Consider the following 69734-nt stretch of genomic DNA (forward strand, 5'->3'; position numbering starts at 1 on the left):
GAAATAACAAATAATTCAAATAAATATGTTTTTATATATGCTCATGCAAGTGTGGATTTTTATATTTAAGCACAACTGGAAGGCTCTGGGTCACTCAAGGCCTCCCTTCCACAATTCCATGCTATAATAATAATAAAAATACTGATTTTAATACTTATTATCATTATTTAATTTTCCCGCTATTTGGTGACCACACACCAAACATTTTCCCAGCTTCCTGATGTGGATTTTCAAATGGAAAAGGACAACGAGCCCCATGGATCAGCCCCTTAAAGGAGGGTGTGGGATGAGAAATTCCTGGTCGGGAGGTGCAATCCCCACCTTTCCCCTGCAATCCAGGCTCGTTATTTTCCTTTATTATTATTTTCTATATTGTATTTATTATTTATTTTCACACAAACCCTGCTCTCTCCAGGCAGGGCAGGGTGTGAGGGAGGGGGTTGGAACCTCTGATGTCTCTGAACTCATCCCGCCAAGGGATTTTTTTTTTCCCTGCCCCACTTTTTTCCCCTTTATGGGGCAAAAATTGGGATTTTGACCTTGCTGAGACGCCCAAGCGCAGCCCTGCCCTCCTGCCTGGCAGGTGCCCCTCCAAGTGCCACCAGCAGGGACATCCCAGCTTCTGCAGGAAGCTCTCCTGGGACCGTGCCCGTGCCAGCCCTCAGCCCAGACACAGAAATTCCCTTTTCTGCCCTGAATTGTTGTTTGGTTTTGCTCGAGAGCCGCGGGGGGGGCACGGCTGGACGGCCCCGGGTGGTTCAGACGCCTTTAACCCCAAAAAGGGAAGCGAATTTCCTCGTGCTCCGTGGCTGAGCCGAGGTTTGGGGGATTTTCAGCCTTTCCCTCCGTGGGGGCTGGAAGTGGCCTCGGCCCCGTGGGCACCTCCTGGGCCTGCCTGGGTGGGAAATGTCCCAGGTTTGGGCTGGCACCCAGGTCAGCGCAGTGCCCGTGGTGGCAGGGTCAGGCAGAGGGCAGGCACTGACCCCTGCCCTGCCCGCCCTGCCCGTGTGACTGCGGCGTGACCCGGCCTGGGGCTTCTCCTGGGGCTGGAACGTCCTGGCCTGGCCCTCACCCCCACCCTGGCCTGGCCCTCACCCCCACCATGGCCTGGCCATCACCCCCAACTCACCCTGACCCTCACCCCCACCCTGGCCTGGCCCTCACCCCCACCATGGCCTGGCCATCACCCCCAACTCACCCTGACCCTCACCCCCACCCTGGCCTGGCCCTCACCCCCACCATGGCCTGGCCATCACCCCCAACTCACCCTGACCCTCACCCCCACCCTGGCCTGGCCCTCACCCCCACCATGGCCTGGCCATCACCCCCACCATGGCCTGGCCATCACCCCCAACTCACCCTGACCCTCACCCCCACCCTGGCCTGGCCATCACCCCCACCCTGGCCTGGCCCTCACCCCCACCATGGCCTGGCTCTCACCCCCACCCCATCCTGGCCATCACCCCCACCCCATCCTGGCCATCACCCCCAACTCACCCTGACCCTCACCTCCACCCCAATCTGGTTCTCACCCCCATCCCACCCTAGCTCTGACCCCCACCCCATCCTGACCCTCCTCCCCACCCCATCCCGACCCTCACCCCCACCCTGGCCTGGCCCTCACCCCCACCATGGCCTGGCCCTCACCCCCATCTCACCCCAGCCCTCACCCCCACCCCAGCCTGGTTCTCATCCCCACCCCAGCCTGGTTCTCATTCCCACCCCAGCCTGGTTCTCACCCCCACCCCAGCCTGGCTCTCCCCTCCTGGGGCAGCTTTGGGGCACCCCTCACCGCTCACAGCACTCCCAGGAGCTCCTCGCTGCCCCTCGGCTGTGCTGCCATCCCACCCCTGCCCAGGGCTGGGTTCCTCCTGCTCTGCCCACAGAACCCTCCAGGATCTGGAGGTGTCCAAAGGTGACACCAAGGTGCCTCAGATGCTTTGGCCGCTCCTAAATTTGGGGGTTTTAATGTTTTTTATATCACTGCCAGGTCCTCAGCACCAGATGCACATGGAGGCACCCATGATGATGGATGATGGATGGATGGATGATGGATGATGGATGGATGGATGATGGATGATGGATGGATGGATGATGGATGGATGATGGATGGATGATGGATGATGGATGGATGGATGATGGATGATGGATGGATGGATGGATGGATGGATGGATGGATGGATGGATGGATGATGGATGGATGGATGGATGATGGATGATGGATGGATGGATGGATGGATGATGGATGATGGATGGATGGATGATGGATGATGGATGGATGGATGATGGATGGATGGATGGATGGATGGATGGATGGATGGATGGATGGATGATGGATGGATGGATGGATGGATGATGGATGATGGATGGATGGATGATGGATGATGGATGGATGGATGATGGATGGATGGATGGATGGATGGATGGATGGATGGATGGATGGATGATGGATGGATGGATGATGGATGATGGATGACGGATGGATGGATGGATGGATGGATGGATGGATGGATGATGGATGATGGATGGATGGATGGATGGATGGATGGATGGATGATGGATGGATGGATGGATGATGGATGATGGATGGATGGATGGATGGATGGATGGATGATGGATGATGGATGGATGGATGATGGATGATGGATGGATGGATGATGGATGGATGATGGATGATGGATGGATGATGGATGGATGGATGATGGATGATGGATGACGGATGGATGGATGGATGGATGGATGGATGGATGGATGGATGATGGATGATGGATGGATGGATGGATGGATGGATGGATGGATGGATGGATGATGGATGGATGATGGATGATGGATGGATGGATGATGGATGGATGGATGATGGATGGATGGATGGATGGATGGATGGATGGATGATGGATGGATGGATGGATGGATGATGGATGGATGGATGGATGGATGATGGATGGATGGATGGATGGATGGATGGATGGATGGATGGATGATGGATGGATGATGGATGATGGATGGATGGATGATGGATGGATGGATGATGGATGGATGGATGGATGATGGATGATGGATGGATGGATGGATGGATGGATGGATGGATGATGGATGGATGGATGGATGGATGGATGATGGATGGATGGATGGATGATGGATGGATGGATGATGGATGGATGGATGGATGGATGGATGGATGGATGGATGGATGATGGATGATGGATGGATGGATGGATGATGGATGATGGATGATGGATGGATGATGGATGATGGATGGATGGATGATGGATGGATGGATAGATGGATGGATGGATGATGGATGATGGATGGATGGATGGATGGATGGATGGATGGATGGATGGATGATGGATGATGGATGGATGATGGATGGATGGATGGATGGATGGATGGATGGATGGATGGATGGATGGATGGATGATGGATGGATGATGGATGACGGATGGATGGATGGATGGATGGATGGATGGATGGATGGATGGATGATGGATGGATGGATGATGGATGATGGATGGATGGATGATGGATGGATGGATGGATGGATGGATGGATGGATGGATGGATGGATGATGGATGGATGGATGATGGATGGATGGATAGATGGATGGATGGATGATGGATGATGGATGGATGGATGGATGGATGGATGGATGGATGGATGGATGATGGATGGATGATGGATGGATGGATGGATGGATGGATGGATGGATGGATGATGGATGGATGATGGATGGATGGATGGATGGATGGATGATGGATGGATGGATGATGGATGGATGATGGATGGATGGATGATGGATGGATGATGGATGGATGGATGATGGATGGATGATGGATGGATGGATGGATGGATGGATGGATGGATGATGGATGGATGGATGGATGGATGATGGATGATGGATGGATGGATGGATGGATGGATGATGGATGGATGGATGATGGATGGATGATGGATGGATGGATGATGGATGGATGATGGATGGATGGATGGATGGATGGATGGATGGATGGATGGACACAAGGTGGATGGCAGATGCAGCAGCGATCCCGTGGCCGATCCCTGCTCCTGGCTCCGCGGGCAGGGGTCACAACGCCGGCTTTGTGCCCGGCCCCGGCGTTCCCAGAGCGGCTGGCGCCGGCCAGGGTGCTGGCAGGGGCTGGGACACAGCCTGGAGGTGTTCCTGGGCCGTGACCGGGGCACGGGTATCCCAGGGATCTCGGGATCACATGCCTGCTTTCCCACGGCTCCGGGCAGGGATGTGGCTTTGTGGCCTCGTGGCTCGGGCACAGGGTCCTGCCCTGGCCAGCCCTGGCTCCTGTATCCTTCTCAGACGGGTTTTGGTGTCATGACACCACTTTTGGGTTTCCTTGTGAGCAGGAGGTGCTGGAGAGGCAGCAGAAGGAGCCAGGGGTGTGACGGGAGCCCAGAACCCCGGAATGGTTTGGGCTGAAGGGATTTAAAGCCCTTCCAGTGCCACCCCTCCCGTGGCAGGGACACCTCCCACCACCCCAGCTTGCTCCAAGCCTTGCCCAGCCTGGCCTGGGACATTCCAGGGGTGGGGAATGGAGCTGTGGGTGAGACGGGGATGGGATAAGATGAGGAAGGGTAAATCCATGTCCCCAATCCCAGAGCACCAGCTCCACGTCCCTGCCCTCTGCTCGGGGCTGGTGGCACCACAGCCGTGTCCTTTGTACTCCCTGCAGCTAATTAAAGGCAGTCCATGGCAGGGAAAGAAGAGAAGTTTATAAAAACCATTCTCAGGGTTCTTTTGAATCTCTCCTTCTCCCTCCCTGAGCCAGATGAAGAAACGTCGGGGTTGAAGTTGCTTGGTTAAAAATAAAAAGGCGGCGAGCAGCAGAGAGCTCACGTCTCGTCTGCAATTTCCACACAAATAGGAACCCATAAAAGCAATAAACATCTTTGTCTCAGACATCGTTTTTTATGAAATGGGGGAGAATTAAATGATTGCACCAAGGCTGGAACGTGGCCAGATGATGAAACATTTGTTTAGGATTAGGACAAGAGATCCTTGTTTTCTTTAAGGAGCTCAGTGTCTTCTCCTGCCCGCCTGGGCTTGGATCAGCTGCAAAACATCCTGGGATGCTCATCCAGCTCCTCGTGGCTTTGGGGGACACGGCCAGGGTTTGGTTTTGCTTTTTTGGGCACCTCCAGGGGGATGGAGAGGTTCTCCATGGCAGCACCCCGGGGATGCAGCTCTGCACACCCCTGGCAGGGGAATGTGCATGGAGAGGATGATTCCAATCAGCTCCAAAAATGCTTTAAATTATTATTATTATTATTATTATTATTATTATTATTATTATTATTATTATTACTATTACTATTACTATTACTATTATTACTATTACTCTTACTATTATTACTATTATTACTGTTATTACTATTATTATTATTATTACAATGATTACTATCGCTTTTTTTAAGACAGTGGGACAGCTGACACCTCTGTGATCCAGGGTTATTTTCCACTATGTAAACGTATCAAAAGGAAAAGAAATTAAAAACAAAACAAAACAAAACAAAAAAAAAAGAGAGAAAAGAAAAGAAAAAAAAAAGAAAAGGGAAAATAAACCAGCAACAATGATTTTCCATTCCCACTGGAAGCAGCAAGCGTCTTTGGAACATGAGGAATGTATTACTTGGGCTATTGTAAAGTAAAATATAAAAACAACCAAAATAGGAGGAGAAGGGGGAGATTTTTTTTTTTTAAAAAGGCCTAAATTAGGATGGGAGATGCTGAAAATCGGACTTTTATCCAGAAACTCTGCGGTGCAGGAGAGTCTGGGGTTGGTGAATCCTGCCTGGAGGGAGAGGAGCTCCAGGGCTTGGATTTCCACGTGGGGAGGTGCAGGGATCCCCGTGACACTGGAAGGGACCTCCTGCCACCCGGGATGGTCCCAACATCCCAGCAAGGAGCATCCCAGGTGGATCCACATCCCTGAGGGATTCACATCCCAGGGGATCCACATCCCTGGGGGATCCACATCCCAGGGGGATCCACATCCTTGGGGGATCCACATCACAGAGGGATCCACATCCTTGGGGGATCCACATCCCAGGCGGATCCACATCCAGGAGGGATCCACATCAAGGAGGGATTCACATCCCAGAGGGATCCACATCCCTGAGAGATTCAGATCCTTGAGGGATTCACATCCAGGAGGGATTTACATTTCTGAGGGATTCAGATCCACGAGGGATTCACATTTTTCAGGGATTCACACCCCTGATGGATTCATATCCATGAGGGATTCATATCCAGGAGGGATTCACATCCCTGATGGATTCACATCCCTGATGGATTCACTCCCCTGATGGATTCAGATCCCCGAGGGATTCTCTCCCCTCGAGGGCTTTGTGCCCCAGGAGCAGGAAACGCCTCCCAGGCTCTTTTCCCGGGATTTGGGGCTCCGGGGCGGCTTTCCCCGCTCTGTGCCCTCACGGCCGGGATGTGGTGTGAGAGGCTGCGTGGTTTTTGTTAGAATAACTCCTTCGACCCCTCAAACACAAGGGCAGGATGGTGCCAGGGCACAGCCCGGAGCCCGCCCCACGGCCGGGGCTCAGCCTGCAGCGGGACAGACAGACGGACAGAGGCCGGGACAGACCCCCGAGCGCGCCACCGCCCGGGCTGAGCTGCTCATTAAAGGATAATTAACTTGTTAATGAGCCTGGCTCAGGGTTTTGAGGGAGCATCCCTGCGTGGCTCCGGCTGCAGCATCCCCCGGCTCCGTCCGTGTGTCCGTCCGCTCTGTCCCGCGGTCGGGGGCAGTTTTCCCGCAGGACAACCTCGGGAGCGGCGGCTCTGCGACCTCCGGGGCCGGCCCGTGGCTTCTTCCCGGGAGCAGCAGCGTTCCCGAGCCGCCACGGGAATGTCCCGGCTGGAACTCGCACAAAAAGTGGAGGAAGCTCCAAAATATTCCCTTGCTGCCATTCCTTCCTGCACCGCAGGGAAATGCGGAAGGGACGGCGCTCCCCGCAGCCAGGGAGGTGCGGGAGGATGCTGGAGCTGGGACTGGGCTGTGGATCCCTGGAAAAGCTGGGGAAGGTGTTTCTGCAGGGATGAAACCCCAGGCAGGGGCCGGGCCGCTTCCCTCTAAACCGGGAGTGGCTGCGTGGAGATAATTCGGTGATTTCAGCGCCTGGATGGGGAATAAAGGCCTGAGGGGGTTTGGGAAAGGCTGAGCTGCTTTCCCTCGTTCGGGCAGAGGGAGTGGCAGCCAGGGAAGCGAAGGGTTAAATGAGATGCGCTGCTCCAAGCCCAGCCCTGGTTCTGCGGCTCCCTCTCGCCACTCCGCGTTTTCCGGGCGCTTTTGTGCCCAATTACCCCGAACCCTCTAATTGAGCAGCTTTTTTCTATCAGCCCAGGGTCAGTTTGGAAAACGAGGGAGCCTTCCATGGTTTTTTTCCGTAGGATTTGGGGGAAATGCCAGGCTGGGGTGGTGGGAGGTGTTGGGTTTAAGGTCACCCCAACCCAAACCACCCCAGGACTCTGTGATCTCCCCTGCCCTGCCAAGGCTCGGAGGAAAACCACAAGGACACTTTGCACCCCCAGTCTGGAGGGTGGGCAGGTGCAGGGTGACTCAGGGCGCTCTGAATTTGTGTTTCCCAGCCCAGATCCCCTCTCTGCCCGTGGGAGACCCAGAGCTGCTCCTGCTCTGTCTGGGCAAGTTCTGCATTTCCCACCCCCAGCCCCAAACTGCTCCAGAGCCTCTGTGACTTCCCAGGCCGTGTCTGGGCTGGCTGAGGAGGCTCCCGTGGTGGCAGCCAGCTGACCCAGGCACCTCCTGCTTGCGTAGGAACTTTTATAAGAAACTTCTGCAAAAGCCCAGATGAGCTCACGCTGATGAGCGCCGGGGACGAGTTCCCTTTCCAGGCTGGTGGATGGGGAGCAAAGAGTGAGAGCAGAGCAGCCCTAAATAACAGCGAGCTGGAGCTGTCTCAGTTCATAGCCAGAAACCAGAAAAGCACCTCCTGCCTCGTTTTTAGCCTGTGACTAATTCCCCCAAATTGGGGATTTGTCTGGGCCTAAGGGGAGGTGTCAGTGTTGGGTGGATTCGCAGTCTGAGCACTCTCAGGGGATTTTTTGGAGCTGCTCTACAACCTCCAGGCTCATTGATGGGTCCTGTTGGGCAAAGCCACATCTGTGAGAGTCTTCATGGAAACGTGGATCTGAAAGAAATGTTTATACAGGAAAAAACAACCCGAGGAAGGAGCAAAAGCAGCAGAACCCAGAGCCCACCCAGTCAGAGCAGGAATCACATCCCCGGGGTTATTATAGGAGTGAAAGGGATGAATAATGGCAAAAAGCAGATTAACCTGGCAAAAATGGTGTGAGAGGCACAGGCTGAGGTTTGGACAGGGGGAGACCCTCCCCCTGCAGCCGGGGATGTTTCAGGAGGGGTTTGGAAGCTGAGCCCAGAGGTTTCTGTGCTCAGCCCGGGTGGGACAGCACAGCCCTGTCCCCCCTCACAGCAAGGTGCAGGAGGCACAGGGGCCCTGCACGGCTGGGGGCTGGCCAGGGGGTGTCTGGGAGCAGGGGGTGCCCCAGGGTGACCAGTCTGGGTTCCTGTGGCCGCTCTGGTGTCCCACAGAGGAGCTCAGCAGAACTGGGGTGCGCTGGCCCTGCCTGTGGAGCTGCTTCTGCTGAGACGTGACCTCTGTGAGACCCGAGCCAAAAGGGAAACTGGAGTTCCCTGTCTGACCCCAGCAGCCAGGCCCTGTCCCAGGCAGCTGCCAGACCCTCCTGCGAGGGGGAACACGCCGTCCTGTCCCCACAGGGAGGGACAGACGGACAGACCCACAGCCCCGGCTCAGCCTGGCCTGGGGCGAGGTTTGCCCGTGGCAGGGATGGGGCTGGGCTGTGGGATCGTGTTCCCCAAGGGTCACTTTCTCTCCTCACCTCCAACTTCCCCAAAGGGAACTTTCCACGGCAGAGCCCAGCCCAGCTCCCTCAGCACATCCCTGGCCACTGCTGGGTGTGTGGGTGCTGCCCTGCCCCAGATCTTGCTCACAGGGGCACTGCCACCTGCTCTGTACCCAGAATCACCCCAACATTTCAGGCACTGAGGGAACAGCGCTGGAAATGCTCCTTGGGCAGCACCTCCAGCCAATGCAGGGCTTGGGTTTTGGATTTCCCACCCCACCAGGAGGGCAGTGAGAAGCACCGCGACTTTCCAAGGCAAGGCACGGCTCGGGGCAGCGTTTTCCTGTGGCAGCAGCGCTTTGCTCAGCACGTGCAGGAGGATTTCCCTGCTCCTTGGAGCTCTGCCCGGGAGCCTTTCCGTGACAGAGCTGCTCCGAGCTCCTCTCCCTGCAATCAGAGCTCAGACCCTGTTTTTTTTTTCTGTGCCCCTTGTGCTTTTCTCGCCGTCATGTGCCTTTCGGTTCCTCTTTTCACCTTCCAGACGTTTCCCCTTTTTCTTTCCTTTGGAATTTTTTTTTAATTTCTCCCCTGTCGCGTTTTGGGCTCGGAGGGCTCTGTCCCTGCCCGGGGGTTTGGCAGTGCTGGGCTCCAGGGAAGGTCTCCCCAGGAGCCCCATGAAATCCCTCCCGTGGGGAACGGACAGGCTGGAGGTGTCTCCAGCAGGGAGAGCCCTCATTCCCGGCAGGACCCGGCAGAGGAGGCGTCACTCCTCCCTAAAACTCCTCCGAAAGCCCCTGAGAGGGAGAAACTGCCGTGAACTCGAGCAGCTCTGAACAAAGCCCAGCGTTTGCAGTTGTGCTCTGCACCTTTGGGCGTTCTCGGAGGAGATGGGGTGTCCTTAGGTGCTCCGTAACCTTTGCATGAATGGCTCCTTTTCTCGGCATAAGCACATTCTTGCAGGAGTGTCGGGCTTTCATTCTGCTCTGCCCCAACCCTCGGACTCCTCTGTTCACTTGTTTAAATCAAGCATAAAGCTCTAACTGTTCTTTGAATATTTATGACCAGTTTTTATCTCATGCCATGCATACAAAACATACTTGATTCCTTTCCTAAAAGTTTTTTCAAGTGCAAAGTTTTAAAAACATGTGGCTTTTATTGCAGGCAGGAATGAATAACAGCATTCCACCCATAACCACATTAAATGGAACAGTAATATTCATATGCGTAAGGGCAAAAGCTGCCTTGTTTCCTATTTGCAGCCCAACTCTGAAATTAATTAAGAACTAAGAGGATCTGACAGTCATTAGGATCCTTTAGGAAGGAGTGGAAGCGGCAGATGGGACCCACGCTCCCGTGCTATCAATAGCGCCGAGGATGCTCCGTGCTCCTCCTGGCGGGGCGGCCGCGGCCGGGCCAGGGCCCCGAGCGGTGAAGGATGAAGGACGGCGATGAAGAATGGCACTTTCGTGACTTCACAGCCGCAGCGCTCACGTCAATCGCACTCGTGCTCCCGAGCCGCTTTGGCAGCCTTTGAAAGCCCCGTGTGCTCCCGGGGCGCGGCCCCGGTGTCCCGGGAGGGACAGATCCCCCGAGGGCAGCGGGATGGCTCCCGGATCCCCCGAGGGCAGCGGGATCGCTCCCGGATCCCCCGAGGGCAGCGGGATCGCTCCCGGATCCCCCGAGGGCAGCGGGATCGCTCCCGGATCCCCCGAGCCAGCCCGGAGCGGGGTGGGCAGTGTCCCCTGGGGATGGCACAAGACCCGCAGGGCTCAGCTGGGCACGGGTGGCAGCACGGGCAAGCCCAAAGCTGCGGGAGTGTCACTGATGGAGATTTCCCCAGCGCAGCCTTTGTAGGCACTCGGGTGCTGCCGAACGACCCCGGCCCCCGGCAGCCCGGTGGGAATCTCTGATTTTCCCTGCTGAGAGCACCCCAAACTCCGGCTGAAGCCTCGCTCCTGCTCTGCTGCTGCCCCAGGCGAGGATCTCAGCGCCAGAGCGTCCAAACTCGAGGTGGGACGGGGCAGCTGCGGCTCCCGGGGCTGTCCTGGCTCAGGACCCCGCCTCCAGCAGCATCCCTGGGCCTGGGGCTGAGCAGGGACCCCCCTGCGGCATCCCCGAGCCCGGGGCAGCCCCCGGAGCCGTCCTGGATCCGCTCTGGAGCTGCTCCCTGCCCAGGAGGAGATTTCCCTGATTTATGTCGGGGCAGCCGCTGCCCTTTCTTTCCTCCGCCGGTTTCCCCTCGTTCCTCCCGCTGAGCCCCGCAGCTTCCTCCCGCAGGAGCCGCTGCCCCAGCGCCCCGGGGGAGCAGGGACACTCAGGGGTTAAAAACTGCCACCACCGTGCGCCCCATCGGCCCCGGCATCTGCTGTTTGATTTATGAATGAACTGCACGCTCCCTCGCTGCGTGCTGCTCTCAGATCCCCTTCCCTGGGCTACAAACCAGATCCAGACACCCGCCTGGCCCTACTGAGCGCCGGGCTCCTGAGAGTTTGCGATGAATTTTTAATAGAAAGCTTCCTCTGAGCCTCTGCTCTCGCTGCTCTGCCGCCGAAACGAGCGGCTCTGCTGCTAAAAGAGCAGCTCAAACGAATTAAAAACTACAGAGGAGCCTGCAAGGGAAGTAATCCCAGCGAGGAATGATTTAAAGAGCTGCTGACCTCCCCGCGATGCGAACAGTAGCTTTTGAGTGTTTGTAAAGAGGCCCATGCAAATCCCGGGGCTGATACTCGATTAACCTCCTCGGGAGCGCGGGGAGGGCGGCGTTGGGATAATCCCCACGTGTCGACATCTCCTGGTTTGCGGAGGACCAGAGCAGCTGCATCCTGCTGTGTTGGAAAAGCAGAATTCAAATGAAAACTCCTTCCTCCTCCTCCTCGGGCACAGCCCCGCGGGTGCCCGGAGCTCTGGGGTGGCTTTGCTCGGCCGGACACCCCTGGCAGGAGCAGCCACGGGGTTGATTCTGCCCCTCGGAAGGTCCCCAGACAGCTCTGGGCTTGTGGGCAGCCTGGCTTGTCGCAGCTCTGCGGTTTGGGGCTCATCTTCGTCCTGCTGCGAGTCAGCAGCTGCGTGCAGGGCCCTGCTGTGGTTGTGGGGTGAGGCTGCACCCCGACACCCCGCGGGGACAGCAGGGCGGGGGGAGGCAGAGGATTTGGGGGAGGCGGCAGGTACCCAGCACACCTGGGGCTGCAGCTGGGGGCGGCTCGGCTTGGAGGAATCCAGGTGATGCCTCCAGCGCCAACAGGCGGCTCCCGGTGTGAAAAAAAGGGATCGGAGGAATGTGTGTGACACAGGCACCGGACGGAGCGGGGAAGACAGAGACCCACCGGTCCTGCGGCAGGGACCCGGCCCCAAATCACCCCAAAGGGGCTCCCCCTGCCCGTGTGGGACCCCGGGGGGCGACAGGTGACACCGGAGCGGGCACAGAGCGGGGGCAGCCCCGGGGGGCGGGAAGGGGCAGGAGAAGCAGGGGGAAGGGGCAAGGGAAGCACCGGGGCGGGCGGTGTCGGGATGGTGCCGGGGTGTAAGCATCCCATCCCGTCCATCCCATCCCATCCCGTCCCGTCCCGTCCCGGCGGATCCCCGGTGCCAACCCGCGGCCGCTCGGCGGAACTGCAGCCTCGCCCCGCGTGCCCCCCGTTCGCCCCTCCGCGCCCCCCCGGCGGTACCGGGGGGCACCGGGAGGGGCCGAGCCCGACCCCCGGCAAACCCCGGCCCCGCCCGCCGCCCTGCCCCCGCCCCGGGGTTCTGCGGGTTCCTCCCGCTGGCCAACGGGGGGTGAAAAGTAGAACTGAACCGGCGGCCGCTTTCACCTAAAAAGGGCAGAATTTGAGCGCCGGTAGCGCCGGGGGCCGGCCCGACCCGCGGGGCTCGGGGCTGCTCCCGGTGCGGATCCCGGTGCGGATCCCGGTGCTTGCCGCGGTGTAACGGGAGCTGCGGGCCGGGAGCCGCCGCTCCTCGGTTAAAAATAATATGTATTTATTGTTGTTGGAGGAGCACCGGGGATTCCGGGGCTGGCAGAGCCCGGCCCGGGCTCGCCCCTCGAGGCCCGCGGAGGAAGATGGTTCATTAGCGAGCGAAAGGAGGATTTTCTGGTGTCGGGCTTTATTTTGGCTTGTTTTAAAGAAATTTGCGTTTCAAACCGGGCAGAGCGGAGCCGGGAACGCCGCGGCCCGGCCGGCTCCTGTCGGGTCTGCAAACACCGTAGGACCGAGCCGGCACCGGGAAACACCCGGGGAGCAGCGCGGGCACAGCAACCTCCTCATCCTCCTCCTCCTCCTCCTCTGCCCCGGTTCTGTCCCCGCCCGCCCCGCGGTCCGGGGCACCCGCGGGGCGCAGGGAGCCGCCGCCTCCGTTGTGTTCGTTCCCGCAGAACCGGTGGCTTCGCCACGAATTTTCTCGCCGGCGGATCCCGGCCGGAGCCGCCGGCCCTGCCCGCAGCCGCAGCCCCGGCGGAGCTGCCGGGGGCACCGGGGGCTGCGGGCGGCCCGAGACCGCCGGCGATGAGGCGGCTCACGGCTTTAGGGAGGGCAGGAGGAGGAGGTTTGGGAAGGGCGGTTTGCAGCGCAGCCCGAGAGGCGAATCCCCCGCCGGGGACGCGAGTGCCGGTGCTGCCCGTGGAGCACCGCGGTCCCGGCACCGCGGGGAGGGCGCGGGCGGCGGCGGGGCCGGGCTGTGTCCTCAGCCGCTCCGGCCCCAGACCGGCCCCGCCGCACCCCAAACTTCCCCGGTGGCGGCGGCGGCTCCGGCCCCAGACCGGCCCCGCCGCACCCCAAACTTCCCCGGTGTCGGCGGCCAGAAACCACCGGAGCCCCGACGTGCGCCGCGGGGGCGTGTCCTGCGCAGACCACGCCCTTTTCGCCATAACCACACCCACTCATGTACTAACCACGCCCCTCTGTGCATAACCACGCCCTCCATACCTCGGCGGAGCGCTGGTGGGCGTGGCCAGGGCGCATCGCGGGGCTGCCATTGGCGGAGCGGCCCGTCCGTCACGGCCGCCCCGCCCCGCCGGGGCCGGCAGTAAATACGGTACCGGGCGGCGCGGCGGGGCCGGCAGCGGGGCTCGGGCTGGGCACGGGAGCCGGCACCGGGAGCGGCAGCGGGGCTCGGCCTCAGGGAGCCGGCAGCGGGGCTCGGGCTCAGGCTCGGCACCGGGAGCGGCACCGGGAGCGGCACCGGCACCGGCACCCGGCACGCAGCGCACCCACCGGCGGCCAGCCCCGGAGCCGCGCGGGACCCCCTCCCCCGCGCCGCCCCGCCGAGCACGGCGCTCCGCCGGCACGGAGCGAGGCAGCGCGGGGCTCGGCCGCCCCCGCCGCCCCCGCCGCCCGCCCAGCCCTGCCGGGTGCCCGCCCGTCCCGCCCGGCTCCCCGACGCCCGCCGTTGTGATGCGTATTCCCGTAGACCCGAGCACCAGCAGGCGCTTCACTCCCCCGTCCACGGCCTTCCCCTGCGGTAAGATGGGCGAGAACAGCGGCGCGCTGGCGGCGCCGGCGGCGGGCGGCCGCGCTCGGCCCGAGGTGCGCTCCGTCGTGGATGTCCTGGCCGACCACGCCGGCGAGCTGGTGCGCACCGACAGCCCCAACTTCTTGTGCTCGGTGCTGCCGTCGCACTGGAGGTGCAACAAGACGCTGCCCGTCGCCTTCAAGGTGAGTGCCGAGCCCCGACGGGGCCCGCTCGCCCTTTGCCCTCCGCCCCTTTCGCTTGGAACCGCTCCCGACATCGCCGGGTTATTATTTTTAATCAAACAGCCCGGTTTATTATTTTTAATCAAGTCTCCGCATTGCCCCGCGGTCACGGCATCTTAGATATTCCGTACAGTTAGGAGCTCTCAGGCAACTTTGAAGTTTAATGAGCTGGAGGTTAATTACCTTCCTGGGAGAGGGAGAGCGAGGCGGGGAAGGCAGATCTAATCTGCCAGAAGCCGAGCGAAGAGCTGAAGCCCCGGTGCCGGGCTCCCGGGGCAGCCCGGGCTGGGCATCCCCGGGGAAGCCGAGCCGGAGCCGGGGCTGGGCGAGGGGAGCGGGGCCCGGAGGGTTCGGGGGCTCAGACCGGGCTGCCCCGCTCCCCGGCAGGGCTGAGCGCCTTTCCCCGGGCCCGGCGCTGCGCGGCCTCGCTCGCTTTATTTTGATCCCGAATCCAACAAAATAAACGCACGGATTCCTCCGACGGGGCCGAGGGTGGGCTGAGCCCCCCCTCACCCCCTCCCCGCGGACCCCCCGTCTGCTTTTAACCCTTTTCGGACTCTTTTCCCCTTCCCCCTCGGCTTTTCTCGGGGGCTCGGGCTGCTTTTGGTTTTGCTTTGGGTTGGGTTTTTTTGTTGCGCGGGTTTGGGGGGGAAGCGCAGCGCAGGTTGGCTCCGGGGGAGGCGGATTGGAGCCTGAAATGCTCTGGCCCTGCCCTAGGTCGTGGCGCTCGGAGATGTCCCCGATGGCACCGTGGTCACGGTGATGGCGGGGAACGACGAGAATTACTCGGCGGAGCTGCGCAACGCCTCTGCCGTGATGAAAAACCAAGTAGCGAGATTTAACGACCTCAGATTTGTTGGGAGAAGCGGCAGGGGTAGGTACCGGCCAGGAAATGGTTGGCCTTTTTATTTTTTTTTTTTTTATTTTTTTAGGGGAAAAAAAAGAAAAAAGTTTCTCTCCTTTCTCGTTATTTTATTATTATATTTTACAGTTCTTACTTTATATTTAAATTTTATTCTGTTCGTTTATTTTTTTATTGTTATTTTTCTATTTTATTCTATATTATATTTTATTCCAACTGTGGTTTCGTTGCCGGGAGAAGCTCCCCGGCCCCAGAGAGGTTCCCGAGGATGGAAGGGATGCGGGAAGGATGCGGGAGGGATGCGGGAGCAGCCCCGGCAGCTCTGCCTCGCTCCTCCCAGGGCTTCTGCTCTGCCGAGGTGTCGGGAATGGGCGGTGCAGATGAAAAAGAAATTAAAATACAGACATAAACATATCTAAATATCTATAAATCCATCTAAACGCAAACAAGGCGGCCCCAGCCCGAGCCTTCCCCGATTTCTCCCATCGCGCAGCGGCGGGCGCTCGGTGAGCAAACCCCACCTGGCAGCTCGGCTTTAAATAGCGAAAATCGAGAGTTTGAAGTGAAATAATAACGCGGAGCTGGGTCTGGAGGGAGCTGCGGCTGCTCGGGGCGGATTTTGCTCCTTTCCCCCCCCGCTCGTGGCAGGGAAAGGCAGGAGGGCGATTTGGCTTCCCGGCTTTTCCAAACAAACCCGTCCGTGCCACCCGAGCAGAGGGAAATGAAAGCCCTGGAAATGTCGCACACGGAGCCCTGCCTGCCCTCCCTCCCCGTACCTGCTTCCGAGGGTAAAAATAGAATTGCAGCATTTCATGGCCAGTGAACGCTGCAGATCGAAGCGCTCCATTTGAGCCCAAATAAGAAGTTTTTATTTTAATGGCCATATGGCAGCACTTTCTCAAAGGCTTCAAATGTATACACACAGTGTCAGATATATTTTGACTTCTCCGCATTAATTAAAAGCAGTGATGTTAGGAATTATTTGCATGTAATAACTGTTTACTTGTTCCTCTTTATGAAACTTGAATAGTTTACATTCTTTCATACATTTCCTTTTTCCTGTTGGCTCCTTCTCCATGTTGCAGTTTCTTTAAAACTCTCCACTTAACTGGTTGCAGGTTGATGGATGGAAAATGTTTTTCTTTTATGAATTAAGCTTTCATTTCTGTAATCAATTATTCTCTTAAGCTCTTTTCTTTCTGGTTGGGCTTTTTTCCTTTTTTTTTTTTTTTTTTTTTCTTCATCCTCGCGCAAATTTCCAAACTGAGCGCAACCCAATCTCAGCGTGACTCTTGAATTCATTATTAACTTGCTTCCTCTGCACTCTCGAGCTCGGAATGAGCAGGAGTTGGGGCTCATAAAGCTCCGGGTGAATAAACTCCTTCCCCGGGCACGGCACCTCCGCTGCCTCTAACGGGCGGGACTCGAGCGCTAATTATTTTAATTTATTTTTTTAACATATTCGTGTGGGGTGAGGCTTTGTCACACTCAGAGAGGAGCAGCCCCAGCGGGGCTCCGTGGGTTTTTCTCGCCGTGTTAAAGGTGGTTTTCACTCTTTCTCTGCACGGGGCTCTCTCAGAGCGATTCGCTGTGAAAAAATCGCCCCTATTGAATTTTTATTCCGGGTGTCACACTCGCTCTGCCTTGCTTGGCTCCAGCCCTGACAGCCCGGTGCTGCTTTCATTTATTCTGGCAGGAATTTGGAGCCGCTGTGGAATATTTCCCCGTGTGTGTACAAATGTTTGTGTAAATCCGAAGCGAGGACGTGTGGATCCGTAAACACGGATCCTGCCCCAGCCCTGCCGAGCTGCAGGAGCCTGGAAAAGCCGGGCAGCCCGGCTCTCCTTGGGAAAACACCCCTTGAAACGAGCCCGATTTGGGTATTTTTAGCAATAAGGTGTCAGGGATTATTCCCCGGCGCTGTGAGCTGCGAAGAGCCGCTCTCAACTCCTCCCCAAAAAAAAAAAAAAAAATTCCCATCTCCATGTGCAAGACAAAGATTTAAAAAAAAAAAAATCAGATTTTTTTTTACTCAGATTGAGCTGTATAAAATGAAAATTATCCCAGCCTGTTCTCCCAGCTGGAATCCCCCCCCGGGGCTCTCAAAGCCGCCCGAGAGCCGCGGTCCAGCCCCGGGAAGCGGAGCCGGGGCACGCTGGGGATGAGAAACCCCAGGCCGGCTTCCTGAGAAGGCGGGAAGTGACTAAAAGTGATGCTGGGGCACAATCGTCATTTTCGGTTCAGGGCAGGGTTTTTGAGAGAGGCAGAACCGGCCCGGGCCGGGTTTGTGTTTGCAGCGAGGGACTCCGGGCCAGGGAGGTTGTGTCAGGTGGAGAATAAAATATTCAAGATTATAATAATAATAATAATAATAAATAAATCACTATTAATGCAGTGTAAACAGGAGGTGCCGGGCTCGGGTCTGGGGTTCTGTGCCTCACAGCCGGGTTTTGCCGCAGGCTGCCTGCAAGCCCTTCAAATTCCCTAAATCATCGCTTCTCATCAAATTCCCTAAATCATCGCTCCTCATCAAATTCCCCAAATAATCACTCGTTATCAAATCCCCTAAACAATCGCTCCTCATCCTCCTCAGCCCGTGCTCTGGCTCTGTTTTACCCTCAAACCCTCGGTGCTGGTTGTTTTTTCCGCGATCCTCCGCGGGCTCAGCCCGTCCCTGCAGGTTGGCAGCAGGGGCTGCATCCTCGGGGATTCAGAATGGAATAATTCCATTTCTTTTGCCCTCCCAAAGGCTTCTCTCTGTGCAGAAAATGAGCTGCAGGTCTGTGCGTTGTTCTGTCCCGGTTTGAAAGCCGGGGCGAGGCGGGGTTGGTGATTTCTCTCGCCTTTAGGACCCGCATTCCCTCCTCTCCGTGCTCCCTGGAGCAGCTGTCCCACCTGCGATAATTCCAGGATGTTCTCCAGAGGAGAAAATTTCTTTTTTTCCGTTTATTCTTTTTTTTTTTTCCTCCTATCTGGATAAATCCTGTTTTGTTTTTTCTCTGGGTATTCTCAGGTCCGACCCTGTCGAGAGACGATGGTCGGGATCTGAAAACCCCCGATTGCTCCAGGGGAAAAGGGAAAGGAGGTGGTTCCTTACTGCTTTTATGTGTGGAATAAAGGCAGGAGGAGCAGAAATGCATCACACCGAGGTTTAGAGCTGCTGCCCTGCCGGGGCTCAGACCTCTGGTGCCTTTGGAATCCCGCAGGGATCGCTGCTGGGGCTGGGTCACGGTGGTTTGTGCAGCCTCCTTCCTCCAGCCGAGGGTTTCCTGAATTTGGGGAGCCTGAGGGAGAGCTGAGGCCCTTCCTGGGGGTTTCTGTTCTCTCACAGCCTCACCCGGACCGGACATCCAACCCAGCCAGGCCAGGGAGAGGGGCTGGGGTGAGGCTGCGGGAGGTGAAGGGTTTGGGGTCAGGGTTGGTGACACCCTCTGTGATGACAAAGACATTGTCAGGCTGTGGGTGGAAACTTGTTCTGCTGGGGCAACGGGGGCTCTCCTTGCAAAATTTGGCACTTTTTAAAAAATTATTTTTTATTTGCTTAAAAAGTGACAGGTTGGTGCTTCAAAAGCACCTCTGGAACCCTCCCCGGGGGTATCCAAAACCCTTTCCCGGCAGCAGATTCCTGCTCTCCGGGCAGGGCTGGGAGAGGGGACAGTCCCTGCGGAGCTCTCTGTCTGCTGGCCGGATTCAGTTCCCATTTTGCAGTTCCCGGTTTTTGGCTCTCCCGTGGGTGCCCTCACGGCCGAGGCCGAGCTCAGCTCCCTCCAGGTGGGAACAGCACAGGGAGCAGCCCTGATCCCCTGGGGCTGCTCCCGGCTCATCCCAAGGGAGCATCCCAAGGGAGCATCCCAAGGGCCCGGCTGCCCGGAGCGGATCCCGCATCCAGCGCTCCTCCAGGGCCGGTCACCCCAGAAAAGGGGAAGCGTCCGAGAGGGAAAACCCCAGGAGGTGCCCTGGACGGAGGGGCCGATACCGGGACAGGGCAGGCCAGGGGGAAGAGTGACTTTTCCGTGCGGGAAGGCCCCGGCTCCGCTCTGGAGCGGCTCCAGGGCGATCGCGGCTCGTTAAATTCAATGATGTGTGCGGGATCCCTCCCGCAGCAGCCTCTCCCTCCCACAAGAGCTGAACCCATGTGGGATCCTCACTTCTGTTCGGTTTTTTTTCCCCTCCCTCCCCACCCTCCTTAGGGAAAAGCTTCACCCTGACCATCACCGTGTTCACCAACCCCACGCAAGTGGCCACCTACCACCGAGCCATCAAGGTGACCGTGGACGGACCCCGCGAGCCCCGCAGTAAGTGAGGGGCTGGCCTTGGGGTTTGGCAGCTCTGGGAACTGTGGGGAGGGGGTGCAGCCTCCGAGCTCTCCGTGGCCGTGGGATGCAGCACACGGGGCTCAGGGGTGGCGTTGGGGTGGCACCGATGGCTGCTCGGGTTTTCCCGAGTGTCCCTCCCTCCCTGCCGGCCTCCTGCCGCATATCCCATCGCGGAGGGATGGTTTACAGCTCCTTAACCCATCTTGGAGGGATAATGTCACAGCTCCAGGTTGGGATGTTGGGAAAACTCTTTGACCCATCGAGGAGGGATGGTTTATAGTTCCCTGACCCATCTTGGAGGGATAATTTCACAGCTCCAGGTGAAATTATGGCAGAACTCTTTGGCCCATCGCGGAGGGGTGGTTTACAGCTCCCTGACCCGTCTGGGAGGGATAATTTCACAGCTCAAAACTGGAATTTTGGGAAAACTCTTTGGCCCATCACGGAGGGATGGTTTATAGCTCCCTAACCCATCTTGGAGGGACAATTTCACAGCTCCACACTGGGATTTTGGGAGAACTCTTTGGGCTTCCATGGCAAAAGCACGCAGGGCCCAGCCTGGCGCTGCACAGCGGGGCTTGGGGGGTTATAAACCCGAGATCTGTGCTCGGCTTCGGGGGCTGATCGCTGGCGATTAAAATAAAAGCGGTGCAGGTTCCCTGGGCGCTGAGGCGGTGTCTGCCCTGGCACCGAGCTCCTTCCCCTCGCCCTCGCGGTGGTTTCGCTTTCGGGCTGTCAAAGGCTGGGGCTGGCAGCGGCCGGGGGCTGAGCCTGGAGAAACCAGAGACACTCTGCGACCGCAGCAGCGTCTCTGCGGTGCTGGGGAGGCTCTCCCGGGGGCAGGATGGTGCCTCGTGGTTGAGGGAGGCTCCGGGAGCTGCCCTGCCCGGGCTGCCTCTCGGCGTCGGGCTGCTCGCAGCTGCCCGCAGGAGTTTCCTCTCGCCACGAGGATTTCTTGCCCTGTGGGACCCCCCTGTGTGGGGGGATGCTGTCCCTGGGGGGCTCCGGCCTTCCTGCTGGCTCAGCACCACGCCGGGACTATAAAGCCGAGTTTGTTCCCTTTGCGTGCCAGGCTGCAGTGCCCACACGGGGGGAAGCGGTTTGATCCTTCCAAAAACGCCTTCAAAAACATTTGCTGTTGATGCTGTCGCTGCGCCCTTGATGTCAGGCCAGGTGGAGGCTGTTGCCTCGGCCAGGGGGTTTCATTTGCATCGGGCTTTGCAGGATTTTCCCCCCTCCTTGATTTTATTTTGGAGCCCGTCGAGGATGGATTTAGAGGCTGGAATGCAGGAAATCCAACGCTGCTGTTGTGGGTTTGTTTTTTTTTAAAGCCAGAAACATCAGGCAGGTCCCTGGTGTGGGGCACCTGTGGGTCGTGGTGGGTGCTGGGGTTCAGCCCCAGGGCTGGGCAGGGAATTTCACAACTCTGCCAGGAGTGTCAGGAATAGAAACCAACCCTCCTGACTGCTGGCTCAGCCCCTTATCAGCTGCATCAGATCGCCTTTCTAATAATAATAATAATAATAATCATCATCATCATCCTCATCATCAGGAATACATAAATAATAATACAAGGTGAGATAGTTGCTACTCTCGGAGCTCGGTTTGGCCTCCCCGACAGCCAAACCCTGGTGAATCACACCTGCTCCTCCTGAATTTCAGCATTTCACCCCAGAGCTCCCCGTCCCTCACTGCAGTTTTCTGATACGGAGGCCCTGGCAGTCAGGGGATGGAGCAGCTTGTCCTGCTCTGCTCTGGGACACGGCCCAGCTGCAAGGGCAGCGTTTTTCTGGGGTTTTCTTTTTGGTTTTGTGGTGATTTCTGGACCTCGAATTGTGCTGGAAGTGTTGGCTCCTTGAGGAGATCTGTGTGGGGGTTATTTGCTGCTTGTGCCTTTGCCTCGTGTGGCCCCCAGAGGTTGATCTCTCCCCCATTCCTGCACCCCCCAACCCATAAATCTCTGATGGAAAAGGTTTAGACCCAGTTGTGGCTATTTTGGAATTTTTTTTCAGGGAATCATAGATTTATTGGTCATGTTTTGGCTCCCAGTTTGACCCTGAGGCTTGAACTCATGGTTGATGAATTTCCAATGGGAAAAAAACATTTTAAAAATAATTCCTTTCTTGCCACACTTTCGAATGAATACAACAATTAAAAAAAAAAAAAAAAAGAAATAACCTTTCTCCCCTTCCTGCTCTGCAGCAACCCTGGGTGTGGAAAGAGCAGCTGTAAAATGATCCTGGAAAGCCGAGCTGCTTTCCCTGGTTCACCTGCCACTGGGTGGCTCCCGGGCACCCTGGCAGTGCCACCATTGGCATCTGGGGTGGCATTGGGGCTGGCACAGCCCTGGTGATCCCCACCTTGGGCCAAACACCGAGGCTGGGGCTGCTCTGCCTCGTTTGGCTGTGGGAGGTGAGAGCTGCCGGCAGGAACTGCAATTTTTATTTCTATGTATACATACTGTATACACTTTTTAACATGTGTGTATATATGTGTGGGCACAAAAATAGATGGAATTTTTTTCTTCTTTTTGGCTTCAAAAGACGGGCCGTGGTGTGTAGTGTGAGGATGAGCACTGGGCAGGGCTGGAGGCTGATGTGGGGCTGGTGGAGAGGACAAAACCCATCCTTAATGTGGAAAGAATTGGCCATTTGTCTTGGTACCCTGGGAAAGGCCCGGGCAGCGTCTTCTCAGCTGCAGCAGAATCCCTCCAGCCAGCGTCCTTGTGGGGTTTGGGGCCAGCCTGTGGCTGGGCTCCACCTCTGGCCATCCCATTCATCCTCCAGCCCTGGCCCATCGCTTCATCTCAGCCCTTGAGCGAGGCTTTCAACTCCGCCCGAGCCCAGATCAGACTCTGAGGAGTCTGAGGGCCCGTGGGGGTGGCTGGGAAGTGCGGGGTGAGGGCAGAGCCTGCCGGGGCAGGGGGGCACGAGGAGGCTGCGTGGGGTCCCTGGGGTGGCACCAGCATCCCCTTCCATCCCCTCCTCAGCTGCTCCAGTGCCCCTCGCTCCCAGCTCTTTCTCCTCCTGCTCCAGCTCTCCCTGGGTTAGATCTGGACAGGAAAAAAAGGACGTTCTGTCAAGTTGGCACCTTAGCTCTAAACAAATAGCACAGCGGGTGCCAAGTGTTGACATACTCTGTACAAACAGGAAGTAATAAAATATTTGAACTTCCTGTGGAATTTCCTTCTTTTCCCCCCTTTCTGCAGCCCTGTGTTCAGCAGGAGCCCTGCTGCAGAGCCCTCTCACAGCCACGGCTGCTGCAGAATGATCCCCAGCAGGCAGAACGAGGGTGCTGAGGGGCTGGGGCTGCACAGGGGCGTTCAGCCTGTTCCTGGGGACAGGGAGCATCCCCAGGGCCTCCCTCACACCTTCTGCTGCCCGCCTTCCCTTCCCCTCCCTTTTCCTTCCTTTCCTTCCCAAGGCTCTCACCTTCTCTGCTCTCACTTTTCCTTTCTCCCTTCCAGCCCCTTTTTGCCCAGAACTCTTGTGCAAAGTCTTTTTTCCCCTTTTAGATTCCTTTTCTCCCCTCTTGGACTATATATTTTTTTATGCTACCATTCACTTTTTAACCTCTTTCCCCACTTTCTAAATCCCTTTTGGATTTAATCCTTTCTTTCTGACTCCCACCCCATTGCTGCTGTCCTAGTTGGGGAGGAAAGGGAGCCCAGGAGGATTTGTCCCCCACGGGGTCCCTGTGTCCCCACGGGGTCCCTGTGTCCCCACGGGGTCCCTGTGTCCCCCACGGGGTCCCTGTGTCCCCCCTGTTCCCTGCTCAGCCCTGTGGACGTGCTGGTTGTTGGTGCCTCCCGCCCTGTCCATTTTTGGGGTGTGCATCAGAGATTTGGTGCTTTTGGTCGCGTCCCTGCTTGGTGTGACCGCAGCAAGTGACACAAACGTGTCCCCAGCGTGGCTTGGACAGGAGGAGGGGGTTTGTGGCCCCAGCACTTCTCATCCCCTCTCCCACCTCCTCCCCGCAGCTCTTTCTGCCTGGGCCCATCCTGCCCGGCCCCAGGTTCCCTCCGTGGTGGCTTTTCCCTCCCCAGAAAAGGCTCCTGGCCCCCCCGGGCTGTGGCTGTCCCTGTCACGTCGCCAGCGGGTGGGAAGGAAGGCTTCTCACCTCCCCCGTGCGAGCGCTTCCAGGAACCGCCGCTGCTCTTCGGCTTCGGCTTCCGAGAGCCCCGGCCGGGCCAGGGCTTCCCTGCACGGGGGCTCAGAGCCCTGAGCGGGGAGAGGGGAGCTGGGGCTGCGCGGAGATTGAATGGGGGGTTTGGGGTGTGCAGAAATTGAATTAGCGGTTTGGGGTGTGCAGAAATTGAATTAGCAGTTTGGGGTGTGCAGACATGGGGACTTTGGGGTGTGCAGACATGGGGACTTTGGGGTGTGCAGACATTAAATGGGGACTTTGGGGTGTGCAGAAATTGAGTGAGCAGTTTGGGGTGTGCAGACATTAAATGGGGAGTTCGGGGTGTGCAGAAGTTAAATGGGGAGTTTGGGGTGTGCAGACATGGGGAGTTTGGGGTGTGCAGAAATTAAATGAGGAGTTTGGGGTGTGCAGACACAGGGGTTTGGGGTGTGCAGAAATTAAATGGGGACTTTGGGGTGTGCGGAAATTAAATGAGCAGTTTGGGGTGTGCAGACATGGGGAATTTGGGGTGTGCAGACATGAACAGTTTGGGATGTGCAGAAATTAAATGAGGAGTTTGGGGTGTGCAGACACAGGGGTTTGGGGTGTGCAGACATGGGGAATTTGGGGTGTGCAGACACAGGGGTTTGGGGTGTGCAGACACAGGGGTTTGGGGTGTGCAGACATGGGGAGTTTGGGGTGTGAAGAAATTAAATGGGGAGTTTGGGGTGTGCAGACATGGGGAATTTGGGGTGTGCAGGGGGTGGCACCCCCTGGTCCCTCCTGTGAAGATGTTTGTGGCATCGCTGTCCCCACAGTGCTGGTTGCCCTCACCCCATGTATTGCGAATTCTTGGCATGAATATGAGGTAAAAACCCACAAAACCATGAGAGAGATGGACTGGAAAGGGGAAATGTTGGTTTGGGAGCTCTGTGGGAAGGTTGGGATGATGTTCTCTGGGACAGCAGCCCCAGGAACCTGGAGATGGTGAAATAAAATACTCCCAATCCAGGGACACAGGGAAATTGGGATTTACTGAGAGGCAGACTAGCGTGGGTCTGCCTAAAATAGCTGAGGATGAGGAAGATGGAGCGGGGTTATGGGATGGGGGCCAAAGAGGAGCAGGGGCAAAATGATCCCTTGTTCCCATATTCCTGCGGGCGAGTTTTGCACCTCGAGGCAGAGATCCTGTGCTTTCTGCACATTCCTCCTCAGAGATTTGGGAGAATAAATTATTGGAGAGTCTTGTGCCTCTCAGAAGCTCGAGTGGAGACCCAGGACAGGGGTGTGTTGTGCCAGTATTGTCCAATTCCAGATCTTTATCTTGGCCAAAGGCTCCCTCGTGGGGCTGCGTAAAACTTGAGCTGGAGATGTTTTCTGTAATTAAAAGCAGACTCCGTGCTGAAGTGCTCCCGTGGGGTGATAGTTTTGGGTATTATTGAGGTCTTTGTTTTATTCCCCTGCTTGTCCTTAGCTAGAAATAAATACACAGACAGTTCCCAGATTGTCTGGGAATAAGAAAAAAAAAAAAAAAAAGGGGGGGGGGGAAATGGCAAAAAGAAAGAAAAAATAGAAGAAAAAAATGCAACAAAATCAATCCAAGATAATTTCAATAAATAAATGACCTCAGCTCTTCCTGAGCGGCGATTTGTCTATGTCATATTGCTGTAATCTGTTCTAATTTAATACTCAGTACTTAAAACAAGCTGATTCCCACTTCTGGAGCGCTGTTCTCATCCCTGGTGAGGAAGAGGAGGAAATCCTGAGTGGCCCTTTATGGCTTCCCTATTGCCTGAGCCCTGGCAGGGCTGAGGCTGTGGGAGGAAATTCTGTGTGCCCGTCCTGGGGCTGTGGCATCGCTCCTGCCCTGCTGTGTGCCACCCTGGGGCCATCCTCACAGTGCCCTGGGTGTTCTTGGGCTGGTGCTGCTCACAGACGTCGGGCTGGTCCCAGCTGTGCTCCAGCCTCTGCTCTTGTGGGATGGAACCTGTGCAGCTCCTGGCTGGCTGCTTCTCCCTGCTGATCCAGCCCTGCTGATCCAGCCCTGCTGGAGGAGTGGGAGGGCTTTGCTTCGTTCAGGAGCCTTTGGGGGAGCCTTGGGGCTCCTCAATTCCTGCAGGAGCCTTTGGGGGAGCCTTGGGGCTCCCCAGTTCCTGCAGGAGCCTTTGGGGGAGCCTTGGGGCTCCCCAGTTCCTGCAGGAGCCTTTGGGGGAGCCTTGGGGCTCTTTGATTCATTCAGGAGCCTTTGGGGGATCCTTGGGGCTCCTCAATTCCTGCAGGAGCCTTTGGGGGAGCCTTGGGGCTCCCCAGTTCCTGCAGGAGCCTTTGGGGGAGCCTTGGGGCTCCTCAATTCCTGCAGAAGCCTTTAGGGGAGCCTTGGGGCTCTTTGATTCATTCAGGAGCCTTTGGGGGATCCTTGAGGCTCTTTGATTCATTCAGGAGCCTTTGGGGGATCCTTAGGGCTCCTCAATTCCTGCAGGAGCCTCTGCAGATTAGTGCTGGCTCACAGGAGATGTCCCTGCCTGTTTTCCCATCTCTAACACATCTTGAAGGAAGGAAATTTCCCAGGGGGAATTTTCCCCCTCTGGGATGTCCCGTTGGGAATCAGGGCTCAGCTCCTGGGGTGGATAAAAACCCCTCAGGCACAAACCCAGCCTGGCTCTGGGTTCTGTGGTGGGGCTGTGCAAGACCCCCAGCCCCAGTGGGAGAGGGGCCATGGGGGTGTCCCAGGGGACACCAGGGAGCAGAGAATTCCCGGGCAGAGCAGGGATGAGATTTTCCTGAGAGTGCTCCAAGCGCTGGCTCTGCATCACCAGGGCCTTTGGTGCTGCAGCTCGGGGCTGTGATCCGGCCTCAAAAGGAATTGCAGAGCAGCTGGAACGATCTGGGCTCCAGTAAATGCACTCCTCCAATTATTTTATTCGTCACATGCAGTAAATTCCACCTCTCCTTTCCAATCGTCTGCTGCGTAACAACTTCACAATCATTTCACTTGAAAACCACCAGTATTTCCTAAGTGCAGCAATATTGGGAGTCAGAACAGGGAAATTATTTTTGCTTGCGTCCTACAAAGGAATCTTTGTTGGGATTGGTTGCAACACCTCCTGCTTTTGAAAGCTTTGGGAAAACCCCAGGGCACGGTTCTCGGCCGGGGTGGAAGAGGCAAAGCTGGCCCTGGGGTGGCTTTGGAAATAACTCAGAATGGAGAAATGGGCATGGGTCCTGTATTTGGGCGAGGTTAAACTGACCAGAAGGGTTTTCTGGTGGGATCTGGTGGTCACTGAGGGATGTCTGGGGGGTTAAGTTGCATTGAAGGCTTTCTCCAGGAGGATGTTGGTGGTGCTCTCTGTCGGGTTGTGTCAGGGGCTGTTCAAAGACACAGCACAAGAAATTCAAATACAAACAAGAAACTCAAATTCAAACACACAACAAAAGAAATTCCTGCTGGATCCAGCGGCACGATCCGAAGGGAGCTGTGCAGGAGGGTGAGTGGGCTGGGAGGGGATGCAGGTGGCACCAAAAAGGAATTTTTGTGAGCGTTGCAGCAAGGCCATTGGTGAGCTTTGCTCCTCCCCAAAGGAGCAGCATTTTGCCCCGTGCCTCAGTTTACCTGTCTGTGATTCCTGGCGGGCAGGAGGCTGGCAGGGAGGATTTGCAGGGTTATTAATGCAGCGTGGCCCCAGCTCCTTCGGGCAGGATTCAGGAGCTCGGGAGGACACAGCCAAGAGTCACAGATTGGAAAGGAGAGAGGGGAAAAAAAATTGCCAGTGCTAAAGGCGAGTTTCGTTTCAGGGAAGACAACAGCTAAAGGACCAGAGCTATCAACCAAAACCACAAGATCACATCAGACGTCAGGCAGGACACATCTTGTTTCTCCCTCCCGAAAGGGCTTATCAGTGCAACCAATCACTTTAATGATGTGGCGGAGGGAGGAAGAGGATTTGACTCAGAGTGAAATGAAATTGAGCTCCTAAGACCCTTCTCTTCCGCTGCCGGAGCGCAGTCACCTGTCCTGCAGGCAGGCACAGATAAATCACCTCCTGCAGCGGAAGGGGCTCAGACATGAGTTTGCATTATTTTTATTTTCTCTTACTCTTTCCAGTGTCTCTGCGTGCTGTAGTGGGAGCGGGGCAGAGAGGTGAGGAAGAGGAGGGACACGGCCAGCAGGGAGTGCCCCTGGTGCCCTCCCAGCCTCTTGGGGATGGTGGCAGTGGGATGGGAACCTCTGTGCTGGGAGGTTCCCCTTTCCAAATCAGATGTGGGAGCAGGGAACCCCTTTCCCCATGGTCAGCTCTGCTGCCTTGGCTTTGGGGAGCAGCGTTGCAGGGAGGATGAGGATGAGGATGAGGATGAGGATGAGGGTGCTGTGCAGGTGCCATCACCCTGGGGCTCCTCCTTCCAGAGCAAAGCTCAGCAGGAACTGTCATTATCCAGCGGGGTAACACCAGCCAGGCTCTGGAGATGGAGCTTGGAGCTCAGTGCTGGCACCGAGGGGATCAGTGTTCAAATGCCAGGCTCAGCTCCTGCCCTGTCTGAGGGGAAAAGCAGCGCTCAGCATCCTCAAACCTTGGGAAAATTCCAGTCTGTTCCTGAGGGCACAGGCCTGGCTGGCAAGCTGCTGCTCCCTCCCCGCAGTGCAGGGACATCTCAGCTCCATCAGCTGAACCACGGCGCGTTCCCAGCTGGTCCTCCCCATCCCGGGCACAGTGTCCTCAGCCCGTGTCACCCCGAGGAATTTGATGTGCTTGCCCTAATGGAACAGGTTGTGAACTGGGAGAAACCAGCTCTACTGGTAGGTCCCAGTCCAGGTTGTTAGATAGCAGCAGAACTCACTGGGGCTGGCATCTCTCCATGGATCTATGGAATCTGAAAATCTGATCTCAGCCGCGGCTGAGGCAATAGCAGCTGGATGTCCTTGAGATCTGTCTGCTTCCTCCCAGCACCCAGCTCAGAAATCCTGCAATCTGAGAGTTTGCTTGATTCCATGGGACCCAGATGACAGCCCATCAGTGAATTTTGCCTTCCTGGAGTGGGGAGTGAGTGCAGAGAGGCTGTCAGGGCTGGTGGTTTTGCAGCCTGTTCTGAAAGCCGCCCGATTTCCCGCAGATGTGCACCCACCTGCTGCGCTGTGACACCCGGGCTGCAGCTTTCATATCTGTAAATCACAACTTTTAACCCCCACCCAGTTCACTCTGCAGTCTCAGGGGCAGATTTTCAGAGTCCTTACCCTGGATGGAAAAAGGCAGGAAAGCACTGGTGGGGATTTTAAGCAGGCACAAGTGGGCTGAATGCTTAAACCTGATGAATTTTACCCACTGCTGAGAATACCCTCAGCTTTCCCTGTGTTCTGAAGGGCTTCAAATATTTTTGCAAATCCAGAAAGACTCTTGAAACCCTGGGAATAGGGATCCTGTATCCTTTTAGGCATTTGAGCCACAGTTGTGTGGAAATTCGGGCGTGATGTTCCCTTTGATTTGGGAATGGGCCACAGCTCCTGGGTGCCTGGAGCTTTTGGAAGCACTACCCTGGATTTCTGTTGAGATTAATGCCCTGCTTTGCCTTCCGTCCAGAGGGCTCAGTTTTGGGGTCTCCCAGCACAACCAAAGGCCCTGACAGGGTTTAGCAGAGACAGGGTGGGCAGGGAGAGAGGCAGAGGCGAGGTCTCAGCACTAACCCAGGAGCGAGAGGAGATCAGGGGCTCCCAAAGCCTCCTAATCAATCCCAGCCTGCCTAGAACGAACATCTCTCCCGCTGCTGGAGCTTCAGACACTAAAAAACCTACTGTAAATGCAACATATCTCTGTGCTTCCTGCCAGCTGGCCTGGAGCCAGCCTATTTCCTTCAAAAAGAGGGATATTTATTTTCATCCTTTTAGAGGCAGCCAATTCATCTCAGACCACCACCAGCTAAAAAAGCTTTATAAATTAGCAGCCTTTTTTTCTTTTTTTTTTTTTTTTCTTTTTTTTTTCCCCCCTTCCTAATTCTCTCCCCCACCCCTTTAAATATTATTTTCCTTTGGTTGTTGGTGTGAAGGCTGTGCCAGGACAAGCGAGCCGGGGCGCATTGCGCCACACTCCCCTTTCTCCCCGAGCTGCAGAAAGACAGTAGCAGCAGTGTCTCACGAAAGCCAGAGGAAACCAAAGCAAAGCCCGGCCGTGACTGATTCTCCTTCCAAATGGCGTAAGCAGGCCAACTTCAAACATGTGAATAATGAGTTATCTGTGCCTGACTTTGTTCAGCAGCACAAGGGACGGTGCCTCCCAACATTTCCCTCCTGCTGCCTCCTGTGAACTCCTGGGCTCTGGTTTTAGCAGTGGGGCTCGGAGGGCACCTCCGTCATCCTGCGTCACGTTTGAGTCCCTTCCAGCTCCCTTCCAGCTCCCAGCTCTGCACTGTCCTCCCTCCCTCCCTCCTTCCCTGCCCGTGGGGCTCCTCCGAATTCTTCCTGGCTGGGCATTTCCCCTGGCAGGCCTAGAGCTGGAGGTGGGATTCCAGGGAGAGCCTGAGCCACGTTCTTGCCTTGTGTTAGAGGTGTGCAAAGATGAAACCAGCCCAGCTGCAAGGGACAGGCCTGCTGTTCCCATAACACAGGAGTTTCACATGTGGCTTCTTTCTGGAGCACATGCTGGGACTTGATAGTCTAGCCGAGACTCAGACTGGGAAAAAATTCCAGCCTCTGCAGAGGACTGGCGTGTCTCTCTGAAGTACCTATGTCGAGGGCTACGGGAGGGATTTGAAAGGTGTTTTGCACATTGAGACGGAGTTTTATCCACTGCTGATTCCTTTCTTGTGGTCCCTTCTCAGGGACATGTAGAGACTAAGCCATGGCTTTATGTGCAGGGGCTGCTCCTGGTGAGCTTGGCTCAGCCCTGGAGTTAGGCTGGGAATATTTGAGCAGAGCCTTGGTGGGAGGATGGTGGAATGCCAGGGGGATGCTTGGATGCTTTGAAGGAGGCTGAGTGTGGCTCAAGCTGCTGTGCCAGCCCATGCCACCCTCTCGTGGCTCTGTCTGCTCCTGTCTGGAGCTGAGGCAGTGATCTGCAGCGCGTGTGTGTGCTCGTGAACGTCCCTCGGCGTTTCCTCCGCTCCAGCTTGCCGCCAGCATTCCGCAGCCAGGCTCCCGGGGAGGGCCAAGCCACTTCCCAACATCTGCTCTGCCGGCAGCACGGGGCTGAGCCGGGGGCTGGGGATGAGCGTGACACCCAGCTCTGAGCCCAGCAGGGCTGCGAGGAGCCTGTGCAGCTCCTCAGCTCCCATCGAACTCCATCTACAGAGAAATCCAGGAACTGGGGCTCCACTCACCCCACAGGGAGCTCTTTTAAATCAAATCTCTCAGCTCTGAGATTTTGGTGTCACTCGAGCCGTGAAGTTCCTGGAGCCCCTTTCTACCTTTGCTCAACTTTATATTCTGTATCTCAGTAATGTGAGGAAATCAGCTGCTTTTGGAACTCCCCCTCCACAGCCTGGAAACCCCATCCTGGTCCCAGCTTGGGAAGCCACATCAGGTTGTACACTCCTAGAAGGAAGAGCAGACTCTGTTTGGTCTTTGAAATATTTTAATGCAGAAAGCATGTCTTTAAATCATAGCTCTGAGGGCCTGAGCTCGTGTGGCACACACTGTTTCGCTGTCTGCATTCCAAGGAAACACCCAAAACTTCCAGTATGCTTCTTATTACTGGCCTAAAGTGTCAAATTCACGTCGGCTCTTCCAGCTGGGAAGTGTTCAATGGAATAGTTTGTTTGATATGCTGATACAGATCTTGTTATTACATCAGGATCATAGGTGATCTGTCAATGTTTACATCATGTCACGTTCAATACCGGAGTTAACTGATTCTGAAACTCAATCCAGCGTTAAAACCCTGGCTCTGCTGACAAGGAGTGCCCAAGGTCAGGAGCAGCCACCAACTGACCATGCTGGGCTCTGCTGTTTCCGTAAATATTGACCTACGAGCCAGTGGTGGCCCAGCTGGAAATGCAGCGCAGAATCTCCAACCCCAGCAGTGCCTTTTGTGCCCCAAAATTCACAGGTTGGGGTGATTAAGGCTTCTCAGACAGATTTCTTGGGATGAGGGCTGGGGCTGTTTGAAGTCGAGTGAAAATCCGCCCACTGGCTTCGGGAGGCTTTGAGTCAGTGCTTGGGCAAAGGTAGAAACCACCTTCCTGTTCTCTAAGGTATGAGCTATTGTTCACTGGTTTCCTCTCCGTGACAGCTGTGGGCAGATGGGGAAGGGCTTTTAATGAAGCCAACCGCTGCAGAAATTAAAAAGCTCAGGTTGTTCTGATGAAAGAAACCCATTAACAGCGATTCTCTCTTGCGTGACAAAGTCTGACGTCCCCAGCCCTAAGTGACAAGCGGCAGGAAGTCCTGGGGAGACAGCCTGAGCTAAAGAGGGCTGGCGGGCCAAGCTGGTGGTTTTTAACTCGTTCTCTGCCTTGTTTCACAGGGTTTGAGGCTACCAGGTCCCACATGTGGGGACAGGGTGGGACACAGACTGGAGAGGGGCTGGGAAGAGCCCTGACGCCACCATCCCTGTCTTTGCCTTGACTTACATTTGCGTCAAGTTTTCCACTTCCTTTTCAGCAGGATAGTTTCAGGGGTTTGGGGGGTTTTGTTGGGTCTCCCCACAATCCAGCCCTTTCTGGAGGGTGCTGGCAAAGCCCACGGGGCTGTGCCCATGTTCAGACAGTGCGGGCATCAGAGTAACCACAGTGCAGCATGACACAGGCACATGAAGGCCTTGGTGGGGCTGCATGGCTGAATAATCTTTACAAACATTATCAGCATAGAGATAATTCAATATGTTTTTTCAGGATTTTCCCTGTCACATGCCAGATAACACCACAGGATAGGGTTTGTGCTGAGATAGAAGAAGAGAATTTAATTTTCATTAGATTTCTGGGGAACTTGGTCTTTGAAGTCCTTTTTGGCTTTCCTGCGAAGCTCTACCCCCCAAAAAATGGGTAAATGTGAAATATAACACTGTTTTTCCTCTTCTGTGCTTAAATGTACAGTGAAATAATAAAATGTGGGCTAAAACAAGACATCTCAGTGCACACACTTTTCCCCTGGAGAAAGCACCATTGACAGATGCTGCTCACAGCTCCAAAGGCCCTGGATAATGCAGAGGTGCCTGAGGTCTGGGGACACACAGAGATGAGAATAGATCATTTATGGTCTTGCTTTGAGGTTTCCTTGGTTTACTTCTCACAGCAGGGGAAATACATTTTCAAAATACTGCTGGGTTTTTGCTTTCTGCTGGGTTCGTCCTCCCCACGTTTTCCCTCGGTTTGGACTCTCACATCTCTGGAAGTCTGGGGATTATAGAGCTTGGAGGGGATGATGGGGCTCACCTGGATGTGGAGAGAGCAGAGAGGGGTCAGAGCCCCTCAGAATCTGTGGCTGGGAGGGGTTTGCTGGTGGGACACCCGTGGAGCTCGGCTGGGACTGTGAGCTCCCCTTGGAGCTTCCCTCCCATCCCAGCATCCTCACAGCCAGCCTGGCAAGCACAGCCTGAGCCAGGCAAGTGGGAGATCAGGAGATAACCAGACGCTGGATTTAAGGAGGGGGAAGTGTGGGGACCTTCTGTGACTTTGCTATAAACTGACACCGCTCACAGAGCCGTGCAGATGCTGGGGGGAAGGGCAGGGGCGTGCGGGTGAGAGCTGCCTGCCTTCATCACCTTTTAAACACACTGCTTTGCTTTCCTTTTCTTCTTTAGAAGCCACCAAGAACCGAGCTTGGCTTGGTGGACGTCGGGCTGTAGGATCTGATAAGGCCCAGCTCTCTGAAGTGCTGCAGAAGGGTTTCTTCCCAGCCTCTCTCCCGGCGTGCCTGCACACCTCCAGTGCCCCTGAGCGCTGGGATGGTGCCGGGACGAGGCGGTGCCACCTGGGCAAGGTCCCTCCGCGGCAGGTGCAGAGAGCTGGGGGTGTTGTGGGGCACTCTGGCTGCGGCAGGGGAAGAACAAGGAGAAGCCAAGGTCTGAACCCCGCGCTGATGTAAAGCTGAGGCTCCTCTGGAGCCCCTCCAGCTTTGTGCGGGTGTAACTGAGACTGGAATCCGGTCCAGAGAGAGCGAAGCTGTTTGGCGATGATTAATACAGTCAAATGTGAAAGTTATGTATCAAGTGCGTTTCATGCTCCTCTCGCCTCGGGACAATTAGCATAAATTTAATAATTATTGCCCTGTGCCAGCAGCTGCTACCTAAGGAGCTGGGAGTGCTTTATGAACGCTCATTAGCTGCTGCCCTGCCTGGGGGAGGTGGGTGATTAGTCTGCCCGTTTTAAGGGGAGGAAGGAGGAACAGAGAGAAGCAAAGTGAGGTGGCCAAGGTGTGGTGCCAGTGAGGGCTGATCCCATCCCTCCTGCCCCTCCTGCAGCCCCACGGCGCTCTGACCAAGCTGAGTGGGCACAGCTGGGAGGGGGCTGGAGTAAGATGGGAGTTTGTTCTTTAAGCAATGAGCAAACACTGCAGAAAATACTTAAAATTCAGTGTCTGCTGGTTCCCCAGTCCCCACTTTGCCAGGACATGGTTTCTCATGCCTTGCACATGTCTCCCCTCCGTGTTGAGAGTCGGTGAGGGCTGATGGAGGTTGGTCAGTCAGGCAGGGGCATCCTGATCCAGCTCCTTGGCTGGAGACTCTCTGGATGATCTGGAGCCTCCCCTGTGGGTCACTCTGTGTCCACCTGCCCCGGGAGCTGCTCTCTGCCGGGGCTGGCACCCATTCTCCTGTGTGAGTAACAGCAAACCACAGAGACAGAGGCTGTGCTGGCTCCCTGTGTAACCAGCAGGGGAGCTGATCAGATACCAGACTCTTTTATCATGTTCCAGGGCACAGACAAAAGCTGGAAGACCAAGCCAAACCCTTCACCGACCGCTACGGAGAGCTGGAACGGCTGCGCCAGTCCATGAGAGTCACCCCGACAACACCCAACCCCCGTGGATCCCTCAGCACCCCGAGCCACTTCGGCTCCCAGGCTCAAACTCCAATCCAAGGTAACCACCTGGGTGTCCCAGTGCCACCCCTGAACCCTCGTGCTCCTGGCATGGCTGAGTGGGAACAACCCTCTGCATGGGATTTTAGAGTTGGAGTCCACCTCTCCCCTGGCTGAGGAGCCAGGGAGGGGTTTGTGTAAATTCCTTGACCTTGGAAACCTTTTCGCACCCATTAAGTCACTTTTGGCATCATTAGATCTGGGTTTTGAGGAACAACTGAGCAGCAGGAGCGTGAGGGAGGTGAGAGCAGCACCCTTTGAACCCAGCAGCTCCTCTGACATGAAGGCAGCCGCGCTATGGTTATGCATCAGCCAGAGAGGGTGTTCCGTGCTTTACATGCTAATCCCAACGGTTTCTTATCATTGTGCGGGTGCCAAGTGTGGTGATCCCTCGCCCAGCTCCAGCATAATTCCCCACACGGATGCACACCTGCACGGGCACACACACACACACACAGCTTTGCTCTTCCCAGAGCTGCCAGCGGCAAAGAGCGCCCGAGTCCCTGGGCGTTCCCCAGGAATCCACAGCTTGCTGCCAGGACAGGGGCAGGAATTGCCACTGGAGTTACCTGACAGAGATCAGGCTGCTAATCCCCAAATTTCAGTCCTAAACTAAGCAAAGCATTCAAATATCTTGGCTCCCGTGCTGCTCCTGTCTTTCTGCACAAGCAGATGCCACCAGGATGAATTAAGAGACCATTCTCCTGTCCTTTTCTGGGCTGCTTTTCCATGCACTTTTAGTCTCACGGGTTCTTTTCCTTCAGAAATCAGCAGAGGCACTAACAGGGCTTCAAGGAACAGTATTTAAGCTGTCTGTATTTGAAATTTTGGTGAGAATAGGCCCTTCTGGGAAAGTTTCATATAAAAAGCTCCCAAAACCCTTGTGCTGCGTTTTCAGAAGGGATATGGTTGTTTGAAAGCCTTGGTGTCATTAGCAAAGAGGGGGTTTTGGGTGTAAAAACATGTTTGAAAATGTTACTCGAACTGTAAAAGCTGCGCCGCTCCTCCCAACCCAAAATTACAGAGAAAATTTAATTTATTTCTCATTGAAATGCAAATCTCCACGCTTGGAATTTTCATTGATATTAGCAAGGTTTATGAGAAGAACACGGGCATTTTGTGTAGGACTATCACTTGGATTTTTTTAAAAAAGCAAGAGAGAGAGAAAGAGTTTTCTAGGCTTGTCCTGTTGGCTGCATCATAAAGAAAGAGATTCTTGAGGGAAGAAAAAAAGATTTGTATTTTAAATTAGCACAGCCCCCTGCAGTGCCAGAAACCCAAAGAGCGCCGTTTGGAGCAAAGAATCAGGTGATGACACAAATTCAACGAGAAAAAAAATGGAGTTGGCCACAAGCTACCGCCCCTGCCAAATTCCCAAATGTCAAGTGACAGCAGGAGTGGAGACACACAAAATTAGCCTCTGAAATCATTCCTGCGGAGTGAATCCGAAGTCCCAGGAATGCTGCAAAAGGCGGTTTGTGCACGCTCTGCTCTTGGCTCCCTTGTTCCCGAGTCGGAGGAAGCGTCTTAAAATGACTGCGGGTTCCTACCAGCGCAACTCGGAGCAGGAGCAGCTCGGTAATTTTCATCTCAGCCCTGTCCTTTTGACACAGCTCTGGCTAGGACCAATCATAATCATCATTTTAAAAACCCCTCTTTCTCTCGCACACACACACACGGCTTATTCACAAAGATCATAATTTTTACCCGAGCAAGTGGAGCCCGGCCCGTGCCAAGAACAACACGGGAGTTAACAGGCCTGTAATTCTCACGACTTGGCACGTTCTTGGGTAACACACAGGAGAGGCCGATTAGTGGGAAGCAGAATGAGATACCAGCAGGCAGGGGCTGTGGGGCAGGCTGGGGTTCATCCGGCCCCCGCTATCTTTCATGGGGTGCTTCCCAAGGTTAATGTTTTTAGCATCCCTGTGCATGGATTAAGAGGGGCACGGGGAGGTTTTTCCCTCCACCAGTGCCTGGCTCCCTCTGCTTGTGTGCCAGGGGTGCTCAGCCTCTCTGTTCTGCTGACCAAGCAGTTTGCACAAGCTTCCTAATCCACTCCTGGCAAAAGCAGGCTGGAGCTGGGATGCTCAGGAGCAGCCTCCACCACTGTGGGGGAACCCAGCACCTCAAATCCCTGCACACAGCACACGGAGATTGTTTTTTTAGGCAGGCAAGAGACTGTTTGTCTTCGGGAGAATTTGAGTTCTTGGGAGATGTGCTTGCTCTGGCCCAGTCCAGTCTCTGCTCCTGAGGAGGGAAAGCCGTGGCCGTGGTGGAGATCATGGCAAGGGCGCCGCTGGGAGTGGGAGAAGGGTCTGGCCCTCAGCCACTCGCAGAGGCTTTCAGGAAAGCAGCCCCTGGAGGTTATAAATAGCCCCCATGTAAAATGATCATCCTGAGGTTAGATGGTCTCAAACCAAAACCCTCCTGGTAAGAGAAAGCTGATGGTTTCTGAAGGGCATGCCAGGAAACACGGGAGGAGAGAGTGCGGCTCCGATACCGAGCGGGTCGGATCCTGCTCTCTCCAGTGCCAGGGTATTCCAGTGGCTCTGGCCTTGCCTTGCCCCGCTCACATGGGCAGAGACTTGATCCCTTCCCATGCCTGTCCCCAAACTGGATGGACACTGGCAACCCTGCACACACCAGATCTCATTCCCACTTGAGCTGCTCTGGGAGTAAATAGGGTAACTCTGGGCTCACCCCTGTAGCTGTGATGAGAATCTGGCCCAGTGCTGGGCAGGTCAGACAGGCAGACCCCCATCACCATCCAGCTCTGCTTCCCAGGCTTCAACCGAGCAGAGCCTCTGTTGAGGATTTGCTCCAATGCTTCTCCAGAGAGGTCTGGAAAATGTGAGTGTTTGCAATCCCAGCTCTGCCATCCCCACAGCGAGACACCAAGCTGTCATTAGGATGGCTTGAAATGGTTCCTTATTACGGGGCACGCGAAGCCAGAGCCTTGCGTGCCTGCTTCAGTCGAGCTTTGCCTTTTAGCTTAAAAAAATCAAGCAGCTCTCAGAAGTGAAGCAAGATGTTAAAGGGACTTCTGCTGTCTGCCTTCAGCTGCTTCTCGGGGCCCCCTGGCTCAGGGGAGGTGGGCTGGTGACAGACACACGTCCTCCCCAGGAGCAGCCCCCAGTTCTCTGTGTCCTCCCTTGCCTGTGTTTCAGCGGTGGCTCGGGCTGAACCATTTTGTTCCCAGCACAGCAGAGCAGGACCGCCCACGCTCGAGTTCTGTGGTGGAAACATCTTCAACCACTCAAAAGCAATTGTGTGCCTTGTCCAGCAGCATGGAGGGGCCTTGTGTTCACCAGGACAATTGCAAAGGGATTTTAGATTGGATCTCCTCGGTACCAGAGAGAGCTGTTTTGATTGAGGCACTTCACGTTCCCCTGCACACTCTTGTTTTTGCCCCAGAGAAGCCAAACTCCCTTGATTTCACAGGGAGGACAGTAAATGTCAGATCCTTTTGCAAGCCTCTCTTAGCCCTAATGCCCGTGGAATGGTTTTGGGGAGACTCTGTGTTTACTGGTGAAGAGCCTCAGATCTCCTGATCTGGAATTTGCTCAGCTTCATTCCCTATCCATTACTTCAGGCAAACACAACATTTTTATCATCAGCAGAATGCTTCATCATATGCCTTTAAAGTCAAGTCTTTCTCTCTCTTTTTCTTTTTAAATATACATTTTTAAAGTATTACATTACTTTTAAGAAGCCTCTTGGCATAGGCAGCAAATGCCCCTATTGTTTCCGAAATGCAACGTGGCTGCTCTGAGGTTAAGTCCTGAATTATGGGCCCAGCAAATACACTGAATTGCTGCTTCCTAATCCCTGTCCAGATTGACTTATGGTTTCTTTAAAATATCCGTTTCTTAATGGATAAAAACATTCTACCACGGGCAGCGACTAAATTGTTTCCAAAGGAAGCTAGGCAAGCATTAGTGGGAAGAAAACATATTGTGGGATTCAGCTTCAGCCTCAAAGGAAGGAACACGCTCGAGATGGGTTTCCTGCCTGCTTTCAGGCTTCTGTGTCTATCTTTAAACTGCTTTTCTGCTCCTCTCCTTTACATTTGTGACGTCCCTCCAGTGAATTTGGCAGGGAACTGTCACAGCTGAGCCACAGAGCAGCGCTGGGCAGGAGATTCCCCCAGGACAGAGTCCAGGCACCCGCGACCGCTGCGTTTGTGCCATGGACATGTGGCCAACCCCAGCCACAGCTCAGGGTGCTGCATCCCTACAGAACAGCAAGCAGTCCCTCGGAATTTGCCTCAGGGGTGCCATCCTGCCTTTAACACGGCATTTTCCAGTGTGCTGGGATCCGCAGTGCCATTCTCAGAGCGGGGTGGGCAGCCCCAGCCAGGGTGCCCTGCCTTGCCCGGCTCCTGGAGCCCCTGTGCCATCACCCCTCCGCAGTGGGATTCCCATGGCAGACGTGGCCTGGCCCAAACCTGCTCGGCAGGCAAGGTGGTCTAGCTGCAGGCTGGGTTGTAAATCCAGCAGCTTCCTTTTATGTAGTCAGGGCTTGTTAATTTGTTTTAATACCCTTTGAATACAGGTAAAGAGCAAAGCGCAGGCAGGGCGGAGGGGAGTGCCCGCGATCCCCGCTCAGCCCACCCACCCGCTCCAATTAGCACCGTTATTCATTAGCTCGGCGGGGACTGCGGGATGTGCGGGGCAGGGGGATGCGGGCAGAGGGCTCCGGGATGAGCGAGGCTGTGCCGGAAGCTGGGAGAGCTGGGCTTGTTTAGTCTAGCAAAGGGCAGGCGGGGAGCGGAGCGGATTGCTCCGTGTAAATACATCGAGGGGGTAAACACGGCGAGGCAGAGGAGCTAATGTAAGATCTGGAGGACACTGCAGGCACAGGACGTGGGGCTGAACTGGTCCTGCATAAATCCACACCGGAATTAGGAGCAGGGTCCTCCCCAGAAGGATGGGTCCAGAGAATTGGAGCATGCCGATGGATCTGGAAGGGTTTGCAGAGGAGGTTGAGATGTGATGCATGATCCACCGAGCTGGGAACACCTGGGAATTTCCCTGCTCTGCTGCTGCCCAGCGTGTTTGGGGTGGGAGAGGACCCAGGAGCTGGGTTTGTGCTGCTCAGCACGGTGGGTTTGGGGCCGCGTGTGTGTGTGCACGGCAGCACCCAGTGCTGGGGGAGAATCACCAAACTGAGCAGCAAACGTGCTTGGCAGTGTTGAGGTGGTGCCTGGCGATGCTGTGATAAGGACCTGTGTGTTGTTGTGTTTTGGTTTGGGGTTTGCGTTCTTTTTTTCAGACTGCAGAGGAAGTCCGTGCACCCAGTTTGTGAGCTGGTTCTATCAGATACAGAGCACTGCTCCATGGGCGTGTAACAACGGATGCTGTTCACACCCTCCTTTTTTTTTCAACACCTCCCCTCCTCCCCCAAAATATATTTTGCTCTGTTTTACGTGGGCTGAGAGGAAGGGGCCGTTTTCTTTTTTAGTTGGCTCTGACTTGGAAACAAATGAACTTGTTAACATACGTGACAGAGGCGTGAGAGCGTGCCTGCATGCGTGGGTGGGGAGGAGAGCGGCGCCTTCTCTAGAGATGAGCTGGGCCTTCGCAGATCAGATGCACCTCGTGCACCTTCCCATGGAGATTCTCTCCTTCTCTTGGCCACCTGCCTCTCCGTGCTCCCACATGGAGTTACTGTCATCAGGGGAGGGAAGTGGAGAGGGACAAAGATCAGAAAAATGCTCAAAGATGGCTTGGAGGTCCAAGCGTGACAGAAGTGAGCAGAGAAAAAACAGCTAAAGGTATATCCAGAGCAGGAATGTCTGTCCCCACTGTCACACACACGCTGGTGTGTTATATACAGAAGTATAAAGTATCATTTGCGTTTACATTGTTGTCAATCATTGTGCAGTGAGACAGGAAAGCAGGGCTTTTTCCCCTGGGGTAGATTTTTCATGACAATTTTGCAAGGCACACATATGCGTAGAATTAGAACAGTGATCTATGGCCAGGGTGATGATATTTTATATCCTATAGACTTGGAGAGTGCCAGGCTATCAAGTTCCCTTTAAATTCCCTTTATTCTCCGTGCGTCTCACACACTGTGAGTGTTTGTTGTGTAACATCCACACAAGCTCAGGTTTATTGCTGACTGGGTTCATCCGCCACCGCGTGCTCCCCACATCTCTAAGGTGGGGACCAGGTGGTATCTGGGGTGCTGAGGAGCTGCTCAGGTTCCACACGTCGCTGCCTGGCCCCAGATAATCTGATAATGATGATGCTGCTGTGCATGAGGCCCTGGTGCTGGGCTCTGCCACTGAGCTGGTTGTCTGGGTACCATTGCAGCACTGAAGAGGTCTTGATGTTGCTTTTGCTGCCCTTTCTTCCCTCCTGGCAGAGCAGATGTGTTCCTGGGCTAGGACGTGGTGGCAGCACCCACTGCTCCTCTGGGATGGATGCACACCAATCCCTAAAACCGTCTGCAGGGTCCATTGCCTCATGTCCTCAAAGGCTTCCAGGGACCTCAGAGCAGATCCACCAGCCCTGACCCCGCCAGGGTGCAGGGACCAGTTCCACTCCATCCAAGGCAGCTCCCAAACCCAACGCGGTCTGAAGGGAGGAGGCTGAACACACCCAGAGAAACCTCTGTGGTTGGCAGCCTCACAAACCAGCCCTTCCCACCTCATGGCCAGCCCTCACCACCATAACCCAGCTGAGGTTTGGCTCCCATCAGGGGCATCTCTTTGCATTTATCTCCTGGCCACCCACCCAAGGAAAGACCTGTATTGTCTCTGAGGCACAGAGAGAGCTGCTGTGTCACTGCAGCACTGTTGTTTTATCTGGAAAGGGGCTGAGCGGCTTTCAAAGCATGTTTCTATCCGGCCCCTCGTGCAGGGGGGACTTGGGGGTCCTCAAAAGGTGCAAATTGCAGCTGCACAATTAAATCATGGGGTGTGTCCTGGCCTCCATGGTCCCTGGGGCAGCTCAGCCCTAAGGAGGAGACAGTGGCATTACTAATCAGGGCTTTGACCTTTACATGGCTTTTATTTAATACACATTCCACACTTCCCCAAACTCCCATCCAAAACATTGACATTTCCGCTGATAGATTGGGTCAGATTTTGGAGTAGTTGGGGGACTCAATTCACTCTTACAATGGTTAAATTCTTACAGCTAAATGGGCTTATTCAGTTAGTGCAGCAGCTGGTGTGATTTCGAGAAGAAAATAAACATTTCCTTCAAATATTTTGATTGGCAACTGGACAACTGAAGTACTCAAGCTCGGATTGCCAGGGTCCAAAAAAGCAAATGGGGGCTGGACAGCGAGTAAGCGAGGGAAAACTGTAGTAAATCCTCGGAGGCAGCACTACGGAGCAGATGTGTGTGAGATGTGCTAGGGAAGGGGACAGCAAGAAGGGGTTTTTTAAGCCCCTTTTGAGCTGTGATTCCAAAGGGAACGCAGGGTCCAAGGGTGCAGTTTCACCCACTCCTTGTTCCATTGCTTCGCTCAGCAGCTGCTTGCTCCAGGTTGCTGTTTGATCCCAGCTGTGGCGGAGAGTCCTTGCTGCTGAGTTAGGTGGTTATGGAGGGTGTTAATGGCCGTGTTTTAATTGGATCTCGCTGGGGTTGTTTCAGTGGAGATTTCCTCGCGTGCTGGGCAGGCGCTGGGGCTGTGTGGCTCCGATCTGAGGCAGCCAGGATGGACGGGCAGCCCCGAAGCGAAGGAGATGGTATGGAGAGAAAACCTTGAGGCGAGGACCAAGGTGGAAGGGGCAGTTGTGAGGTGACAGTGCTGAGGTAGAAGGAGAGTTGTGAGGTGAAGATGTGATGGAGGAACAGCGCTAAGGCGAGCACCGAGATGGTGGGGAAACCCTGAGGCGAAGGAGATGGGACGGAGTGGAAACCCTGAGGTGATGAAGCCAGGATGGAGAGGGTGCTGAGGTGATGGTGCTGAACTGGAGAGACAGTTGTGAAGCGAACGAGACGGGGCAGAGGGACAGCCCTGAGGCGAGGACCACGATGGAGGTGAAACCCTGAGGTGAAAGAGACGGGGCAGAGGGACAGCCCTGAGGCGAGGACCAAGATGGAGGTGAAACCCTGAGGTGAAGGAGACGGGGCAGAGGGACAGCCCTGAGGCGAGGACCAAGATGGAGGGGCAGCCCTGAGGCAAAGGACACAGGACAGAGGGGCTGCCCTGAGGTGAAGGAGATGGGACGAGGGGCAGTCCTGAGGTGAAGGACACAGAGAAGAGACGCCGGCCCTGAGGCGGTGGCGAGGCCCCGGCCCCCTCTGGCGGCCGCCTCCTTCCCGCCTCCTTCCCGCCTCCCGCGGCCCGGCGGGCGCCCCCTGCTGGCTGTGGGGCCGGCCCCCTCAGAGGCGCCCTGATCGAGCTGGGGTCGCCGCGGTTTTGTTTTTAGGGCGGTTTGGGAGTTTTTTTATAGCCTCAGACCGGTCAGGGAAAGCTGGAGCTTTATTGTGGTCCAGACTTAGAGCCCAAGGCCGGCGGGGGTGGAAGCGAGCTGGTCACGGCCGCTCGGACGCCTCACGGCTCTGCTGGGTGTGGGTTCTGTTTGAGGGGTTCGCACTGAGGGATTTGCGTTTTGAAGGATCGAATTTGCAGATCCCAGCCCTGCAGAGCCGGGGGTGCAAAGCCTGGCAGAGCTCCCTCTCTGCCCACCGTGTACCCACAGCCTCGCTGTGCCTTGCCTGTCACACATACAGAGCCTATAATTAACACTTTTACATGCTCCCGTCTAAATTAGTAGCAGGGACCCACTGCCAGACGGTGCACGTTCAGGCCAATAAAATGTAGCCTCTAAAAAAAACCCTCTTTGAGTGAGTTATAGAGGAAAAAGGAAATGTGCCCTGAGCGCTCAGGTTTGATTTAGATTTGCATTTTATGGAATATTATTTATGGAGCTGTGAAAAGTAATGAAGGAGCGTGGTCTGAGCGATTGTCATCTGGGAAAGCAGCGAGCACCAGTCTGGGTGTTTTGGGGGCTGAGGGGGATTTAGAGGCTGCTTTTTCTCAGTGCAGGGCTGCTGAATTTAAGGGGAGGCATTCAGAAGACAGCCCTTTTTCTTTCCAGCCCAGGATTTCTGCCCCATGGTCCTGTCTCAAGCCGTGATGCTGCCGGATTGCTCCCGCCACGGGGCTGTGGTCAGGCCGCTCCTTGCAGAGCTGGTCTCCAAACCTCAGCTCCCTCAAACCTCAGTGCCTGGCAGCAGCCGTGGCTGTAGCACGGCGTTGGGATGGGTCCCTGCTGGGCTGTGAAATCAGTGCTTTTCCCACCGCTGTGCCTCTCCAGCCAGCCCAGCACGGAGCAGGCCTGGCCCTGCGGCCGGGCAGCCGCTTCCACGGGCGCTTTGCAGCGCCGGGTGTGTGCAGAGCAGTGTGGTTCGGGACAGCTTTGAGCTGCTCCTCTCTTATCTCGCCCCAAAGCCGCAGCCACGTTCACAAACCAGGTGCTCCCCCGCCTTTCCCCTCCGTGGAGCCTGCGTGGGAAGGCAGGCGCTGCTGGGCGCCCGCAAAAGGGCTGCAGGGGAGGGAGGGAGGAACCTCCCCTTCTCCTTCCACTGCTGAAGGACTCACCTGGGATCAGAAGGGAGGTTCACATCAAATCCCCTCCATACCTGCTCCTCCGGAGCGTGCCCGTGTCACTCGGTAGCTGGAAGGGATTAAATCAAGGGTTTTCTCCTGGGGAAACGCTTTGGGGCCTGGAACGCCAGCCCTGAGAAGTTAAAAATGCTTCATTGTAATAAATAGATCTAAAACATACAGCCCTGTGCATGCAGAGCAGCCACACAATCCTCTGCATGTGTGTTTGTATGTATATGCATTTCCAAAACCAACAGGCGCGTTTAGCATACTCACCTCACATTCTCTTGCTCTGAGGGATACAAAATTCAGCTGATGTGACCACAAAAAGTCACTTTTTAGGCTGCATGGTGTCCCACTAGCAAAGGAGAAAGGCCCTGCTTTTAACAAGAGGAAAATAGAAGAGGTGTGAAGGACACTTTCCTTGGAGAGCAAACCTCATTTCTCTCTGCTTTAATGCACCAAGGCCAGAGGCTCCTGGGCTCTTTCTCAGCCTTGGGACAGCTGAGAGAGCCACAGGAATGGCTCCAGCTCCTCAAAGGAGCTTCTGCTGTGGATTCCCACCTCTAACTGGGCTTCCTGCAGGAGGATGGGATCCCAAGCCAAGGTTCCTTTCCAGTTCCAAGCTGGCTGCGACCCCCTTTGGGTTTTGACCTCCAGGAAAAGGCGTGGGGGGCTCCATTGTCCAGTGGAGCTGGGGAACATTCCCACCACGCTGGCCCGGGTCTCCCTTCCCCCAGCAGAGAGCCTGAATTTCTCACTCTCCTTATCCTCTTGGAAGGAGAAAAATACACAGAGATCTCAAGCAGAGGGATGTAGTGGCTCCTGGCTTGGGAGTTTTCAGCTGTGTGTTTATCAGCTCCATCCCCTGATGGTATCAGCACAAACAGGCCACCCACAAGAAGGCTTAGCAGGCTGGTCTGGGCTCCAGCTTTTCCTGCCTGTCTCCGTGTGTGTGTGTGTGTGTGTGTATACAGCAGGGATGGATGATCCCAGGGCCCGGCCGTCTGGGGCCTGCCTCCATTTATTTACTACACAGCTGATGTCATGGCTAAACATCTTTTTTCTGTGTTTATGGGGTGTGCTGCTTTAATCTGCCCGAGATGAATAGACCCCTAAGAGAAGTCAGCTTAGCCGTGTCCCTTCTTGGATAGGAAACAACAAATTTTAGGACAGGAAATGGGAGCAACTTAAACAAACGGGTTTAGGGTTTTTATTTAGGGTTTTTATTTAAGTCCCTCAGCTCTTTTCCCTGGCAGACCCAAGAGGTGCTTTCCCTCCGGATTCCTTGGGAACGCTCTAACCGCCCCCTCTCCTCCTGCACCCGGCAGGCACGTCAGAGCTGAGCCCCTTCTCGGACCCGCGGCAGTTCGAGCGCTCCTTCCCCACGCTGCCGGCGCTGACGGAGACGCGTTTCTCCGACCCGCGGATGCATTACCCCGGCGCCATGTCCGCCGCCTTCCCCTACACGGCCACGCCGTCGGCCACGGGCATCGGGGGCATCAGCATGACCAGCATGCCCACCACCACCCGCTTCCACCACACCTACCTGCCGCCGCCGTACCCCAGCTCCACGCAGAACCAGAGCGGGCCCTTCCAGGCCAACCCCTCTCCCTACCACTTGTACTACGGGACGTCCTCGGGCTCCTACCAGTTCTCCATGGTGGCGGGAGGCGAGCGCTCGCCCACCCGCATGCTCTCGTCCTGCACGAGCGCCTCGGCGGGGAACAACCTGATGAACGCCAGCCTGGGCGCGCAGAGCGACGGCGTGGACGCCGACGGCAGCCACAGCAACTCCCCCACCACCATGAGCACCACGGGCAGGATGGATGAGTCCGTCTGGAGACCCTACTGAGGAGGAGCCCAGCTGGGCACCCGTGTCTTTAACTTGATCGGCCACCGCGGCTCCTTTTGGGAGCGACCAAAGTGATGCCAAGGGAAAAGTTAAACCAAAGTCTTCCAAACCCAAAGTTAAGGATCCTCTGCATGCAAGCATCAAGCAAAGATCAACCAAGACCTTCGTTGCATTTCAAGGTGAACATCCACGAGGCTTGATGTGGTTCCTTCTGTATGTTTTAGGTATGTGGATTGTACATAGGGAAAAAAAACCCCAAGGACGTGTGGAATCAGATGTTTGGTACTTGCAGAACACTTCTCGTTCATCTCACTCGCACCTCTTCCCCACACAAAGCATTCAGAAGTGAGGAGAATCTCACCCTTCCTCTGCAAAATGGTTCAGAGAAGAGAAGACACCAGGGAGTCACCTGAGCCATTCTCTGCCAGTGCAGGAGGACTGAACTTAACTTTAAAAAAAAGGATAAAAAAAGAAAAAAACCCCATTGCCTCCTGTCCTTCCCTCCCCGCTGGTGAAGGGTCCCTCAGCACCAAAGAGCAGTGGGGTCTGCAGCACAGCCAGGGGCACTGGGGCTCACTCAGCCACGTGAACAAGAGCTGTGATGTGATTATTGTTATTATTTGTTGACGACACAAGTTGTATTGTTCGTTTTGGTGTCACTGTCGTCATCTGTCAATCAGTAACGTGGCTGACCCCGGGCCTGGCTGACCCCTCCTCCATGTTTACACATGAGATGTACTTTTTATGGAGATGTTTTGTTTTGTTTGTTTGCTCTCTTGTCCTGACCTCACCGTTCAGCTCTTTGCTCCCCTTAGCAAACCTCAGTGATGGTGGCTGAAGTGAAGGCGGCGTTCAGGACAATCTGAGACATTTGAGATGCACTTCCACGGGGCTCAGGAGCCTTTGGCATGGCCTTGCCACCGTTCTCCAGGTGTTCCTTCTGTCCCCTCTGAGGGGCAACACTCACAGCTGGTGGCAAAGCACCATAATTCTGTTCATGTTTCCCATGTTCTCACCCAGAGAGGATTAACACAATTTTTTATTTTGACTCACATGTGTCAGTTCATCCTGAAAGCTCTGAGATCTGGAGAAAGGAGCAGTTTCTACTCCTGGTGGTGGGAATGTTGTGAATTGATGCTGTGCAGCCTTTTCCATCCCCTCACCCTCCTGTCCTTCCCCAGGTGACCCCGAGCACAGGGATCTCTCTGTCGAGGAATAAGCTGAAGAAGGGGCACTCGAGGTGCCACTGGTGGTGGTGGTGGCATCAGGTGGCATTTGCAGGAGCCAGGTCTGCCAAGCACCACACACCCTCAGAGCTGACACCACAGAGATTGCAACCAAACTGGGCCATGCTGGGAGGCAGCTGTGGGCTCCTCCAAGGCTCTGATGCACAGCACAGGCTTTGTCACCTCCTGCAGGCCACCTGTGCCCTCTGCTGGCATGAGAATTGGGGCTGGATTCAGGATTTTTCGGGGTGGCAGGGCTGGGAGGGCACAGACACATTCCTGGGGATCCATAACCCAGTGCCCTGCAGAGCCCTCCCCGCAGCCAGAGGACAGTCCCAGCCCCAGTGCCACCAGTAACCACGCCTTTCTTTTCCCATTTCTCCCATAAAAACAAAAAAAAATCGAACTCCCAGAGCTGCCCTGCTGGCCCCTGTGCCTCGGTGCCACCGTCCCAGCCTTGTCACCTGTCCCCAGCTGCCAGCTGGCAGCCGGTCACCCTCAGCACGGAGCGCTGGAATTGCACTACCACGGCGAGGCTGGAGCAGCACACGCTGGCTGCCCTGGACAGCTGCCATGACCACTCAGAGTTCCAGAAGCAACGAAGAACAACTCTTTTTGATAATAATAATAATAATAATGATAATAATAATTTTTTTTTAAAGCCTTACCCCAGCATAATTGCAACCTCCACTTGCCTTAGCGCCGGCGCTCGCCGGCTCTGGAGCTGGACAGGGCAGCCTGTGTTTTGATGCCTTTTTGCATTTGTCATCCTGTCCCACTGGTTGAAAGCACAAAGGAAACAAGGCATTCGTAGCTGTAGGTTAATTTAAGACTGATTGTAGTGAGTTTTAAAAGAGAAAATAATAAAAAGAATGGCAACGATTTTGTTTTTATGACATATTGTCATGTGAAGGTGTAAATAGATGCACCTCTGTTGTATGCAAATGGTCACGAGACAGGCCAATGTTTTTTGCTTTGCACTATAATTTGCTTTTTAAAAAAAAAAAATGCACAATCGCTTGTACAGTAAAGCCCCTTTGTCTGGCTCACAGAATATTTAACTATAAAATCTAATTTTTGGTCTTATTTGTTATAATAATATAATTCTTAAATGTGTTGAAGGATACGATTCTTAATAATGCTTCTAATACTTGTATGTGCAGGGTAAAAGATCACCAGACTAAGGAGATGAGATCAGAGATCTTTGTAGCTAAAGAAGGCTAAAGTTGTTGGGTTTTTCATGGTGTCTTATGATGGACATTAAAAAAAATGCTAGTGATACCAAAAAAATGTGGTTATTTGTGTAACACCCCAGCCCTACTTGAAGGTCATACCCTATATTTAATATGTAGCCCAATTTTTAACCTGTAGCACTTGTCACTGGGGAGGGGGGAGGTGGGGAGGGCAGAGGAAGAGGAAGAGGAGGGTCTGCTCCTGGAGAAGCCATCGGGGAAGGAGTCTCCTGGCTCTGGAGCAGCGCTCGGCGGGGCTGGCGTGGGGACAGAGCCCCGGCTGGGGGGACAGTTCTGCTTTTCTGGGATGGGGTCATTTCTGCGCCGCGGGCCGTGCCTCGGGCCGCCGTGTAATCCTGTCAATGCCGTGTGGATCAATAAACAAATGGTTACAGTGGCCCCTGCCTCCCGCCCGTCACTGCTGCCCGGGGCAGGGGCTGCTGCGCTGCTCCTTCTGCAGGCTCTGATCTCCAGCTCAACCAGGGCACCCCCTACCAGCTCCGGGGCTGCTCCTGGCCACGGTTTGGCACCACAGGGGTGTCCAGGGGAGGGGGAGATGGATGGGATGGGGATGGGATGGGATGGGATGGGATGGGATGGGATGGGATGGGGTAGGGTGGGATGGGATGGGATGGGATGGGATGGGATGGGATGGGGTAGGGTGGGATAATGCGATGGGATGGGGTGGGGTGGAATGGGATGGGGTGGGATGGGATAATGGGATGGGGATGGGATGGGATGGGATGGGATGGGATGGGATGGGATGGGATGGGATGGGATGGGATGGGATGGGATGGGATGGGATGGGATGGAATGGGGTGGGAGGACCTGAGCTCGCTGAAAACCCATTTAAAGCTCTCTGGAGGGCTCTGGGCACTGCCCCCGGGCAGCCCTGGCAGGGTGATTGCTGTGTGCCAGCCCAGCATGGCCCCCCTGCCCTCCTCCTGTCAGCGCCGTCCCGAGCCGCCAAAGCCCCACACAAATCCAGCAGGACCCAAATTCCCGGGCGGTGCGAGCCCAGACCCCTCAGCACTCAGCACTCGCCTCCAGAACCCAAATGGCAGCTGAAAGGCAAAAATGAAAAGGTCCCAGCCCACAACAGGATCCGGTGCCAAGGCGCTGCGGGCTCCCGAGGAGAACTCAGCGCCAGAATTATTCATGAGCCCGGGGCAGGAGCGCGGGGCCATTCCCAAAGCTCTGCCTCCCCTCTGCAGCATCTCCGTTCGCCTGGAAAGAGGAAAAAAAAATCTTAAAAAAATTTAGGAAAAGCCCAAACCAAACCACAATAAATGCTCATACCCAGCTCCACAGCCCTGGCCAGCAGGAACGTATTCCAAGGAAAACCCGACAGTTAGCTGCCTTTTCTTCACAGCTACTGGGAGAGGAAACACCCCGAGGTGTAGCTGGTATTTACAGGGACTTTCTGTTCCAAAGGGATCCGAGCTTTGCTCGCAGCCTCGGTCAGAGCTGCAGTGGGAAGAGAGAAGGAGAAGGAAAGTGGGGAGGGAAAAAGGACAGATAAAAAGGGTGATCCGTGCACTGGATCATCCATGGAATCCATGGGGTTCGAGTGGGCTTGGTGCTGGTGTCCATGGAGGGAATGAGGAGGTGTCAGGGACAACAGCACCTAAAATCCTGCTGGTGTTAAATGTGCCCAGCACCTGAGGCCCAGAGAGCTGTGCTTTTTATATGGGCATTATTTTTATATGGGTATTATTATTATTTGTGTTATTCTATGGCTGATATTTTTATAAGGCTGATGTTTTTATATTGGGGATTTTTTACCTGGGCCACCTACCCTGCACGGCACCCAACGTGCTGCTGCTGCAACATGCTTCCACACTGATTTTGCCCCAATTTAATGATTTTAAATTAAATTGAAAATGAAATTAAATGAATTTAAATTGGACAGCTGGACCCCAGCATGGTAATGTGGGGTTGTGGGGTACATCAACCTCTCCCAAAGGCTCCCAAATACCCGAGGGCTTCCTCTGTTCCAGGGGGAAGCTGAAAAACAGGGCTGGAAGCAACAGCATGGGGCAGTCAGAGCAGGAATGTTTGGATTTTCTTTGCAACAGAAAACACAAAGGGGAAGAAAAATAGCTGGAGCTTGGAAAACTATTTTTTGAGCATTCAGATATTAAATTGTGTGGAGTTTGGGTCTCCTAGGAAAAATGAGGACTATTTCCTTTGAGATCAGAGCTAACAAAAGTCTCAGCAAAAAGCTTGTTTTATTCTTATTCCAGCCCAAACTCCAAAGCCCAGCCTCTGTTTTAATGACTCTGTTGTGCCCAAACTGCTTTGGTAAATAATCTTTTAACTTGCACAAATTCTGAGACTGCACAGGATGTAGGGGAAGGATCCTGGCTCTTGCCTTGCCCACATCAGGCCCTTAACGAACCGTGCCCAAACGAGCAATCAGCATCATTAAGGCCCAATTCTGTTCCTCTGAAATAGGAATGAAATCCTGTTGCTCTGAAATAGAACCAGATGGCCCTGAGAAGTGCAGAGCACCCATCCAGCACCCCCAGGGACCCTCTGCACCTGCAAAAAAAAAATCACCCTGTGTGCTCCCAGCTGGAGCAGAGCGAGGTTCCCGCTCTGGCATCATCTCCCTGGGCACCCACGGGGGTTAATCCTCCTGCTGGCAAGGACGGGGGCTTCGTGGGGCTGGGCTGGGTGTTTTTGTGAATGCTGCCTATTTAGAAGCTAAATGACGGAAAACATGGAAAATTCATTAGGGTGTCTGGGCAAGTGTTGGGTTACACGTCATTCACATCCACTTACTCAGCGGGACCTCGCGCCTTGGGGGAGAGATATATTTATATGCATTTATATACATGGATTTTATATAGAGGAGCGCTTGGGGAGGTTTTTTTCCCCTCCATTTAATTTCCAGACTGGCACAAAAATGAGACTTTTTGCCTCTGTTTAAAACTGGCAGCCCCCCCCCGGCCTGGGCTCGCTGGGCTCTGTCCCCTTCCCACTCCTGGGAGGTGGCTGGTGCCATTCCCAGTGCTTGGAAAAGGCAGGAGCTGCTAGCCCAGGATCCACAAAGGGCAAATCCACGGCCAGAGCAAGATCTGCAGGCTGAGATCCCCAGCTGGCTGGGGGACGATGAGAGCTGGGAGAGGAGCAGGGGGCGGAGGCCTGGTCCATGCCCAAAGTATAAAACCCTTAAAAAACCCCAATCCTTCCCTTCTGATAACTCAGAATTTCTCCAGTTTGCTGCACTACAAAACCAACTCAATGAAAACATTGTTCCAAGGTCATAGGAGATGTTTTGGTCAGGATGTTTCATTTTTCAGGGAGCTCTTTCTTTCCACCTGTCCTGACACCACTTTCCAGCCCTGAACCACATCAGAGATGCCACCAAGCAGGGCCATGTCACCTCCTGATGGCACCTGAAGCTGCATCCCGGCGCTGGCAGCCCCAAAAACCACATCTTGAAAGCCTCAGCAGGCACCTCGTGTGCTGTTCTGTGATTTAATCACACATTTTATTTTTATTTAGCCCATGCAAAGCAAGGCCCCCGTGTAACTGTTAATTCCTGCCAGCAGCAGCCTGCGATGCAGAGAAGCTGTTTTCTTGTGCTGAGGCTGGGCTGGGCCGCGAGATCAGAAGAGTTTAAATTAAAATAGGCTCATGTGAGTCTTTATTCTTGGCTTAGCCCACAGAGGCTAAAAACGCTGCTGAGCGACGCAGCGCCGGGATCCGCCGCTGTCAGACACCCGGCCCCGAGCGCAGCTCCACTTCAAAGCGCCGGGGCAGGGCACGGTGCGCGGCGAGGCCTCATTAACGTGGGGATCTCGTTAGATGGGCCGATAGCGGGCTCTAATTAGGGCGGGGGAGCCGGGGCCGCGTCCCGTGTGCGAGAGCGCGGGGCCGTCCCGGAGCATCCCCCAGGTGAGCGCCCCGGGCGGGCACCTGCTGCGTGGGCCGGGCTCACGCGTGACGGGGCAGGTCTGCGTGGCGGGGGACGCGAGCCCGGAGCCTCCCGGAGCCTCCCGGAGGCACCCGCAGCTCCCGGAGCCTCCCGCCGGCCGCACCCGGGCACCCCCGGCCGGGGCTGCCCCCGGGGAGCGGGGTCGGGAGCGTCCCCGCGGCTGCTGCGGCCCCCGAGGGGCAGGCGGGGAGCTCGCACGGCTGCTGGGGGTGTTGGTGATGTTCCCTGCGCTCCCGGCAGGCAGCACAGCGTGCCTTGAGCCCGGGCTGGAAAAGCCACGGGTGTCTGGGTTGGGTAACCAAACCATCCCTGCATGGCACCGGGGCACCAGGAGGGCGCTGGGAGCAGCCCCGAGCTCCTGCCCAGAGCAGCAGAACAGGAGGGAAAGGAAACCCCGGGCACATTTTGGGGCTGGATCACCCAAATTCAGGCTCTGAGCACCCAAACCCCGGCCCTGTGAACACCCACGCCGCGATGCCGATGGGGTGAGCACCCCAAGGATCGGCTCGGGGTCTCCATCACCGCACGGAGACCCAGCGATCCCCCTGCGGAGGTGCCGGGAGCCCCTTCCCCAGCCCGGCCGGGCTCTGGCGGCGCTCCAGAAGGGATATTTCACACCAGCGCTGCCAGGCGCAGTATTTCCTTTCCATCCGAGCGATTTGCAAAGCCCCCGGGTCCCTGCAAACGTACACAGGGTGGGTTTGAATTCAGGCAGGAAAATAAGCACAGCAGAGCCGGGTTTGGCTGCAGAGGGCGGTCCCGGAGGTGCCGCTCCCGGTGCCGGTCCCGGTGCTTTCCCGGTGCTGTTCCCGGTGTGTCCCCGGGGCGGCTGCAGCCCAAACCCCCCTTGGCAGGTTTTGCTGCTCGTCTTTGCAGCCGGTGGGTTTATTACGGCACGGAACACCCAGGGTTTTTTTTTGCTGCCGGCCATGAAATCGATACAGTAATTTCATTTCTCAGTCATAAATGAAATGAGCTGTAAAGCAAAGTTGGGTGTTTAAGCTGGAGTGAAAGAATGAATTGTTCTAATGGGGGACGTTAATGAGGGGATTAAATGTTCCTGCGAATCTTGGGGGTCCCCAGGCCACCCCGACAGTCACTGGGCAGTTTTGGGGCTCCCTGCACCCCTCCCTTGTGCTGCCTGTGTGGTCCAGCACCCCGTCCATGCCTGGGTGGGACACAGAACTTCCCTGAGCCCCACTGGGGACATCTCTGGACATGGAGACACTCCGGGGGGTTTGGGGCACTGGTGGCTCAGGGAAAGAGCAGAGGGAAGTCCTTGTGGGATGGGGCTGGTGGGGAGCTCTGCCAGCCCCTCATCTCCTCATCCTCATTCTCATCTCCTCATCTCCTCATCCTCCTCATCCTCATCTCCTCATCCTCATCCTCATCCTCATCCTCATCCTCATCCTCATCCTCATCCTCATCCTCATCCTCATCCTCATCTCCTCATGTCCTCATCCTCATCCTCATCCTCATCTCCTCATCTCCTCATCCTCATCTCCTCATCTCCTCATCTCCTCATCTCCTCATCTCCTCATCTCCTCATCCTCCTCATTCTCCTCATCCTCATCTTCATCCGTTCCCCATGGCGACCCTTCCCCATGGGGCTGGATTAAAAGAATTAAAAACAAGCCCTGGCCAAGGAGAGGTTTGTCCCCAGCAGCCTTCCAGCTGCCCCAGAGCAGCTGGGGTTTTTAGCCGGGTGTTTGCACGGGGACACAACCCCTGCTGCTTTCCCAGGAGGGTGGGCAGAGGTTTCCGCTCCAGGGCCGGGCAGTTCACAGCTCAGGGGATGTTTTTCCCTGGCACGGAAGGCAGGAGGTTTGCCCAGCTCCGCACCATTAAAGATTAAGCCCAGAATTTGGTTTTTTTTCCTGCCCACAGCCTGGCAGCCCGACCTCGGGAGCCCTCCTCTCATGGCAAGCACCCAAGACCCCCAATTCCCCTCCTGCCCTTGCTCCATCATTTATTTTCCAGTGGAAAATAACCCAGCACTGATCCGGAGCACTTTGACAAGTCCAAAAATACGAGGCCACATTATCTTTAAACCATTTTTGAAAAGCCCCACAGTGCAAGGCCTATTGGGGCAGGAGAAACTCCAGCCAAGTTCCCCACGTCCGCCCCTGCTCCAGTTGTATTCCCCTGGAAATCCTCGCAAAGAAAAACACAGGGCCTGCAAAAAAATTTGGTTTTCATTAAAACCCTCGAATGTGAGGGGTTCTGTAGCTTTCAATGGGGCTTTGATTCCTATAGATGATGGAATGTTTTCAGAACATTTCAAAAATGTTCTCCACCTTTCTATCTTATATCGGCGGAGTTTTTCTCCCTGATAGAAGTGGCGAGGGCTGGAGGCAGATCCAAACCCTTGCCTTTATTTACCTTGAGGTTTCGCTTTAAAAATGTGATGATATTTTCTTGTGGCTTTGGAACCAGAGGAGATAATCCACGTGGGGGGAAAAGAAATGGGCGGAAAACGCTGCAGGAATTTTTTTTTCAAGGGGGATTTTAATTATTAATTTTTATTTTTTTTTCCATGGGGAGGAAGCGGGGTCACTCAGCACATGCAGGCACCCACGTACCTCTCTGAGCCCTTTCTGGGGGAAGCTGAGAGGCATTTCCAACCCTCTAAATCACCTCCAGTTTTGTGGAGATTGCCTAAAGAGATGATTTTATTGCCGTGTTCCATCCCTGCTCCTGGGTGTGCCAGCTGGTGGCTTTTCTAAATCCCCTTTTATAGGAGATCAGCCTTTTAATGTAATTTAATTCCATTTCTTTTAGTGAGTGTAAAGGAGGCTCCTGGCCTTGGCATTTTTGAGGGTGAGGTTCAAAGGGCTGGAGGGAGCTGAGGTGCCCCTTCCCACCACCCCCAACCTCGCCTGGTGCCAGCGATGCCCGAGGAGCCCCCGGGTGCTGCCCAAGTGCCAGGCTGGGACAGCCCCGTGCCCCCTCCAGAGCCCGGTTCCTGCCCACCCCAGGGAATGTCCCCAGGGCCCAGCCATCCCCAGGGCTCTGCACAGAGCTCCGTTCCAGCTTTTTTCTGCTGCTGTGCCCGAGTCACCCCCAGTGCCACCCCCAGCCCTCGCCAGGGACCTCCCCTCCTCCCACAAACCCCACCCAGGCTGGCATTTTGGGGTGGCTTTGTGCTTTTTCCTGCAGGAAACCCCAAACCAAACCCCTTTCCTGCAGCTCGGTGGGGCTCTGGGGGAGGAGGAGGTGCGAGCCCAGCCCCGGGTGGCTGGTGCCCAAACTGGGCACCGTGCCCGGCTGGTCGGACCGGTCCGGCCGGCTGGGCCGTGCCCCTGGCACCCAGACACGCCGTGCTCGCCCCCATCCCTGCCCCTGCCCACCCTGGGTGGCAGCTCAGCCTCGGCTCCAGCCCCACTCATTGATCACCACCCTGAAAGGGCCACCCAGGCTGGGGCGGCCCGGTGCCACCGCGGGTGCCAGCCCTGCTCCCCGGGAGCTCCTGCAGCGCTGCCAGCCTGGCTGCACCCCAGCTCCTGCAGGACTGGGGGGATGTGGATAAACCCCGGGGAGCTGAGCACGGAGTGCCAAACCCCGGCTCTGCCCTGCCCTGCTCACCCAGCGCCTCGGGAAGAGTTTGGGCTGGGCTTGGAGCTGGGCTTGGAGCTGGGCTTGGGGCTGGGCTTGGGGCTGGGCTTGGAACTGGGCTTGGAGCTGGGCTTGGGGCTGGGCTTGGAACTGGGTCTGGAGCTGGGCTTGGAGCTGGGTCTGGAGCTGGGCTTGGAGCTGGGCTTGAAACTGGTCCCTGAGTCAGGATCCCTATGGGTGTTTGGTCTGAGCAGTAGCAACCTGGAGGGGCTGAGATGTTCCATGGGATCTGGTTCTGTGGGATCTGGGTCCACGGGATCTGGTTCTGTGGGATCTGGGTCCATGGGGCTGCACTGCCCCAGGCAGGGATGAGCCCATCCAAAGTGGGACCAACGCAGGGTCCCACGTTCTCCTTGTCCCCTGCAGAGCTCCTGGGCTGCCAGGGCAGGGGGTGACAGCTCTGCCCATCCCAGCCCCTGCCCCAGGGCTCCGGGAGCTGAGGGAGCTGAGTGTGCCAGAGCTCACGTAGGCAGGAGGAGCTGCTGCCTCCCCAGGGCGGGATGAGCACGGGATGAGGTGAGGATGAGGATGGGATGAGGATGGGACACGCTCCCCTCTCACTCTGGGCAGCAGCAGGGGTTGGTTCCGAGCTGGGAATGCCCAGAGCCCCAAGCAAGGAGCCAAACCCAGCCCCCTGCTCCCCCCTGCCACAAGAAATGCAAACATCATTAATGTTTTAATGTCTAATTAAGAAGTTTTAAAGTGCTCCCCCGGCATGAGGGGCACAGTGGCAGTAGAGAGTAGAGAGGTTGTAAAACACTGCCACGGAGCCTCTACGGGTTTGAGGATCTTTGTTAATTGTTAATTAGCAGGTGGAGCTGGGCTGGGTTAATGGCCAAGGACCTCGTGGTCCTTGTGTGGCCATGGACCAGCACAGCATCCCAAACAGCATCCAAACCAGCATCCCAAACCAGCATCCCAAACAGCATCCAAAACAGCATCCCCAAACAGCATCCCAAAATAGCATCCCCAAACCAGCATCCCAAATCAGATCCCAAACCAGCATCCTAAAATAGCATCCCCCCCCTGGGGCTGCTGAGCCCCCCCGGAGCTGGGCAGCCACAGCTGGGCCGTGGCTGAGCCCCCCAGGTCCCTCCCAAGGCTCTGCAATGATCCCAATCAAAGGCCCCTCTGTAACCCGGCCCGGCCTTGATCTGTGCCTTGAAGAGCTGCAGCTTTGCCTACGGGTGGGAAAAAACCTTTATTAGATTAAAGCCAAGCCCCTGTGCATGAATCCTCTCCCTTTTCCCAAGCCTGGTCACTTTAAAAGGCAGAGATGGAAAAAAAAACCCAACTGGGGTAGGTTTGGAGAACTCAGCCTGAACAGGAGCTTCAGCTGCTGTAACTTCACAAATAAACTTTGCTTTATACCTTTGACTCGTGGCACAGCTTTGGCAAATCCAGAGCCCTCCAATGCAGTTTCCTGCATTCCCGATTGCTATCGGAAGGTTGGGAAAATATACAGGTGGAGGCAGCAAGTTTAACCCTTTGCTCCCCAGCCTCCCCCCGAGTCAGGGCTGCTCCAGAAGGGACCAATATTCTCGATGGGGAACAAATCCTGCCTGCCTCAGCAGCACAGGGAGGTGCTCAGGATGGGCTCAGGGAAAAAACAGGAATTGGGACTAAAGGAAAAGGCTGGAAGCCAGGCTGCAACCCAGCTTCCCACTCCTGTGCTGGAGAAAACCTGGGACAAGAGGGTTTCCATAGCCAGGGAATGGAAATCAGCGTTCCTGGCATCAGCTGCAGGAGCCCTGCGAGGCTTCACAGCTGCAAAGGGATTTTTATTCAGGGTTTTTAAAACAAAACCCAGGGTAATAATGATATTTTTTGTGTGAGGAACCACAGTCCCAAGCCTCAGGTGAGGCTCAGGGAGGTCTGGGCTGGCTGAGGTTCACTGAGGAAAACCCAAGCACAGCGAGTCCAGTTTAACTCCCTACAAATGCCAGTGGCCCTGCTGGCCAGAGCTTGGCTGGAAAGCCAAATAAATGCAAACCAAGTAATAGTAATTAAATAAAATAACAAATTAAAAATGTCAGCCAGGCCTTTTGGGGCAGGACCAAGCAGGAGGAGGAAATTCCAGCCCCTCCATGCCAGCTGCCACCACAGGAAGGTGCCCAGAGAGGGGCTGGTGAGGAATGCAGGGGCTGGGCTGAGCAGGAGGGACACATCCACGCCAGGATGGAGGGGCTGGATCTGACCCTTTTCCCCTCCAGCCCCAGATATCAGCCTTGGCCTCGCTGGAGCGCAGGGCCAGGAGCGCTGGCCATGTGTCAGGACATTGCTGAGGGACACACGTGTCCTGAGCTCCCAAGAGCCTCCCAGGAGCAGCAGGAGCTCCAGACCTCCCAGGGGAGCGTGGGCAGGGACACGGGGCCAGGGCAGGGATCCTGGCTGGACCACGGTGGCTCTGCTGGTCCCCTGGGCTCCCGGGCCACCAGCGTGCAGAAAATCCCTTTCCCGGCCCGCAGGGACCCGGGACAGCTGGGGAAGGAGGGGATTACTCATCTCCCGGGGGAGGAAAGGATGTTCCCCATCCTCCCCTCGCACCAGGGATGGATTTTTTCCTCTCCGGGGCCACCTGGGACTCGCTGAAGCGCCGGGACCAGAGGAAGCCCCGTCCCTCCCCAGCTCAGCACAGGGACCTCGCTGCCTCCTCGGGCACCTCCTGAAGGCACCGACGGGGATTTGGGGAAAAGCCGAAAGAGCATCACGGGACGCGGCTGGGGCTCACGGACAGTCCCCCGGGGCTCGGGCTGTCCTCGCCCGGCCGGGACGGGCTCTCGGCCCCTCGGGGCCGGGCCGGGCCGGAGCCCCGGGGCGCGGATCAAAGCGGCCGGGAGGTTCCGGAGCGATGGACAAGACGCAGCAGACAGAAATCCGCCCGGATGCGCCGCGCGGGGCCGCGGGGAGCACGGGGAAGGTGCAGGCGCTGAGCTCTGCCCCACTTGCAGGCGGTGACCCCAGGCGCTGCTTTCATCTGGCTCCGTCTCGGCAGATCCGGGGGAAACGCTGCCCTCGGGGCGGTGCCGATGGTCGGGGAGCGGGGCTGGCACCGGGGGCTGTGCCAGCGCTGGGCCGCTCCAGGGCCCGGCTGTGCCGAGCTCGGGGGTCCCCAGCAAACCTCACCCAGTCACCCCAGCGCGGGGGCACCCCCAAACCCCCGTGTGCTGTAAAAGAGGGGAGAGATGCAGAATGGAGCCCAGCCTGGCTTTGCAGCAGGGGGAGGAATGTGGGCATCAGAGGGGAGATCCTGCACCCTCCATCGGGCCATCTCCAGGGGATGGAGCAGCAGCAGCAGCAGCCGAGCCCCTCTGGCCAGAGCAAGAGTTGGGGGCAGGAGCAGCTCCCTTTGGGCCCCAGACCCCCGGCATTCACACCCTGCCCTGCTTTGCCCATTCCCCTCTGCCAGGCCCGGCTGGGGTTTGCCAGGCCGGGAGGAAAGCACAGCCCGGGGAGCTGAGCATTGGCACGGGCACTGCAGGGGAGAGGGCAGGAGAAAGGGAAGCTGAACCCAAACCCACACCCCGCAGGTTTCTGGGAAGGGTTTGCAGTGAGCACAGGGAAAACACACGGGTCTGTGTGGCACCCGCGGGGCCGCAGCCTGGCCTGGGGACGTGGCAGTGCCACGGAAACGCGGTGGGAAGCAGCAGGGATGTGCTGAGCCCAACCCGTGGAGCATCCCCGCCATCCCCTCGCCATCCTCAAGGCCCACCAGGATTTCTGCCTCCTGGACAAGCGCCGCTGGGCACAGCGAGCCGGGGTTTGGGGGCTCCCATCCCGATCCCGGCTGGGCGCTGTCAGAGCGGAGCTGATGCCCCAGCGGCGCTGCAGCGTCCCCAGCTCGCCGGGAAAGTGGGAGAGGAGCCCGGCCCAGGTTGTGAAATGAGCCCCGGTACCTGCCCGGCTTTGAAATGCAAAGCGCTCGGCTCCGCCGCTGCGGTCTGGGGCGAACAAAGCTCCCCACACAAACGGGCTGCAGCCGCTGATCGGCGAGCAGCTTCAGACCGAGAGGCATCTCGCATGCAAATGGGCTTTACCGCTAATTAAATGCACAAAGGAGATTTTTCCAGGCATCCAAGGTTGCTGCTGCGGAGTCTGAACTCCCACACGCGCACACACCCAGCGCCTCTGCAGAGCGAGGCATTTTCTGCGCACAAAGCACTTCATCTCCGTGCGCGTGGATTGGGCAACGCTGCCATTCCCGGCTCCCTTCCCCGCTCCCGCCGAGGGCATCCCGGTCCGGCAGCGGCCCTTGGGGCTCCGGGTTCCAGCCCGTGTCCAGCCCGGTGGGAATCTCAGCGCCGGGACAATCTCAGCCGTTGCCGGGCTCGCTGAGCTGCGTGAGGTCTGGCAGGTGCTGGGAAAAGGGTTTGGTTTGAGGGACAGGACCCACCAGGGCCCATCTCCCAGGGGGATCCATGAGGCCGCTTGCTCTCCTGTCCTGTGAGGACAAAGTGCCCTGTCCCTGAGGACATGGGTGATGCCCGTGAGCCAGGCCGGGGATTGCTCTGCCCCCAGCACCCGCCTGGGCTCAGCACAGCCCCTCCTGCCATCTCCCAGCCCAGGGACACCACAGCCTGTGTTACCCGGCCCCTCTCTCTCCTCCCGGCACAGCCAGACCCCAAACCAATCCCAATCCCAATCCCAATCCCAACCCCAGCCCTCCCCATGGCCCAGCCACGTCCAGGCTGCGCAGCAGGGACAGGGACAGGGACAGGGACAGGGCTCCCCAGGGCAGCCTCTGGAGGGGCTGCTGGAGTCACCCCCGCCTGAGGGTGCTGCCGAGGGGCAGCAGGGACACGCCAGCCCCGGGGGGACGCAGGGGACACAGGGGACACGCAGGAGCCAGACACGGCCGCGTTTCACCGCCGCCCATGGCTCGGCTCCCCCGCGCCACCCCCAGCCGGGTGTGTTTGCAAGGGCGAGATGGAGTTTGTATCTCCTGCTCATCTCCAGCTGAAGCATTCCTGCTTGTTTACTGGTGCTCTCCCCCAGTCACAGGATCCCCGTCCAGCAGAGCTTTCATTTCCTGGGGACATCTTGCATTCATTAGGACATGTTGTTATTGACTTACAAGGCTGCTAATTCCCAAGGTCCAATTTAGCCCTCAAAACCACCAACATGTGTGCTGGGGAGTTGCTACATCCCTGCCAGCAGCCAAGTGTGCTCAGCAGGCACGGAGGGAGCCCGGATTTAAAGCCAGCGAGGTTTGGGACCTCTCTGCCCCGTGCTCAGGATCTCCGACCTGCCCTGGTGGCTCTGCGGGGGCACGGCCACCACTCCAGCCCAAATATTCGCCCTCTGCAAACGGGAAAAATCAGATCAAAGCAGCTGGGGAGATGCTGTGGGGTGACAGGGACAGCCGGGACCCCTCGTGCAGCCCCGGACCGGGGCAGGTGAGAGCCGGGGCTGCCAGGAGCGGGGGCCGAGCCCCGAGGAGCCAAGCCCAGGTTGGAGGAGTTGCCTCAGCCGCGGCTGAGCCGCAGCCGGGCTCCTTGTCTGGGCCGGGTTTAGGTCCAACAGGTTCGCTTAACTCCCCATCTCGGGCCACCTCTGCTCCCGCAGCCGCACTGCCCGTGAATAAATAAATAAATATATAAATACATAAATACAATGTACGGTGCGAGCTCAGCCCGGGCCCCGGGGGCACTGAGTCACCCCGGCCGGGATGAAAGGCGGGCGGCTGAGGCAATCCCAGCCCCGGCTCCGGCCCCACCCGGCCGGGAGCTGCAGCCCCCGGTGGCGGAACCGCCCGGGAGCAGCGCCGGGGCCGCCGCGGTTCGGGCTGGGCAAGAGCGGCGGTCCCGGGAGCCCGGGGCTGCGCAGCCCCGCCGCGATGGCGGCAGATTGCGAGCGGGCGGCGGCCCCGGAGCCAGCGGCGGGGATGGGGGGGTGCTGGGGATCTGGGGGATGTGGGGGATGAGGGGGATGTGGGGTGCGAGGGATGCGGGGGATGCGGGGCTCAGGGGGATGAGGAGGATGTGGGGTGCTGGGTATCTGGGGGATGAGGGGGATGTGGGGAATGCAGGGGATGTGAAGGATCTGGGGGATGAGGGGGGTGTGGGGTGCTGGGGGATGTGAGGGATCTGGGGGATGAGGGGGACCCGGGGCATGTGGGGGATGCAGGGGATGTGAAGGATCTGGGGGATGCGGGGAATGCACCTGCAGGAGCTCCCGGTCCATGCCAGGGTGGGCACAGCCTGGGAACGCTTCTTCCTCGGCAGGAACCCGAGACCCCGAACGGAGGGGGAAGGAACAGGGCTGGAGCTGCGGGTCCTGCCCAGTTCAGGGCTGGAACTGAGGGTCCTGCCCCAGTTCAGGGCTGGAGCTGCGGGTCCTGCCCCAGTTCAGGGCTAGAGCTGCGGGTCCTGCCCCAGTTCAGGGCTGGAGCTGCAGGTCCTGCCCAGTTCAGGGCTGGAACTGAGGGTCCTGCCCCAGCCCAGGGCTGGGACTGAGGGTCCTGCCCCAGTTCAGGGCTGGGACAAGCACGACCCCTCTGCCCCTTGCCCACCGCAGGGTTTGCAGGTTTGGGGGGCACTGGGGGCAGGACCCCGAGTGTCCTGGAGTGGGACCAGGAGCTGGGGCTCCCGGGGTGGCCCAGGAGTCCTTCAGAGAGGGGTGGGAACCATTTCTGTGAGGCTGAGGAGCTGCAAAGGTTCTGCTTGGGGGTTCAGGGACTGCAGCTCTGCCCTGGGCCCAGATCCCCACGGGGATGAGCAGAGGGTGGGATTGGGATCCTGAGGTGTGCCCCACAGCCCTGGGAAGGGGCAGAGACAGCAGAGCAGCAGCACCCAGAGGGCTCAGGCAGCTCAGCCACCTTCCTGCATGGATCCTGAACCCCAGGAATGGGCTCCAGGCTGATCCTGAACCCTGGGAATGGGCTCTAGACTCCCCCTGAGCCCCGGGAATGGGCTCCAGGCTGCCCCTGAGCCCTGGGAATAGGCTCTAGACTCCCCCTGAACCCCAGGAATGGGCTCCAGGCTGTCCCTGAGCCCTGGGAATGGGCTCCAGGCTGATCCTGAACCCTGGGAATGGGCTCTAGACTCCCCCTGAACCCCAGGAATGGGCTCCAGGCTGTCTCTGAGCCCCAGGAATGGACTCCAGGCTGATCCTGAACCCTGGGAATGGGCTCTAGACTCCCCCTGAACCCCAGGAATGGGCTCCAGGCTGTCTCTGAGCCCCAGGAATAGGGTCTAGTCTGACCCTCCTGTGGGAGTGCTGAGGCCCTTTTGGAAATCAGGCTCCTGGAGTGCTGCAGGAAAGGTCAGGAGCTGCTCCAGGAGCTCATTCCCAGAAGCAAAGCCCAGGAAAGCCAGCCTTGGGCTCCTCTGGAGCATTGATTCTCAGCTCATGGCCAAGAGGGACGGGAATTCATTACCCTGGATCTGGAAAATGCAGATGAAGAGGAGCCTGGGCAGGACAGAGGCACCTCACTGCAGGCAACCTCTAATTAAAGGCTTCAACTAATTCTTCCCAGGGTCAGGTCACCACTTCACTGCCCCTCAGAGCACTTTGTCCTGGGAAAATCCCAATCCCAGCCACGGCTGGGAGCACGTGGGTGACATCAGACCCAGAGAATCACCTGCTGATCAACCAGCACGGCAGAACAACCAAAAAGGTCCCTTTTGGCATTAAAAGTCCACATCCCACCTTGGAAAAGCAAGCCCAAAAGCCTTTGGCTGGGGATGCACATCTCCAGATGCAGCAGAGGCTGAGCTGTCCATGGAGATCCAGGAGAGGTGGGAAGGGGTCTTCCCAACACACAGCCAGCCCTTGCGAAGGCTGAACAGCTCCAAATTGTTTTTAACAGCCTTAAAACAGCAGCTGAAAAATCCAACAGGGTCATTTCCTCCTGGACATATTTGGGAACGTATTTATTTTATACCTTGTGAAAAAAAGAAATTCCAGGATGTAAGTGAGAAGCCAAGAAAGGGGGAAAAAAAAAGAAAAAAAGAAAAGAGGGGAGGGGGAAAGAAAGAAAACAAATTTGAACTGGGCCTGTTTTCCATGCAGTATTAAATCTCCAGCACACAATGAATCATGCAGTCCTCGGCCTAACAAGGAGGACTCCAGAAAGTCTGTAGGATGAAGGAGTCACTGGAGACTCCAAGAAATATGACAGGCTTGCTCCAAAGTGCACAAAAAGGGTTTTTTTTTAGTAAAGGAGAAAGAAAAGAAAAGGAAAAAAAAATCTCAGAAATTGAAGCCCTACAACAGCTTCATTTGTATAATCCCTCCCAGGGCGGGGGCTGTTTGCAGCTCTCAGCAGGAGATGACAGAAGCCAGCCTGAGGAACAAGGATGGGAGCTTCTGTCCCTGTCCCTAGGTGGGCCAGGATGAGCCCACAAACCCCGGGAGCAGAGCTGCAGCCACCAAACCTGTTCCTGTGTTTACCCAGAGCAGCTGCAGATTTTTCCAGGCACCCAACCTCAGCCTGAGCTTTGGTTTCCTCTCACCAGGACTGCAGTGCCCTCCGTGGGCACTGGTGCCTCTTCCCAGCCCTGTTTCTGCAGCTCGTGCTGCCTCTCCCTTCATCTGTCCCACACCAGGCTCCCGGTCCCTCCTCTCTCCACGGAATTCCAGGAAAAGCCACTTGAACCTCTGGGGTTTGACCTGGCAGCCCCAGCCCCGACAGGGCAGGAAGAGCCTCGGGGAGGCTCCAGCAGCCTCTGCAGCCTCTCCCGAGCTCAGGGTGTCCCTCCTGCCTCCTGAAGCTGCCTCGGGTCAGGAGTGAGGGTGCAGAGCCAGGATCTGAGCAGCCCAGGAGCTCTGGCAGCGACTCCAGCACTTCCAGAACCAGGGAGAAGCAGCCCTGGGCACAGCAGAGAGCCCTGAGCACGGTGCCACCAAGGCTCCCCAGCCCCTCAGGGATTTATTTATCTGCTCCTTGAAATCCCCAGGGTACAGCAGCACTTCCCTGGCCCCGGGGGAACCTCGGGATCTGCAGCATGAGAGCAGCTGTGGGTCCTGCCAGGGCTCCTGCCCCCTGTGCCCCGACAAGCTGCAGGAGTCTGCCCACACACTGACCCCAAAGGGCAGAGCAGGGGATGGCACACCTCGCCCAGGCCGTTCCTCTTTGGAAAAGTGAAGGAGGAAGGCCCGGGTCAGAGCAGGGCAGGAAGGAGGCCCTGGCAGGAGGGGGCTGCCCTGGTTTTGGGGTAGAACAGGCTGCAGCAGGAAAAAGATGGAATTGTCACTTGGCTCAGCCCGGCCACGTTCAGACACAAAACCCTCTCTGGTTCAGCCCCATCACAGACCCTTCCTGCAGCTCCTGGGGTGACTTTGGTGCGGGATGGATGCACCAAAAACCTGGGGAGGGGCAGAAAGCTCAGCCCTGGGCAAGCACGAGCACAGCAAACTCGTTCCTTGGCCTTTCATCTGCTTAATAACACTCTCTGTGACTCTCTGGGAATGGCAAAGAACGTGAGCTCCTCTGAAACAGGGATCCACCTTCCCCACCCGTGCTGGGGCACAGGGAGCTCCGTGGGCAGCAGAGCCTGGCAGCAGCTGCTGAGCCACCAAAGCTTCCACGGGATTTCAGCTCTCTTGGCTCTCCTGCGTGGGAAATGGGAAGAATTTTTGCTCTGATAACACCCAAAGGGTTCAGATCCAGAGAACCACCCCAAAAACCCACCCCAAAGCAGAGCAAAGCAGCAGAAGGAGTCCCAGGCTCCATCTGGGGTCACCTCTGCATCCTCAGAGTGCCAGGCACAGCTCGGCACACAGACAGACCCTGCGATGGGGCACGAACACTTCTCCAAGCCAAGCCCAGCCCAGCCGGATGGGCTTGGAGAAATGTTTCTCCCCTCAGGATGGGTGAGAAAACCGCGGAGGATGCTGCAGGAGGGGAGAGGGGCAGCGAGCCTCGGCCGGGCGGGAGGCGCAGCCTCGGAGGAGCCCCGGGAGCTCCCGAGCCAAGGCTGACCTCCACAGGCAGGCGGGATCATCACAGCCCGGGATCACCATCAAAAACCTGGGATCATCATCATAAACCCGGGATCATCACCACAATTTGAGGACTGGGGTTTTTTCCCTCAAAGAGCAGGAAAGATCCCAGGGGTGGAGCTGATACCAAGGCTCCTGTTCCAAGAAAGCCTGAGCGAGCACAGCCCTGCCAGAGCCAAGGCATCATCCCTGGAGGGCAAGGGCAGCTCCTGCCTGGCTGAGGTTTGCACCAGCAGCTGCTGCTGTGAATTCCTAGACACAGCCTCTGCCTCCTCAGAGCCCTGGGTTTGTCTGGGTGTCAGAAATTCCAGAGCAGATCCACTCTGCCCTCACCTGTGATGGGAAGGGAAACCTGGCAAGGTGCCCATGGAGGGGCAGCTGGAGCTGCTGCTGGGGGGATTCAAGGGAATCAAAGGAGGATGAGCCAGAGACTCCTGTTAGTGCCTGGGGGAGAGCAGAGCAAAGCCAAGGCACAGGAGGGGTTGGCAGGTCTCGTGTTTGGGGACACTGGCCAGATGTGACAGGAGCTGCTCCGTGTCCCTCAGCCCACAGCCTCTGCCTGGGCCTTGGGGTCTCACTGAACCCCATTCCCAGCTCTGGGCCAGTTCCAGCTTCCCCCAGAGCTGCCCCACCACCACCTCCCCTCGGAGAGCTGCAGGGCAGCCACAGCACTCCCAGCATTCCAGGGCAGGTTTTCCCTCTGCTGAAGTGGGAGCAAGCGATGCCAATGGAAAACAGAGCCCCAGGACCTCCTGGGACTGCTGTGCCACCGGTCCCCTCGTGTGTGCCACTGACCCATCCTGCCTGGCCTGAGTCCACAAGGGGATCTGCTGGGCTGTGCTGTGGAGGAAAAGGCTCCCACGGAGAGCTGAGGGAGCCCCTGGCCCAGTTTGATGTGCAGGCTCATCCTGCAGGGCCAAGAAATGCACCCCGGGCTGGGCCCAGGTCAGCAGCACAGCAGGGCTGGAAGTCAGAGCCCAGCACTGGCTCCAGCTTGCCCACCAACAACGTTCCCATTCAGGAATCGTTCCCAGGAGCTGCTCCCATTTGCTGTCTGGCACTTCAGGCTGCTTTCCCCTCTGTTGAACCAACACTGCTGACAGAGCCTGGAGCTGCTCTCGCTCTCCTTTCATCCCCTGTTCCAGCAGCCAGCATGGCCAGGGCAGGGATCTGGGGGTCAGCCCTGCTGGATCCCCTCTGGCTCTCTGCACAGGGCTCTGCCAGCCCAGCTCCTGCAGGCACAGCAACACCAACCCTTGGGAGCAGTGAAACCACAGCAGCACCGTGCAGAGGGGCTGATCCACCCAAAACACAGCCTTGCCCCGGGGTCAGGGCTGGGGAGCTCTGCCCCAGGCTGGGGCTCACCCCAGGGCACCCAGGGGCAGCTCCTGCACCCAGGGAAGCCAGAGGGACCCCCAACGATGCCGTGGAGCTCAGCTCTTCCCAGGAACCAGCCCTGACTTGCCTGGGATTCAAGGCCCTCTCTTATCTTCTGCGGCAGCTCGGGCTCCTTGTGAAATCTCCCCAGTGGAGATGTGAGCAGCCAGGATTTATGGCTTCTGTAGTTTCCCTTTCATGGCTCCAGCTGGGGAAGAGCTGGCGAGGGATGAAAGGTGCTGCTCGGGGAGGGATGGCAGGAGAGCACTTCAAAGGCTCCCCGAGTCGCGTTAGGATACTCGGGATCCTTCTCTTCCAGCCTCCAGAACTTCCAGCAGCCTCTCCCTGCTCAAGCACAGCCTTAGAACCACCTGGAGCCAGAGTGAAGCACCTGCAGCTCAGCTCTGGAGCTGCCCTCAGGAGCCCCCAGGAGGTTTCTCATCACCCCCAAGCCCTGCACCCTGCCAGTGAAATGCCACCAGGGCAGCAGCCACGGCAAACCCGGGAGTTTCATGGGAAAGATGAGCAAGGTTTGCTCATGAGGGAAGTCTGGGCTAGAGGGGAAGGCCAGAAGGAGCCTGAGGAGGGATTTTGGCCATTGATGCCTCTGGATCACGGCCCCTCGGGCAAGTCACGCTGTGAGCAGCTTTGCTCACGTGCATCTTTCACTGCCCGCTGGGACAAAAGGATCTCAGAGCCTGAGCTGGGCTGCCCCACTGCGGTGCCTGGAGGGAGCCAGGCACAGTCTCCATCTGTGAGCTGCCTGCAAGCGTGCAGAGCTCCTCCTCAAGGAACCTCCCCGAGAAGAACTCACCCAAAGGTCAGAGCAGCATTATTTCACACTCCTCCTTGGCTGCTGACTCCGGCTCCAAGGCCACAAAGAACTGGGAAATTAAAGCCCCGTGAAGAAATCTCACCCTGAACACTTCAAACCCACCAAGCCCATGCACGGAGCCTGCAGTAAACGTTCCTGTGCTGTTGTGGATGTGATTCCTGGGTGAGTGGGTGCAGCAAGATGAAGAGCCAACCACTGCCCTGAAAAACAACCAGACACAGACTGCAGGAACTGCCAGTCCCTGAAAGAGCTATTGCCTGAGGAAGTTAAAACTCAGAAGTAGCTGAAGCAGCACATGCCTGCCCACACTTTAAATCACCAAAAGCAGGAGCTGTGAAAGCTCCCAGCACTTTCCTGCCCTCTGTCCTTGCCTGGGCTCCTGTGCCACAGGTGATGCCACCTGGCACCCAAAGAGCAGCTGAGGTTGCCCAGGTGCCCTGAGTGACAGAAAGAACAGCACAGGCTCCATTCTCCAGCTCCAAACACCTCCATGGACCCAGACTGAGGCAGCCAGGCTGGATGGGAGAGCTCAGCTCCCAGGCACAGAGCAGGGCTGGCTGCTCACAGCTCTGGGACCCTGCTGGGGCTCACTCCCAGCAGCCGGAGGAGCTGGAGTCACTGTGAGCAGCACTGCTAAGAAAAGCCCATTTCCTCAGAGCACGTGGCCTTGTCCTCAAGCAGCCTCCAGGGCAGTGACCTCAGGTCCCCTCTGCACCCCAGGAGCTCCTGACAGGAGGTGCAGCAGTGCTGGGACTCCACGTGAGAGTCTGGGCCAGGGCAGGCTCAGCTCTGCCCTCCTCAGGGTCCCCACTCAGCTCTCAGAGGGGGATGATTGCAGCTACAGATGGGAAATAGCCACCAAAATCTTCCAAAGGAAATGATTGCTTTGAATTTTAGAAATTAAACTAATTGAAATGGGAAAAACACCCAATCAGGGAAGGGGGAATAGTTCACCCTACATTTTAATTGCCCTACATTTTCACAACAAATGGGAACAGCCTGCCTGACACAGACAAGAAATGAACTCACAGCCTCTAAAGTCAACTCCAGGGATCCAGTTCATGCCATTCCTCATTAGGCTCTTCCCAACAAGAACTTTCCCCCAAAAACAACCTCCAACAGCTGTGCAGGAGCTGCACGTGGCTGCTCACAGGGTCCAGCTCTGTGTTTAAAGGCAGCAAAGCCTCTAATGCAGCTCAAAGCCTCAGGCAGGAAATGGTTCAGGAAGACAACTGGGGGGTTGTCACCTTTTTC

At 56.4% G+C, this 69734-nt stretch overlaps 1 protein-coding gene across 1 annotated transcript; it reads left to right on the top strand.

Moving 5' to 3' along the window:
* The first annotated feature begins 14272 nt into the window (after positions 1 to 14272).
* On the top strand, positions 14273 to 48917 carry RUNX3 (RUNX family transcription factor 3). The gene is made up of 5 exons (XM_064398451.1): positions 14273 to 14533; positions 15290 to 15446; positions 19625 to 19729; positions 34710 to 34874; positions 45781 to 48917. Exons 1-5 carry the CDS (start codon positions 14273 to 14275, stop codon positions 46302 to 46304), a joined length of 1212 nt encoding a protein of 403 aa, XP_064254521.1. The 3' UTR covers positions 46305 to 48917.
* Positions 48918 to 69734: the final 20817 nt, after the last annotated feature.

Source organism: Passer domesticus, chromosome 24 (assembly GCF_036417665.1).
Source record: "Passer domesticus isolate bPasDom1 chromosome 24, bPasDom1.hap1, whole genome shotgun sequence".
Taxonomy (NCBI): domain Eukaryota; kingdom Metazoa; phylum Chordata; class Aves; order Passeriformes; family Passeridae; genus Passer; species Passer domesticus.

What these genes read in the sequence shown, in the direction of transcription:
- RUNX3 (XM_064398451.1), top strand. Translation starts at nt 14,273, where the DNA reads ATGCGTATTCCCGTAGACCCGAGCACCAGCAGGCGCTTCACTCCCCCG. An exon ending in TGTTGGGAGAAGCGGCAGGG is followed by an intron (nt 15,447 to 19,624) that starts GTAGGTACCGGC and finishes CACCCTCCTTAG; the next exon opens with GGAAAAGCTTCACCCTGACC. An exon ending in CGGACCCCGCGAGCCCCGCA is followed by an intron (nt 19,730 to 34,709) that starts GTAAGTGAGGGG and finishes ATCATGTTCCAG; the next exon opens with GGCACAGACAAAAGCTGGAA.